The sequence below is a fragment of the Pinus tabuliformis genome, chromosome X (genome assembly GCF_031772625.1).
Source record: "Pinus tabuliformis cultivar Carrire ecotype Pingquan chromosome X, CPIR1, whole genome shotgun sequence".
NCBI lineage: Eukaryota > Viridiplantae > Streptophyta > Pinopsida > Pinales > Pinaceae > Pinus > Pinus tabuliformis.
The window spans coordinates 1,509,530,814-1,509,602,902 of NC_142308.1; positions in this window are offsets into that span (position 1 = coordinate 1,509,530,814).

Sequence of the window (72,089 nt, forward strand, 5' to 3'; positions counted from 1 at the left end):
TGCCTCAGACTGAGTACACTCTTGAAATAAAAAGTCGTCCCTGGGTTGATAATTAATGTGAAGGTAATTAGGAGTTTAAAAGAAACCTTTTTTATCGCTCCACAACCTCCAATGAACATAATTGTGCAATTAGGCTTCGTTTTTCTTTCTTTAGAAACTTTTTCATTCCATTAGAACTTGTTATCTTTCCTGGTTTCCCTGTGATACCCCTTAATTCAACTTCTTTTTCTTTTGAAAAAAAACATGTAAATTTCTTGAAAACTAAAATTTATTGTACCCAAGGATTGCAACCATTGGACTCCTAGTACAACATCAGTACCACCCATTGGAATGGAAATCATTGGGCTATTCAATACATATTCTCCCATGTATAGCTTGATATTATGGCACTTTCCAGAGCAATTCATGGTTTCTTCACTTGCAACCATCACTTGAAACTATGGTGTTAGATATAGGAAGTAATTCAATCCCTTGGCTATGTTACAATGAATAAAATTCTGGGTACTTCTTAAATCAATCAACGCTATTACCCTTTTTTTTCTTGATATGTCTTTCTATCTTGATAGTTTGAGGAGTGGTAATTCTAGCCAATGCATTACAAGATATAGTTAGATTCATTTCTTCTTTCTCTAGGTTTTGTTCCTGGTGTATATCCTCTTCTTTTGACATTTCTTGTTCTTTTTCTTTCTCCTCTTGAAAATCTATATTAAATAATTTCTCCTTAACACACTTATGACCTTTACTATATTTGTTGTCACAGCTTTAAAAAAGCCCTTTTTCTCTTTTTCTTCCAATTATTGTGGTGTTAACATTATAGTTTTTGGAATGGTAGGAACAAGACTTCCATCTTTATAGTTGTGAGTGGTAGGATTCCTTATTTCCATAATTTTTCTTTCCATTTTTCTTGCCAACCTAAATTCTTTCTCCAATGAGTCAGTTTCCCAAAGGCGAACCTCATGTTGGATGTTATCCTTTAAAGCCACTATGAACACATCAATCCTATGCTTATTTGGAATACCTTATACCCTTATATTCAATTTTGGAAGTCCTCAATGTTCTCCATCATTAAACCCTTTTGTTGGAGTTTAATCAATTGACTTAAAAAAGGTGTTTATTTTTGTATCCTCATAATGTGCTATAATTTCTTGCATAAAAATTTCCCAAGTGACAATTTTTTTACAAGAGAAAAGACATTGATACCATACAAACTAATTTGGTTCCAAATAAAAAGTTTCAGTGTGCACCTTTTGTGTGTTTTGCACACATGGATATTGAAATATTGCTCCATTTGTAGTATCCATGTTATGGGATCTTTGCCATCAAACTTCCTCATATCGATCTTTGGAACATGGTGGGTATTCAATCCAACGTTAAAGTCTATGAAATCATAATTAACATTTCTTTTTTTCTCATCATGAGTTTCCTTTACTACCCTTTCACCATTAGTAAACCTTCTTGTAGCAATTGTGTCAAATCTGTCTTTAAATCTTTCATGTTGCACTTAAGTTTTTCTTCTATCCCATCCATCTTAGCTTCCACATCATTCATCTTAGCTTCCACGCCTTTCTTTAAACCATCCATATTAGCTTTCACACCATCCATCTTAGATTCCACGCATTTATTTAAACCATCCATCTTAGCTCCTATTACTTTTTGTGAGAGTGAATTTTGTTACACTTGGTCTCGTAATTTTGATATAACATGTTGCATTTCTTCGTCTTCCTCATAAGTCATGCTAGTGCTTTTAGGTTGCTTACTAGGTGTTTCCATATTATTTATTTGGGGCATCAATGAATGATAATAATTCCTCACTATGCCCTTTGAAATCCTTTAAACTAATTTTTCGACCAAACATATGCAGAAATTTTAAAAAACTATGCACCTTTTTTAACTTTCTAGGAGCTCGATATTGAATCTGTTGTATCTATGTAATTTCACCACTCCAAGGTTTGATATTATTTCCTTCAGTAGCCCCTTGAGTCATCTTTTCAACCCTACAAGTCTGATCAATATCGGATTCTCCAAGAAATAGTTATGTCAAATCGCCCACAATGACCTAATTATAGACTGGTTCAGTAAAGTGAACTTGTACGAAGTGCCACATTTCACTGTTTTGACCATAGGACCTGAAACTGATACACTGAAAGAAATAGGCCATCCTCCTTCTATAAATGTTTACAAAATTTCAATCTGATGTTGAGAGAGAAATTTGTGATGAATTTCCCCAGGTCACATGTTTGAGATATAATTGGAGAGCCTGCAAAAATCCTAATTTCCTTGGATCCTATCTCCGCAATTATAGAAAGAAAAGATGTGAAATTCAGATCCAATGTTCATCATGATTTTTAATCAAATGGGTTTTAATTTCAGCTTCTGAAATTTCATAGAAAAAATTATAGCGAAAAGTCAATGATGACCTATTTGGAGCAGTGAAACCAGAGAATCCAAAGGTTATGATACCAAATTTTATGTAACCAACTCACAAAATAGAAGAAAAGATAGATCAATGACCTCAAAATTAGCCTCTTCGAGGGGGAAACCTCCTTTACATTACACAAATGAGAAATTCTTGGAAGATACAAATTACAAAACCTCCTTTCTATATATAGGAGTCTAAGGGGTCATAATATAATCAAAGTCGACATAACAATAATAATATAAGGGCACAACAATAAAAATAATGGGTTTCTGTGGGGCACAATAATAACAATATGGGGACAATATGCGCACAAAAATAACAATAAGGGTTACAATGACAATAGTAATTGGGGAACCAATAGTTTTATAAGGACTTAACACTACACTAGTACTATAGGGACCTAACATGCCATTCTCCTTCAAAAAAATGTTGTCCTCAATGCTTGAGTATTTCTAGATGCTTATGTATAAAATTATCATCGTCCCATGTGGAATATTAAGTGGGTATTTTCTTGCACTTGATGAGATACTATGAAATTGATTGATTTCATAGTTTTCAGGTCCAATATGATTTTTCCTTGCTCATCAAGTTCTGGAAATGTTGTTTGAACTAGGAGCTTGTCACCTATAACCTTCTTTAACCATGAAGCATGGAAAAATGGGTGCACTAGGGAAGATGCGAGAAGCTCCAATTTCTATGCCATAGTACAGATATTTTGAAATGAGTTGCAAGGACCACAGTACTTTAGTGATAATTTATTATTATTCTTATCTTGCTTAAGGGATATTTCTTTGTATTGTTCTAGCAATAAAAATACCTAGTTGCCTACATCAAAACATGGTTCAGTGTGATGTTGATATGCCTATTATTTCATTTGATTATGCACCAAAGTCAGGTTATTAAGAGTTGGAGAAATTATTTGTGATGCTAGATGTTATTTTCCACTACTTGAACCTTAGAATTTTCTCTTAAATATGATACAATATATGGTGGATGATATCCATAAAGTGCCAAAAATGGGGTCAATTTTGCTACAGTATGGAAGGAAGTGTTATAACACCATTTAGCTAGAGGTAACCAATTGACCCATTGTGTTTTTTATAAGATATAAAGAAACCAAGATATCCTTCCAATAATTTGTTCACTATCTTAGTTTTCCTATCAAATTGAGGATGATAAGATGATCTTCGAGCTAATTGAGTACCTAGACAAGAAAATACTTTTGTCAAAAAAATTCTAGTGAAAATGGGACCTTTGCCACTTACAATAATCTTTTGGTTTCCATGTATATTTCAAATTTTTCCCATAAACGAAATAGAAATTGTACTAGCTTTAAATGGATGAGATAATGCACAAAAGTGTGCATACTTGGTTAGTCTATCAACAACCACCATGACGATACTCTTTCCTTCGTACTTGGGTGAACCTATGATAAAATCCATTGAGAACTCCTCCCAACATTGACCTAGAATGACTAAACTTTGTAACAGACCCTGGACCTTAATTGTCTCAACTTTATTTTGTTGTAAAAACAAAAATTTTGCCACAAACTTTTGAATATCATATTTAATGCCATCTCAAAAAAATTCCTTCTTGACCGTATGGTAAGTTTTCAAAACTCTTGAGTTCCCTCCTAAGGCAGAGGTGTGCAATTCCAAAATAATATTTTTTTTGTGTTGGGAATTCTTACAAAGATATAAGCGATATTTGTACCATAATGAGTCATTTTTCTAGCTAAATGTATCATATGTACTCGGATCTTACTGCAACTTTTGAATGAGTTTCCACAATTCTTCATCATTTTTTTGATTGTTCATCCCTTGCTTTAGTTATCCAATCTGGTTAGATAATATAAATAGCACAAAGAAATCATTATTCATGCTCGTCCTTTGTTAAGAGTGCATCTACAACAACATTTATCTTCCCTATTTTGTAGATGATTTCAAATTCATAGCCAACATCTTTGTGACCCATTTTTGTTGCTCTTCTAAAGATACTCTTTGTTCCAAAAAGTATTTAAGACTATCATGATTTATTTTTTTCCTTAAAGTGTATTCCCATTAGGTAAGGTTTCCATTTCTTTAGTCCATGTAGTATTTCCAACATTTCCTTCTCATCAATAGGTTTGTGTAAAAACTTTCATTTGATTAAACAACTTTCAAAAGAAATGGGTCTTTATTCTCATATGAAAACAACACCAATTCGATTTCTTAAGGGATCTTATTCCACGATAAAGGTTTATGTGAAGTTTGGCATAACTAAAACCGTTATTTCACGCATTGCCTCTTTAAGATGTTCAAATGCCTTAGTTCCTTATAGAGTCTAAGAAAATGCATCTTTCTTCAATAATGTAGTTAGCAGTGTTGCTATTCTTCGATAATCCTTAACAAAATTGAGATAATACCTTGTAAACCTGAGAAATTGTCGAACATGCTTTATGGTTGTTGGTATTTTCCGTTCCTTAGTGGATTTAATTCTTAGGGTCTACCTTAACACCTTCATGAGATAAAATATGGCCTGTATATTCCACCTCCTGTACTCCAAAGAAACATTTCGAGGTTTTCGTCTATAATTGTTTTTCCTCCACTAGTTTGAGCACCATGTCAACACGTTGAACATGATCATTCCAAGACTTAGTGTAGATTAGTATATCATCAAAAAGTTCTAACACAAATTTTCCAAGGAAGGGTTTTAAAATGAAAGTCATCAAACCTTGAAAATGTGGAAGGTGCATTAATAAGTCCAAAACAAATGTGTTTTTAGAATGTCTTCAATATTCATTCTAATTTGATTATATGCAGAATGAAGGTCCACCTTGGTGAAGTAAATTTCTCCATGTAATTCATCCAACAATTCATCAATGATAGGAATGGGAAAATTATCTTTAATAGTGAGATTGTTGAGCTCCCTATAATCTAGAAACATGCACCATAATTCATCCTTCTTGTAAACCAATACTATTGGGACAAAGAAATAACTTTGAATAGGTTAAATTATACTAGCCTCTAGCCTTTTTGTATCTATATGTTCAATTTCACTCTTTTGGGCATAGTGATATCTGTATGGCCCAATTTTTGGAGAAGCACTTCCTAGAATGAAATGAATATCATGATCAAGATCATGAATAAATAGGAGGCCTTTGGGAGTCTCAAATGGCTTGGAATGATTGTCCAGGACTTTTTGGAGATCTAAACAAATAGATGATTTTGATGTTTGAACCTGTAGTGAGCATAATTGTGCAATCACACCCTCTTATTATTTATTTAGGACATTTTTTATGTCATTAGAGTTGATTATCTATGCTAGTTTCCCTACAATACCCCTTAATTCAACTTCATTTCTTTCCCAAAAAAAATTCAAGAAAAGTTCTTGAAAATTAAACTTTATCATACCCAAAGATTGTAACCATTGTACTGCTAGTACAACATCAACAAAACCCATTAGAATGGAAATAATTGGTCTATTCAATACATATTCTCCCATGGTTAGCTTGATATTATTGCACTTTAGAGGGAAATTTATAGTTTCTCTATTTGAAACCATTAGTTGACACTATCGTGCTAGATATGGGAAGCAATTCAATTCCTTGGCGATATTACAATGAATAAAATTATAGGTACTACCCGAATCAATCCGCACTATTACATTTTTCCTCTTAATATGTCTTTCTATCTTGAGAGTTTGAAAAGTGGTAATTCCTACCAATGCATTACAAGGTATGGTCGAATTCATTTATTCATTCCCTGGGGTTGGTTCCTTGTGTATGTCTTCTTCTTCTGACATTTCTTGTTCTTTTTCTTCCTCCTCTTCACAATCTATGTAAAATAATTTCTTCTCAACGCACCTATAACCTTTAGTGTACTTTCCATCAAAACTATAAAAAATCCCTTTTTCTCTTTTTTCTTCCATTTTTTTTGGTGTCAAATTTTTAAGTTGTGGAAGGCGGGGAGCAACAATACTTATTTGCACCCTGAATGCCTTCTCCAATCAATCAGGTTCCCAAAGGTGAAACTCATGTTGAATTTTATCCTTTAAAGTACCTATGAAGACATCTACCCTATGCTCCTTTAGAATATGGTTTACCATTATATTCAATTTTTGGAAGTCCTCAATGTGCTCTCTCATTGAACTCTTTTGTTTCAACTTTATCAATCGACTAAAGAAGGTGTTTCTCTTTATATCCTCATAATGTGGTATCATTTCCTCCATAAAAATTGACCAGGTGACAAGTGGTTTATGAGAAAGAAGCCATCGATACCATATAAACTGATTGGGTTCTTAATATAAAGATGCAATGTGTATGTATTCTATGTGTTGCACATTATGGAGATCTAAATATTTCTCCCTTTGTAGTATCCATGTTACCAGATCCTTGCCATCAAAATTCCTCATATTGATCCTTGGAATATTATGGGTATTCAATCAAACTTTATATTTTTTGAAATAATTATTAACATTTATTTTATTCTCAACATGAGTTTCATCAAATACCATTTCGCCATTTGTAAGCATTTCTTGTAGAAACTTTGTCAAACCTTCCTTCAAATCTTCCATGTGTACTTTTAATCCATCCATAAAACATTCCATGTGTGATTTTAAACCCTCCATCTCCCCTTTCAATTCGTCCATGTCCCCTTTTAGTTCATCTTTGCTTTCTCCTTATGAGAGTGAAATTTGTTGCACTTGGTCTTGTTGTAGCATTTTTTGGTTTTGATTAGATAGAATTTTCAAAAAATGTTAAGTTAGGATATGGGCATAACAATAGTGAATAAAATGTTAGTTAAAAAAAAAAATATTTTTGATAATGATGTCCATATCAAAGAAAATGTTAGGGTAGCTTCTGTAAAAAATAAAGGCAAAAAGAAAATGTTAGGGTAGCTTCTGTAAGAAATAGAGGCAAAAAGAAAATGTTAGGTAGAAAGAAAATAGATAGACTCTGAAAGTGAGCAAGCCTAAATGCCACTACTCTATTTCAGTAAAACAAGAGTTATGTGCAGCTTGTTTAAAATGTCACAAACCCACGACAGTTAAACTATTTAATCTTGACTGTTTCATGCTTTGAATTTAATGTTATAGTTAGAGAATAAAGATCTGCCCAAACTGTTTAATCTTGGCAGATGAGTAGTTAGGTAGAGAATAATAAAGCACTCATCAGTTTAATTTGAGCCCTTGGAAGTTATAAGGGTAGATTTAGATAGCTTGTTTTTGTTAAATAAGAGGAAAGGATAATGGGTTTGCTAGCTTAAATGCACCTATTAAATGAAGAAAAAATGATAGGGTAGGTAAAGGGTAAGTAGAGAAAGGTTGCAGAAGTTTAATGGTTGATTGGACAAAATGCACATTTATCGTGTTTCTAAGTCCATGAGGCAATGTCACAAAGCAGATGGAGGTCTACAAAAATTGATTATTTGACTTCCCCTTCATCTCCATTTATTCATACATTTACTAATTTCCCCTTCATATATCCATAATCATCCATTTTTCATTTAAAAATCCCTTTTCCTATGGTAAAAACCCTTTTTCCTTAGGAAAAGTAAAAAACCATGTAAAATCCTTTTTACATTAAAACCCCACAAAATAGTTTTACCCTAAGTATTGATGAAACATTAATACTTAGTCTATTTTCTCTTTCTGCTCATATTTCATTTTAACACTAACTTTATAGTATTAAATCCTTGAAATAATTCCTTTCCCGTATTATATAGTTCCTTATGAAAATATCCCAAAATCCTTTAGTTTCGTTAGAAACTATGTATTGAATTAATATCGCATCACATATCGGTGGGATTGCAAGCCTTTTAAACAATGAAATATCATAGTTTTATTTCAAAAAAACTATGTATTTTACATATATCACATCGGCAGGATCAATGAACCCTTTTCATATTAATGCACCCCTGTATTGCGATTGTGATGGGCTCGAACCCAAACACTATATACCATAATACATTACTCATATTGCATCCATCACAAAGTCCCGATCAAATGCATACAAGCCTGCACCTCTTGCGATTCCCAATAGCGATAAGGATACAAACCCGACGCTACATATATTATAGCCTATCGCCATATCGCATCCTCCCTTTCATCACATCTCGCTCAAAGCACTAACCCTTTGCCCACTGTGATTGCCGATATGCAATAAGGGGCCCAGACCTGACCATACATATATCACATCCTATACCATATCACATCTGGCTCATCACATTTCCCCATTAAAGCACCAACCCTCCACCTCTTGCGATCGTTGATATGCAATAAGAGGCCCGGACACGATACATATATATTGTGTTTCAATACTATATCATGTCCAGCCCTTATCACAATCCTTTATAATGAGCCTATCGACTGTCAACTCCGATTATGGTAGCTGATATCACATGGACCTGATATCATTATCTGCTCAGTCCATAATTTTTTAAGTCCGCCATCAGCGATTTTGTAACATTTTCTGTGTAAAATTGATTCTCGATTTAAACATGGAAATGACCCAAAAATCTCCATTTCACCACTAATCACTATTTTAAACAAGATTAAGCCATTCCTGCCTTAATTAATCATCCATACTCTTTCCGCCACTATTCATTTTTTCACCCGATAGTTAACGAGCAAGACCATTTCTCAATTAAACACACAAGGCCATTTTTGCCCTGTTATGCGTGTTTTATATAGAGATACCTCTATAAAGCCTATGTGGCCATTGTAACCATCATTTTGCCACCAATAATACCCTGACTCCTTCCGATAGCCTTTGAAAGCTCAATAGAGCCATCACGACCTCCTTTGTGACCTTTGTTTTTCTTAAAAAGTTATGTTTTGCCAGGTTGAAAGATTATTGTTTTAGGCTTACAAACAAAAAATCCCGTGCAATAGTTTGAAGACCAGATATGAATATTTACTATAAAACATATTAAAGATTTGAATGCACAGTAAGAGTTAAAGGAGAGCAGTCAAAATTTACTTAACTAGGTCAAAAAGGATGTACAAAGTTTAAAACAACATCAGATAAAAGTTTAAAACGAAACAAATCTGCCAACGCGAAGGATTCAAACCATATATCATCATGAAGAGGAAAAATATCAACTGAAGCCAGCACAACCTGAATAAAAGGGGACAACAAGAACTAGTTCAAGAGCTGCCCCTATCTTCTTGCCATGACGATCTTTTCCTTTCCTTGAATAAATCTTAGACAGTTTTAATATATTTTTAGTTTTATCACTGTATAAATAACTCTTTTTCTAAGTTGTAAATGGTTTAGAGTTTAATATTCACAGTCTATTGCTTGTAAAGTTGTAACTGTTTGTACTAATTTGAACGTGGAAGCCACCTTTGAAAGAAGCTTTTGTAGATTCTTGATGTAATTGGTCTTTCTGGAACCTTAATACAATGCAAAGGATTCTGAATATTGTCTTGCAGAGTTTGTGTTATCATGTAAGTTTTTCCAGGTTTTCAATCAGTATGTTTTTCTCCATATCCTTATGACTTGCAGAGATATATAGGTAGGAACAATTAGAGTTTCAATTGATTCTTATAAGCTCCTGAAGTGATCATCAATTAAGACATTGGATTAATGCAACTCTTTGTGTAGCTAATCCCCTCTAATCAATAAATCATTAGGTGTAAGAATTAAGTATACTGCCTTGAACCTTTGGAATGTAGTTTACGAGGTTTCCCATGTTGTGATTGTTCTATTTTGTAGTTTGGAAACTGTGATAATCACATTTTTACTATTTTCTACTTGCCACTATTTTGTTCTATATCACTGTGTAATGCTTTATAGTAGCCCTTTGCTGAAGTATTAATATACCCCAAAGGACTTATTATTTCAATTCTACATCTGACTTCACTCATTGGCCTTCCAAAAACATGAACCAAAAACCCCCAAAACAATTATTTTAGATGCTCTAGCATGGTAGCTTAACCTGCTACTATCGCAGAGGTACAACAGGTCCCATAATTTTGATATATCATGTTGCAATTCTTCCTCTTCATGATTCATAGTAGAGATTTCTTAGGTCTTAATGGGTGTATATATATATATTTTTTTGTGTGTGTGTGGGGGGGGGGGGGGGGGGGGGTGGGAATTTCAGAACCCAATACTAACATCTATGCTTCAATATTCCCTTGAAGTCACTTCAAACTTATTTTTCAAACAAGCGTTAAGTAAAATTTTAAAAGATACACACCATTTTTTTGCTTTTTAGCAGCTCAATATTGAAGTTGTCGTATCTCTATAATTTCAAATTTCCAAGGTCTCAAATTTAGTCTTGTGGTATCCCTATGACTATTGCGTCCAACCCCACAAGTTATACCAAGATTTCATTCTTCAAGAAAGAGTTATTCCTGATCTCCCACGATCACTTGATGTTAGGCCCCTATACTACTAGTGTAACTCCTTATTGTTATTAGTACAACCCACTTATTATATTGATGTACCCACGTAGTGCACATATTATTACTCTTGTGCCCCATAGAAGCCCACTATTTTTATTATTGTGCCCTTACATTATTATTGTTATGTCGGCTCTGATTATGTTATGACCCCTTAGACTCCTATATATAGAAAGGAGGTATTTTCATTTGTATCATCAAAGAATTTTTCATTTATGTAATGTAAAGGAGGTTGCCCCCTCGAAGAGACTGAATTATAAGGCATTCATCTATCTTTTCTATCTTTTCTTGAGCTGGTTTTATAACATTTGGTATCAGAGCTTTGGATTATAGGGTTTCGCTGCTCCAAACAGGTCATCGTGGCATTTTCACTATAACTTTTTTTCTGTGACATTTCAGAAGTCGCAAAAAAAACCCATTTGAGAAGAAATCGCCCTGAACCTTGGGTCCAAATTTCAGAGATTTTAGCACGACATTTGTGGAGATATGATCTGAGGAAGTTGGTATTTTTGCAGACTCTTGAATTACATTCAAAACAGGTGACCTCGGGAAAATCTTCATAACTTTCTTTATGAGCATCGGATTGAAATTTCGCAAGAAGGTAGCTTTCTTGTATATATTTTTTAGAGTCAAAGATCAAAATAGTGACACGTGGCACTTCATACAAGTTCACTCTATTGAACTAGTCTACAATCAGTTCACTGTGGGAGATTGTGCATAACTCTTTCTTGGAGAATCCAATTTGGATCAGACTAGTGGCATTGGAAAGAGGATAGAAAGGGCTACTACAAGTAGAAATTTCAGAACTTAAATATCTGAAAGTATAGAGTTACAGTCGTTTCAGGATCGAGGTCCTAGAATCAAGAAAAAGCAAGATGAGGAAGTTTGATGGCAAGGATCCAATAAATTGGATACTTCAGATGGAGCAATATTTTGATCTACATGGTGTGTCACTGTTACAAAAGGTATGTACTACATCTTCATATTTAGAACCAAATCAATTTTTATGGTATAAAGGGCTTTGTTCTCGTAAACAACTTATTACATGGTCAATTCTCACAGAGGAAATGATAGCACATTAAGAGGATACAAAGAGCAACACCACAACAATTGGAAAGAGTAAAAGGGCTTTGTGACATATTGGAAATTAAAATTATGGCAACAAGAAAGTCTACCCCTCACAACTATAAAGTTGGAAGTGTTGTTTCTCCTAGCCTTCCACGGCCTACAAGGGTTACACCACAACAATTGGAAGAAAAAAGAGAAAAAGGGCTTTGTTACAATTGTTATAGAAAATGCACAAAAGGTCATAAGTGTGCTAAGAAGAAATTATTTTACATAGAGTATGAAGAGGAGGAAGAAAAGGATCAAGAAACATCAAAAGAAGAGGATATATGCCAGGACTCAACCCCAGAGAAAGAAGAAATGAATGAGAACATATATTGTAAACTATTAGCAAGAATGAACACTCCTCAAACTCTCAAGATATAAGGACATATGAAGAAGAAAAAGGTGAAAGAAGTGAAAGATCACATCAAGAAAGAAGAAATGAATCCAACCATATCTTGTAATTCATTGGTCAGAATTACCACTCCTCAAACTATCAAGATAGAAGGACATATCAAGAAGAAAAATGTTCAAGAAGTGAAAGCTCACATCGAGCGTCAAGAAATGAATCTGACCATATCTTGTAAAGGATTGAAAGAAATTACCACTCCTCAAACTCTAAAGATAGAAGGACATATGAAGAAGAAAAAGGTTCAAGCAATGAAATATCACATTGAGCATCAACAACAAGTTCTCCAAGTTTTAAAGGATAACGCCACTTTCATGCAAAATCAAATGAAACAACAGGTAGATCAACATCATAGTGAAAAATGTTTTGATGTAGGTGATTGGGTATTTTTACTGCTACATCTAAAGAAAGCTATTTATGACAAGGAAATGTTGGCAATACTACATGCACTTAACAATGGCGACCTTACCGAATGGGAAGACTCTTCAAGGATGAGGATGTGAAAGCGTTGTTTTGTGCTATTTCTATTATCCAACCAGATTGGATAAACGAACCAAGGGATGAATGGAAGAAGGACAAAGAAGTATGGCCACTTATTCAAAAGTTGCAAAAGATTCCAATGCAAACAATATTTCCAGAAATTGAAGAGGAAGGAAAAATCATATTGGAACCTGGAGTAGTCACAGAAACAAGAACCCGACAGCTACGAAATCAATCAATTTCAGAGTATCTCATCAAGTGGAAGAACTTACCTGCTGAATATTCCACATGGGAGCAGAAGAATTTTATACAGAAGCATCAAGAACTACTTAATCGTTGAGGACAACGCTTTTTGAAGGAGAGGGGCATGTTAGGCCCCTATACTACTAGTGTAACCCATTAATGTTATTAGTACAACCCACTATGACCCCTTAGACTCCTATATATAGAAAGGAGGTATTTTCATTTGTATCATCAAAGAATTGTTCATTTATGTAATGTAAAGGAGGTTTCCCCCTCGAAGAGGTTGAATTATAAGGTGTTGATCTATCTTTTCTATCTTTTCTTGAGCTGGTTTTATAACACTTGACTATAAACTAGTTCAGTAGAGTGAACTTGTACAAAGTGCCACGTATCGCTCTTTTGACCTTCAGCCCTGAACATGATACAAGATAAGAAATATTTTTTTGATCTTCTAATACTTCTTACGAAATTAAAATCCCATTCCCAAATTGAAAGTTACAACGATTTTTCCTAGGTCACCTGTTTGATATTGAATTTGGGAGCTCGCAATAACCCTAACTTCCTCAAATCATATCTATGAAAATATAGCAAACCAAGATACAAAATTTTTACACAAAGTTAACCAATATTTTGGCTTAACGTTTTCAAAATTTAATATTTTTAGGTTTCGTATAAAAAACATTACAGAGAAAGTACCATGATGACTGGTTTGAAGCAGCGAAACCCTAAAATCAAAAGCTTTGATACCAAATGTTATGCACCCAACCCATAAAATAGAAGAAAAGATAGATCAAGGACTTGAAAATTAGCCTTTTCAAGGGGGAAACCTTCTTTACATAACATAAATGAATAACTCCTAGATGATACAAATCAGAATACCTCATTTCTATATATAGGAGTATAAGAGGTCACAATATAATCAAGGCATACATAACAATAATAATGTAAGGGAACAATAATAAAAATAGTGGGCATCTATAGGACAAAGTAATAACAATAATTGGGCTACACTAAAAATAACCTTAAGGGTCTACACAAGTATTATAGGGACCTAACATGGGTGGTAGCACAATTGGAAGAAAGCATGTTCGCAAGCCCTTGTGTATCAAAGTGACCAGAAGTTCAATCTCCCTAGACATGTTTCAATAGCATATATATATATATATATATATATATATATATATATATATATATATATATATATAATTACTTATTTGCATGAATTTTATTGAAATGTTGTTCGCTCAACTCAAATCTAAATAAAATTAAATGCATTAATCACATCATAGTCAGTGAAAATTTATTTTATAAAATTTAGTTAAAATAGTAAGATAACATTTCGATGATTTGTTTCAAAGCATGGTTATTAAACATTCATTGTTGGGTGGTGAAGTAGGAAGTGGAATGAAATGAAATGTAAAATGGTTAAAGAATAAGAATGTGGGGATTATCGTTAGTTTAGATTTTAGTTTTTAAAGTCTTCAACTTTATTAGACCACATTTTCAAAAATGATATTTAACTAGTTTATCTAGTTTCTCTTATTTGAAATTTTTAGACCCGTCATCAAGCTGAAGAAGGTACTTATTTTGGTATAGTGAATGCAAAAATATATACAAAAACATCACATATGAACATGACATAGTTCAAGATGTCGACATTTAACTAATTAAACAAAATTGACCTGGTGGCAAAGCCACTGCATGGTTTTGCTTTTCATTATATAGTGTACATGCAAAAAATACATCTATACAAAAAAGAAAAAAAGTGTTGACATTATCACCACCATTTAGCTCTATTTGTCACCACCACTATACCTTGGGTTGTAGAAAATGTTGAACATAATTTTTTGGCAACTGTATGAGGTACAACAACTAGACCACTTGAATGTATGCCATGGCTAGAGAGCACTAAATAGGATACACTGATTTGTTGTTCGGAAGCTCTTCGAATTCCTAACCTCAATTATCCATTTTTGTCCTTGTTCATGACAAAAAGGTATAATGTTAGAATACAAAAGCATGTTATGTGAGGTAGCCCCAGTTAAAAGTAAAAATAGGTATTTCAACATGAATAGTGAATTCCCAGAATATTGGGGTGTACCATAGATAGAGTATAATATCTCTAGAAACAATCATTTTTTAACTAATAAATACACCCCATCCTGTAGTAAGAAAATGTTGGGAAAAACACTGAGAGGGGAGTGGGGAGTGAATAAATATTTTATTTCACTTTAAATGATTCATTGTATATTCTAATTTCTGTACGCTACTATCATTCATGCAACCAAGGTATGTACACGAAATTAGTGAAAGAAAGCAATGCATATCCAATCAACTAACTTTTCATATATTTCACCAATTGTTCATCCTTAACCAGTGCACCATTACTTAATTATTCATTCATTAAGAAGAAACCATGAACAATAAAGAGTAGATAGATCATCAACACATAAGAAACATATCGACACAAAAGAAACATACCAACACACATGAACACCAGGATTTTAGGTGGAAACCTAATGTGGGAGAAGACTGACATTGTTGTTGTATGTATCTTCTTTATTATTTTAAAAGAAAATATTCTTAAAATATTGTGCTTCCGCAAACTCTTACTAGCACACAAGAACCAAATTGCAGAAGGCTATAACCTTCTCTCATTCTCCAGCACCCACTAAAAGGGAACTGCAACCTTTGATCTTATTTATTGTCTCCTACAAGAAGAGAGCACCTATGCCCTAAACAACTTTACCAGCTACCAGTAGAAGAAAGCTATGGCTCCCTTAGTGAAGGTTCCAACCCTTAGCACTTCTATGGACCATGTTCCATAATATCTCATACTAGATCCAGCTCACTCAAAACATCAAACCTATATGACACTTTTCATCATATTTCCAAACTAGACCGAAACCCTTCATTAAGCTCAATAGCAGACTAAATATTGAATATGAAATTCAATCACTAAATAGCAATCAAACATTACAACCAATAGACATAAAATATCATATTATACCAATGCACCACCATTCATCATTATACCAAACCATACATTGTTCATCATCACAAAAACACAATGTTCTTCCTACAAACCCCAATCAAACATATGCCATTAGAATATATACTCTATTTTTTTGAAACAAACCTGTGTATATATGAATTTACTCTATATAGTACCTGTGTACAGATCTCAAATCACTGACTATTGCATCATGAATCACGGCAACACTAGATAACCACTAAAACATAAATATAACACTAAAGTAATAATATGTCAGCATACTATATTATCATTACCAATCAATATTCCATTTCACACTAGTACAAAATAGCTAATTACTTACTAAAAAATGACTAAAATTTGCATATAAATGACCATTTTTCAGTCAATGATCAATAACAACTAGTTTACAATATCTTATAACATGACTAAATTTTAGTCACTCTTAACTTAGTCATTAATTGGTTGCCTCAATTTTATCATCTAGTATTATATTTAGTCATAAATTTCGTAATTAATTTATTCAGTGATCTACTTATTAATTGCCACAATTAACTACCAAACACACAACAAAATATACTGGTATATGATCACCCGAGAAAACAAATTAATGACCAAAGAAATATGAGCAAAATGTTGGTCACATTGTAAGATACTCTAAATTATCTACTAATAGTCATATACATGAAAATTTTAGTCATCTCTTGAAACCAATTAATGACCAAAGAAATATGACTAAATTTTGGTCGTGTTATAAGATACTGTAAACTAGATACTAATAGGCATATATGTGCAAAATTTAGTCATCATTTTTAATCACAAATTTATCATTTACAGTGATCATTTATCTTTTTTGGTATTTTCCTATTCATTATATAAATGTCTAGTTTAGTAGTTTATATTCATTTCATTTACTTTTATTAATAATCATTATAAATTACTAATTTATCCATATATTCATTTTATTTGTGTTAATTTTTAATCAATATAAGCTACTATTTTAGTAGTTTAGATTGAGTTTATGTGTTCCTTATCAATCGACATAATTAATTAGTAAGATTTTGTGATTAAATTAAAAAAAAGTCATACAATGTGCATGTTTATCTAATATGAAAATGAAAACTTACACATAGTAATTACACTACTAAATAATATAAAGTACAACTATAAATAATTTCATCCACATAAACTATATTATATGAAATGTCAAATATTACAACATGAGTTTCCAACTTAAAATTTGTTGGACTACAATTTCTACATAAAATATTGTTTCATCACTTCAAAGAATTATCATTGTGTTCCGAAGGCATTGTAGGTAATGTTGGGCCATTAATATGTCATTATTATTATCACTTTTTAGCACCTGTTTCATCCATTTCTACTCTTCTTTATCATGTCATTTATCATGGTTTATCATATAATTCCATTTTATAATTATTTATGCTTTTATGAATAAATATTATTTCTTCTCCTTTATTTTTAATAAATTGATTATTATGCGTGTTTTTACCAATGGTGGTTTATTAATAAATTGGTTGTAACATCACTCACCATTTTAGCCTCCAAGATATTTTCCAGGCTGAAGATTTGATCTCCAGCTTATCATTAAATGTGCCAACTCAGAAATTTGCTGGAATAAGAAGTGACAGTTTTGCATTGGACGTTTTGGGCAAATGGAGAAGAATATGGAAAATTCGAGACATGATTTTTTTCCAGAACGGACCAAATTAGTTTTGATATGTGTAGTTTTCCCAAATTTGGCCCGTACTAAGAGAAACAGAAGCTTCTCTGAAGATAGTTTTCTCAGATTCGTTGTTGCGGCCGTTTTCCAAATATCCCAGTTGCAATGCCAAATTCGACCTAGTCCTGTTGAATGATTGATGGAAAGATATTTCAGATATGATCTTGTTTATCAATTTGTTGACAACAATCTAATTTTTTTATAGAAATCATATTGTAATCATATCTTTTGTAACTTTTCTCTTCTCTTCGTGTATTTAAATGAGAACAGAGATCAGAGAAGGAGATAAAGATGATTCATCATGGGATATATTATGAGAAATTAAGTTAGGTATTATTAGAGATAGGATAGGATAGGATAGGAGGAAAGGGGACTTTTGCATTACCATTGTAATTCGCGAGGATTTTGTTGTTCTCATGATTTCACAGTTTGATGATTACTAAATAAAAGAGTTATTGTTCCATTATTTAATACTAGAGTAAGTTCGGCGGTGCTTCACTGGCAGCTAAGGGCCCAGCCCTAGTGGATCCACTTGCTACTTGTACCATTATTTTACAGTTCCACTCATGTGATGGTTTGATTTACTTTTCATTACTTTTGAGTTGGATTGCTTTCTAACTTCCTATTCTTGTACATTTTCCTGAAATCATTTCGTACATGAAATCATAGTTGGATCATGTTGCTATTTTCTTCTACCATAACAAAGATTGCTATTCATTACAACTTAAATTGTTATGTTGTTCATTTTGGCTATAAAACTCTGTTGTTCACTTTAGATTCTATCGTGCATTACAAGTTGCTACTTATTTAGTATTGTTGTTCATTTAGATTTGTGGTTCATTTCCATTTAGTGTTGTTGTTCATCTTCAACAATTTAGTATTATTGTTCCTTTCCATTAATATTTCATTTATGTAAGATGAGTGTTGCCGTTCAATTAATTTCTGCTAAAGTTAAGCTTTTTTGTTCAGTTTTTCAATAGACTTAGTCACTGTTCTTTTATGCAAGGATTTGATTTCATCTTTTAACTGATATTGCAGAAAGTGTGTTTTAGTAAGCATTTCCAATTGAATTTCCATGTCTAGTTATTTGCTTTAGTGTGGATTGAAAGATCAACAACTGTAAAGAACATTGACTATAGATGTCTAAGTTATCAGATTGTGGATCATGTTTATGTTTGATTTCATTTATATCAGTTGACAGAGGAAAGAGTTATCAGTACTGCATCCTTGACTGATAAATTATAGTTTTTTGAGTGAATGATTTAAGTTTTAGAGTCTTAAGTTTCTTTTAATTATATGTAGCTTTTATTTCAGGCATCCATTTACTCTTGTATTTAAAGCATTGTACTGCAATTTTAGCAACATTACTCTTGAGTAAATAGCCACCTCAGACTGAGTACACTCTTGAAATAAAAAATGGTCCCTGGGTTGACAATTAATGTGAAGATAATTAGGAGTTAAAAAGACACCCTTTATCACCCAACATTTTGGCGCCATTGCTGGGGAGAGTGTAGCCATTTCTAAAGAGTAATGTGCATCTGATGGGTGCCTGTTAGGAAAGAATTGGGTATTAAAAATGGAAGGTAAGAACCTGCGTACGGGGCATGTAAAAGCCCTGCTCCCCCACCCACTTTCCAGTAGAATTGTGAAAGAACTTAGGGTATAAATAAATGTTTGAATTTCTGTGTGAATGACTAAGAAAAAATAGAAATTTTGAGAAACAAATCTCATGATTTCACTCAAGTGGTGATGTAAGCACCACCCATTTCATTAACTAATTGACAGGAACATTTGGAGAAGGAGCCTAGAAGAAACACATGAATAACGTCTTCTATTATGGTAAGAAATGGCTCACATTTCTAATTTTGAATTCCTTATCAAAGATATAGGAGGAGTGACACAAATGCAGATAATTCCCCCATCTTCTCTACCAAATTTTTATGTCTTGACAAATGAAGATTCGAATACATTCTTATTTGAGTTCGAAATACTTTGTAGAGGATATGTTTATTGTACTAATGATCAAAGGTTAAAAGTGTTTCTTCTTACTCTAAAAGGAGCAGCTCTCTGATGGTTCATGAGCCTAGGTGGGAACTTCATCCAAACATGGGAGGACATGAAGAACATATTCTTGAAGAAGTACCGAGACTATTGAAAATCCAATGAAGATATTTTCGATATGATACAAGGGGAAGATGAAAGCTTGGAGGACTATGTAGAGAAATTTCAATATAACCTTCAAAAATCAAAGTATAAGTATCTGGAAAAAGAGATCTTAAAAACACTCCTACTCAACGGAACCAAAGATGGATTTTTAGAACTCTTTAATCTGATAAGAAAAGCTGATGTTTTTCAGTTATCATATGATGATGTTTGTGAATTGTGCATAAGGTATTGAAGAGGAATCTCCAAGGCTGGTAAGAATTCTAGAGATGTTTGTTCTTTCTTTTCCAAATCTGCTACAAGAACAAGAGACATAAGAGTTGAAATCAATGTTTTATTTGAAAACTTTGAAGTTTATTTTATTAGCTCTCTATGTTCAAAATTGGATGTTTTGCAGGTTCAAAAAAATCAAGAATTTGATGAAGCGTTTTTCCCTCATTACTGAAAGGAGCATCCCATAGATAGTTGTTCTTCCTTATCTAGGATGGAAGTAGCATATCAACGAGACGAAGAAGTTGCAACAAGGTAAAGACCATGGAAATCATGGCCTATAGGTAAGGTTCAAAACACTTCATCTCCGTCTTCTTTCTTGCATAATCCATTATGGAATACTAATGTGTTAGGGCAGCCATCTCAATCTCAATATAACCACCACCAATCTTGTCTACAAATTTGGCATGGTTCATCTTATGATTGCATGATTACTTTCCCTCATCTTGTAGCACAAACACATTCATCATATTCTGCACCAGCTCTTCCACAACATCCTACTTGCATATCAAAATAATCCACTCAACCTAATCATCTACATCATCAAAATGCTCGATTCCGTACACAATTTCCAGCTCAACTCATTCCACACCTTCACCATAGTAAACTAGTACAACATGCTTAAGTTGTTGAACTGCAAAATTTACCCACCCTTCCCACCCATTCTATCTCACATGCACCAACGGAAAAAGCTTATATTGAGATTCAGAATGTTTCAAAGTCAAAAATTATAGAAGCTATGGAAGAAAATGAGGTTTCTTCTACTTTGCATCAACAAGCTATTTTAAAAGCTCAAGAACTTCATGATACGATGGATATGGGAAATCAATAAAGTAAAGGATATATTGGATATTGATTTCACTCCATCACTTGTTTGCAGAATCACTCCATACTTCAACAATATTTGACACCATCTTTTCAAGGGAAGTTGGCTTCTCATACCCTAATATTTATTAATATGCATTTTTCAAATTTGGGTATATACATATTTGAAGCCTTATTTCGAAAATGGAACCAATAGAAGTACTCTTATACATAATAATATTCATTTTTCAAATCAAAATAGGTTAGTGTAGAAAATAAAATAAAAAAGAAAATAAAATAAACACATTTTTTTAATGTAAAAATAGTTGTTGTTGTTGCAACACGTTGTGGAAATCAACATCTGTGGTAAATGTCTTAATTCATTTGTATATGTAGATAAATTATAATGGAAATAATATTTCTACAAACACTCATATTCATTTTTATCACCAATTTGGAAAAAATGCTTGAGTATCATATTCTTTGTCTTGTGGGCTTGATGACATTTCTAAAAACACAGTCGGGATAGTTATGTTTTGAGGGACCAAAAGGGAATATTTTTAAAACCTATTTCTATCCTAAGTATATCTTTATGTCTATTTCTAACCTAATTTGAATTACTCAATTTGGATTTGATACGAAAAGGTTATAACCAAAACATTGACACGGTGTCTAGTAGGCAACTTAGGAACAGAGTTGGGACAGTCAATTTTTGGAGACATAAATGACTATTTTTTTTTAAATTGTTTCTATTATAAGTAGCTCTTGATGTCTAATTTCCAACCCAATTTGAATCACTCAATTTTGATTTGAAAAAAAAAATTTAGAACCAAAACATTGACAAGGTGTCCAGTAAGAAGCACAAAGATAGCGTTGGGACAGTCGATTTTTTAAAGCCTAAATGACTGAATTTTTAAAACCCGTTTCTATGGTAGATTCTCCTATGAATATAGTTCAAAAGGTAATTGGAATCACTCATTTTTGATATCGTATGAGGAAGTTATGATCAAAATACTCACTGTCTATCATAAATCAGCACTCTTAAAACTTTGCCTTTCTGGTTGTTCCTTAGAGTATTTGACCTATAAAATATTCTTGTATTCAAAACCTGTTTCTATTGGAGATAAATAAATGAATATAATTTTATTTCAAATTGGAATCATTCGAATCCAATATCAAAAGAAAAATCTATGCTTAAAATATCCATTGTTGTTCTAAGTGGGGTAATCGAAAATGACTCTACTATGAAGGTTATTCTAAGTAAAATTGACATATCATATCATTGAATTTAAAACGTATTTCCACTGGAGATATACCTTTGAATTAGCTATCATATGGAATTGGAATCACTCAATTTGGACAGAAAACAAAGAAGTTATGATTAAAACACTGCAAGTTAGTATGGTCGACCATTGCTCTCCCGCAGGTGACAAATAACTTTTACTTCGTTATTTTCTCAGAGGATTTATTATACATAGTAAATACTTGTTATTTTTTTGCATAATTATTGGATTGGGGCAGCCCGATCACTTCTCTTTCTCCATGATTTAATGTTTTATTGCAAGTAGACACTCGTTTTTTGCAGGTCCTAGGAGAATAAAAAAGGTCAATTATGGACGAGTGATTCTTGAAAGAAATTTTAATGAAACAACGTAATTTCATCCACTTCATTACCTAACGTATTAATAGTAGAATAAATGAAGAATTTATTTCTAGTTGAAGATTCATGTCATGTCACTGCTACGAAAACATTTTTCAAAGAAATCACTTTTCTTCCTTGCCTTAAGAAATAGCATCATAGCTGTTGGAACTTAGTTTATTTATTTACATATGGTTTTTAAATAAAATGTTATTTATTTTCTGATCTCTCTTATATTTTTGTGTTTCAGGTGTTTCTTCCTTCAAATTGTAACCCATCATCAACATCAATGTAGTGAGCAACTAATTCGTTTTTTGCATGTCTGCATTTTATGATTTTGCATTTTTGTTGTTCCTTTCCAAAGGAACCAAACTTTCACATTTTTGTTGTTCCTTTTCAAAGGAACAACACTTTCGCATTTTTTTTGTTAGTTTATGAAGGAATAGTACTTTCGTATTTTTATTGTTCCTCTCCGAAGGAACAACACTTCCGCATTTTTGATGTTCCTTTCCAAATGAACAACATTTTCGAAGTTTACTTTCACATTTCTACTGTTTCTTTCCAAGGAACAACATTTTTGAATTTTTGTTGTTCCTTTCAAAAGAATAGCACTTTTTGGGTGTATTTTTTGTTGTTCCTTTTAAAGAACAACACTTTTTCACATGCATTTTTCTATTGTTCCTTTTAAGGAACAACACTTTTTTTGGGTGTATTTTTTTGTTGTTCCTTATAGGAAACAACACTTTTTCGTGTGTATTTTTGTTGTTGGCATGCATTTCCTTTATTTTTCCCTACACGGAACAACACATTTTTGAGTGTTTTTGTTGTTCCTTCAAGGGAGAAACACTTTGGGAGTATTTTTTAGAACAACCCTTCCTTCCCCTTGTGTGATTATTCCTAGTTGATCTCGACCACATTTTATGGATTCCCTTTCATGGCATGAAATACAATACTTTTATGAGGACAAGAATTATGGATTCTGTTTGAAGTGAGTTAATATCATTCACATTGTGATCTTTAACATGAAAGCTCCTTGATGATAGATTATTTTCAAAAGGGACACAATTATTTATATACTACTTTACTGCATTGTTTTCTGTTGTACATGACACTGATTGATCATCTTAATACCATGATGGTTCCACCCTTCCCAGTTATAATCTTCTCTGTCTGTAATAAATGAGATTATGCGTATATTTTTTAATTGACATGTTCAACTTCTTCCAGCATCCCTGCTCATAAGGAATACTGAGCCTCCCTATGTTTATCATAAAAATTTGTAACAACAACAAAATTTTGTTCACAGATGGAGGATAGGGGATCTCATTACGAGCTAGCCTACCACGTTCAGGCTATAACAAAGTCATTCCCATTATGGCCACAACACCAGAGTTATGATCCATTGGATAGCCAAATTATCCTTGGAACATGAGGTCTCATTACAATCGAGCCTGATCACTTTTGCTACATCCAAGTGAATGGCAGTGTGGTTATCTAGTTACTACGCCATCACACTAATCTCTTCTCTAGAACAACACTAGAACTCTCCATTTATAAATTGAGGATCCTCGCTCATATGGGTTAAGAATCAACCCCTCCGAGGCTATGGATGCCTGCTCGCAATAGAGACTCTACTTATGGTATGGAATTTATATCTTATCGTCAATTATTACTATAATACCATTTTCTTATTCTCTATTTTTATCGGAGAAGTCATTTCCTTAATTTTCCCTGTTTTGAACCTTTATGCATGAGAAATTGTTTTATGATCAATCGCATCATTTTCATCTAGAATACTGCCACAAAATCATATTTTTAGCATATTGTTGTCCTTTCTCTTTTTCATAACTTATCATCAATCCAAAGTGTCCTATCTCTTATTCACAACTATCTTTACACACTCTACTCTCATTATAACCATAACTCTTGTTGTCCTCTCATCGATATGTGTAGTCTACTTCATTCACTGTAATATTGTTCATTCCCTTGCTTTGTCGTGAGCACAACACCTTTCATATGCTTTATGGTCATGGAATCCCTTTTCCAATTGGACAGGGGAATGTATGCATTACGGGATAGCATGCGATCTGATTACTGCACTCTGCCATAACTTGTCGATTTGACAAAATATTAGTATTGCATGTATACAAAAGTTTTTCTCATTGAAATTTTTGCATGCATCTTATCTGTTGTTATTCAAAACTAACACTGTGGATTCAAGAACATTGTATGCAAAATAGTGATTTTTTTACAGGAGAACAAAAAGTACAGGGGGAAACTCTATTGGCAGCATGACCACACTATTGCAACTAACAGAAGAGACTCGAGCAACTCGCGCACACGAATAATTGTTCAGACATGATGTGCTTGCCTCGATTCCACCTTTCGCATCACTTTCAACACCAACTCTGCCTACATCAGCTTCAACAAATGCCATCTCATACATGTCATTCTACATTTTTTTTCAAAGGTAAAACTTGAGGTAAAATAGCATAATTTTCTGATTTATTATCAGTTTAGGAGAACTTCATGAAAATCCATTGAGCATTATTTATCATCATTCATTCCACATCTTTACCACTTCTCATTTTTTAGAGACATATCATCTTTCAGTTTGGGGAAGTGTTGTTTTCATTCCTTTCTTTCCTATGACCATGTCTTTATCATCCATTGATCTTCTTATTCATTCTTGACACCCCCTTATTCCATGTTGTTTTACGCCATGCATAGCATTCAAAAGATGGTAGCGACCATCTCAATTTTCTTTTTAGTATTTCATGAGTGCATGGTAACTCTTCAATTTGGGGGAGGAATTGCTATGCATGATGGATGTTTTCCACTTTCTTTCTCATTTAAGGCATACAATTTTATTTTTATACAATGCAAAAATTGATTTCCATATATTTTTAAAACTATGAAATCAGTTCTTGTGATTTCTAGATAACACAGACGTATCATTAAAATACACAAACCCAGATAATTTCATGTTAAATTAATTCATACAATTTCAGAAATCATGCACTCTCACCTACAACTGTTTTTCTTATATCTCATGATTCGTGCATCAAAAAAATCTAATTTTTGGACCACAAAAGCATTAATATATTATAAATATACTTGTAAAATTTCAAGAAAAGTTGGTTTGTAGTTTTTGAGAAAATGGTTAATGAACTTTGTTGTTACTTATGTCATATTTTGCTGCAACTTCATATACACATAAGTTGAATGTCAATGAAAAATTGTTACGCCTTCATCAACATTACTAAAATTGAATATTCATTATTTGAGGAAGAAATCATTGCTTGGTTAACACAAAGTCTTTGGGTTGCATGAGGACATGCAATATATTCAGTTTGGGGGTATGTTGGGCTGCTAATATATCATTATTATTATCACTTTTTAACACCTGTTTCATCCATTTCTACTCTTCTTTATCATGTCATTTATCATGGTTTATCATATAATTAAATTTTATAATTATATATGCTCTTATGGATGAATATTATTTATTCTCCTTTAGTTTTAATAAATTTATTATTATGCATGTTTTTACCAATGATGTTTTATTAATAAATTGGTTGTAACATCACTCACCACTTTAGTATCATAGATATTTTCCAGATGGAAGATTTGATGTCCAACTCATCATTGAATGTGCCAACTCAGAAATTCGTTGGAATAAGAAGTGACAGTTTTTCATTGGACATTTTGGGCAAATGGAGAAGAATATGGAAAATCTGAGACATGGGTTTTGTCCAGGATGGACCAAATTAGTTTTTTGTTGTGCAATTTTCACAAATTCGGCTCGTACTAAGAGAAACAAAAGGTTCTCTGAAGACATTTTCCTCAGATTTCCTATTGTGGGCGTTTTTCAAATTATCCCAGTTGCAGTGCCAAATGCGACCTGTTTCTATTGAATGATTGATGGAAAGATATTTCATATATGATCTTGCTAGTCAATTTGTTGAGAACAATCCAATTTTGTAATAGAAATCATATTGTAATCATATTTGTTGTAACTTCTCTCTGCTCTCTGTGTATTTAAATGAGAACAAAGATTACAAAAGGAGATGAAGATGATTCATTATGGGATAGATTATGAGAAATTAAGTTAGGGATTATTAGAGACAGGATAGGATAGGATAGGAGGCAAGGAGGACTGTTGCATTACCATTGTAATTCTCGAGGGTTTTGTTGTTGTAATGATTTCACAGTTTGTTGAATAAAAAATAAAAGAGTTGTTGTTCCATTATTTGATATTGGAGTAAGTTTGGTGGTGCTTCAATGGCAGTTAAGGGCCGAGCCCTAATGGATCCACTTCCTACATGTACCACTATTTTACAGTTCGAGTCGTGTGATGGTTTGATTTACTTTTCATTGCTTTCTAACTTCATGTTCTTGTACATTTTCCTGAAATTGTTTCATGCATGAAATCACAGTTGGATGGTGTTGCTATTTTCTTCCACCATAAGAAAGATTGCTATTCATTACAACTTAAATTGTTATGTTGTTCATTTTGGTTATAAAGCTTCATTGTTCACTTCAGATTCTGTCGTGTATTACAGGTTGCTGCTTATTTAGTATCTCTGTTCATTTAGCTTTGCAGTTCATTTAGCGTTGTTGTTAATCTTCAATAATTTAGTATTACTGTTCCTTTCCATTAATATTTCATTTTTGTAAGATGAGCTTTTCTATTCAATTCATTTCCGCTAAAGTTAAGCTTTGCTATTCATCTTTTCAGTAGACTTAGTCACTATTCTTTTCTGCAAGGATTTGATTTCAACTTTTAATTGATATTGTAGGAAGTGTGTTTTAGTAAGCATTTCAAATTGAATTTCTATTTCCAGTTATTTGCTTTAGTGTGGATTGAAAGATCAAAAACTATAAATAACATTGACTATAGTTGTCTAAGTTCTCAGACTGTGGATAATGTTTATTTTTGATTTCATTTATATCAGTTGACAGAGGAAAGAGTTATCACTACTCCATCCTTGACTGATAAATTGTTGTAGTTTTCTAAGTGAATGATTTAAGTTTCAAAGTGTCAAGTTTCTTTTAATTGTAAGTAGATTTTATTTCAAGCATCTGTTACTCTTGTATTTGAAGCAATGTACTGCAAATTTAGAAACATTACTCTTGAGTAAATAGCCGCCTCAGACTCAGTACACTCTTGAAATAAAAAATCATCCCTGGTTTGACAATTAATGTGAAGATAATTAGGAGTTAAAAAGACACCTTTTATCACCCAACAGGTAAATTCACCAACTCTAAGGACTTGGCCATGAATCTCTATGTGTGTGTCTCCTACTAGATATTGACTTTAAGAGTATCACTAAATCAATTCTCTTCTCTCTCTCTTTCTGGATTTGTCGCTCCAGTGTTATGGTTCTCCTCTTTCTTCAATTCCTGCTTCTCACCATCATCACTGATTTCATCTTTTGAAAACAAAATAATATAAAATGGAGAGTATAATACATGAAAGAAAATGAGTATTGGAATATAAACTAAAGTATACTATAAAGGATTTATGAGACATATACCTTAACATCAACAATATCAATGTCATTTCTCGTCCAAAAAAAAGAAACCAAAACAAGTTTTCTTTAGTTGGGTGATAGTGGTCACTATGTGGCGAAATAACCTATATAAACAAAGAAAATAAAATTTCTTCATCATAGAAAAAAATTTGTATAACTTAGCATTCAACCTTCAAGAAAAGCTATGAACAATAATGCCAACTAAGTTCCTTCCTAGAATTCAAGCTATAGATAACTTGTGAAAACAAATACTTTGAAGTGTCATGTGTAATCCATGTCATTTTATTTTCAACAACATTCATTCTCTAATGCATGAACTTGGTCAAGTATATAGACAACTTTTTCTCAAATTACAACATGAAAATAAAATTTTCTAATAGTCATGAAAATCTTTGAACACAACAACTAAAAGGATTTCAATCAATATCATGTAATACTATTTTCATCTTTAAGCTTTGGATCTTTTTTAAATGGACATGATACCAAGTATTTTCAATTTTATAGTTAAAATACAAAACAAAATCAAAGGAAACATTCAAAATATAATCAAACAATAAAGAGACAATATCATGGAACATTCGTATTATAAAAAATCGATTTACCTGTCCAGCGATGTCTAGCATTCCTAAAACATTTACTTGCCCAAAATAACCATGAGGTGAAAGAAACACAATATTAAAAACCATAGGAATCCCTACTATAAACATTTCCAAATTTGATGGACCAGGTACGTGAAGGAACTCCAACAACAAATGAATCATATCCAAGACATGCTCTGCATTGTCTCCCATCCTTTTTCCAGCCCCATTTTGTAAAACCTACTGACACTAGAGTGAACTAATGATCAAACGAAGGAATTAACATTTCTTTTATATTTTATGTCTATAAAATTTGAATTTGATTTGTTTCAACAACATATTAATTCATATTTAAATCCTTCCTATCATGAGAAGGTATCAATCAAGACATCAAAAAAATGGACCTCAATGAGGTCTTCAAACAATTCCTACAATGACAATATTTTTCTTGCTATGATATCTCAAGTATAAAAAAGAACATATTTACAAAGTAAAAAGTTGTATATTACATGGGTTCAAACTCTATATATGGCATATTCTTAGGCATCTTTTTAAGATGTTCCTCTGCATTTACCAAAGAAAATTGTGGCTTCGTTAAACTCTATATTCTTACACTCAACATCAATTTTTGAAAAATAAATGTCATACATTGTTCTTTCCCATTTCTCAAAAAGATACAAATGATAAATTTAAGGTCACATAAAACCACGATTAAACCCTTTTCTAACAAAAAAAACCAAACAAACAGTGCCTATAATAAAACTTCACAACTTTGAAATTACTATATCACATGCGTAGGCCAAAGGTGATATTATTTGAATCATGTTTAGGCCATACTTAATGGGATATTTGTATGCTTATCATGATGTCAATTTGGTGCTAGAAGAAATATATAAATCCAGGTTGTTATCAATGAAATTCAACTATAATTCAAAAAAATAACATTGCAAGGTAGTGGTGAGAGGTGCAACTTCATAATTAGGCTTCTCTACTTTAGTTTGATTTGAGTTGAGCTTGTATTTGACTATATAGTTTTCTCTAAAGAAGTGAAATTGAGATATGAGAATCGAAATAACCTTGTGAATTTTTAATCAATTCATATTATATATCTCTAAAATAGTTAAACCATCCTTCTCTGCTATTTGAAAAAGATTTATTGTGCACAAAGGAATAATGAATGAAATATCAAACACAATGATGCAATTTATTAGCCAAGGAAAGAAAAATGATTTAGTTGTGCTATTTGTGTTCTCGAAGGAAATCTAGTAATGGCGACATATTTTCTTTATCATGGAATAGTCTTGAAGACAAATGTGAGTTGAAAAATTGAACTACATTACCAATGGAAGATGGTCATGTCGGGTGATGAAAGGATGCATTGAAGGGTTCAAGGTCTAGCTCCTATACATATTTATATTTTCCACTGCAAAGTACAAATTTGTCATCATTTTCTTATCTGGGTAAAAATAAGAGTGAGTTTGTATTTGTGCACTTGTGAGAGTATATGGAAAAGAAAGCACTAGTTTACCCTAGAGCACCATTGTTGGAAATAATACTGAGAGGGGCGCTGAATCAATATTATCAAATCAATAACTTTTCATTTCCATATTCTGATTTATATACACTACTTCAATAAAGGCAACCTGCGTGTACACGCAACTGTGTTTAAGGAAACTACCGTATATCCAAAAAACTCATGATTTAGTTAATTAATCATGTGTTGATATTTAATCGGTGCATTAGTACTTCATAAACCATATAAACAGTAACCAAGTGCAGTAAAAATAGAACAAACCATCATACATAAGCAACACACATGAACACCAATATTGAAGGTGGAAACCCAATGCAGGACAAAAACCACCTGCTGCTATTTTCTTTAATATAAGAAAAACCTGTTTACAATCTTGTACTACCGCAGACTCATACATGTACGTAGGCACCCACCTGTACAAGGCTACAACCTTCTCTCGTTCTCCAGCTTCTATTGGAAGGGAGCTACAACCACTATCTCGTGTACTAGCCAATATGTTTACTAGTACGTAGGCACCTACTAAAGGCTACCACCTTCACTCATTTTCCAGCTGCTACTGGAAGGGAGATCCAACCCCCTATCTCTTATACTAGCTGATATGTTTACCAGTACATAGGCATCGGCCTAAAGAAGGCTATGACCTTGTCTCTTCCTCCAAGGACCATGTTTCATAAATTTTCAGACTGAATACTCCTGGAACACAACACCATAATCTGAAGGCCACGTTTCATCCAATTTTCATATTGGACCCATCAATAACATTAAAGCACAAAACAAATCACCACTACAATACAACCATCAACTGTATCTACATCATCAATCTCTGAATCACCCAGCAACTCAATCACTAAAACCCTATCATCAAAACATAGTGACCACAACACAGAGCAAACACAGAACTCTGCAGTAATAATCAGATCCAACTGCAACTTCAAATATCTTACATCATACTGTATACGAGACTCTGATGAGCCAAACCAGTGTGTATACGCGTTTTTACCAAGGCGAACCCACCTACAGATCTACAAATATTTACTCATAACTTTGAAGCTATACCAAACACGAGTCATATCCAAATCATAACAGTTATACAATAAAATATGCATTAGTAATTCAGATCTAGTCTATCCATGATCAAACCACATAAGGATAACACATCCCAAGCCTTAAGATCCTGATCCATCATCAACCGCATAAGTGCATTTGTAGCTCAGATCAAGCAAATCATCACCAACCCATAACCTACATACTTGATCTCACACTTCATCACATATTCAATACTTGCACACATGGCCTAATGATCTTCTCCTCCTTTTATATTTTTAGGCCTTACTTAATACCATGGACGAAAACCACTTAGGACCAATACCTTATACCAAATACCTAGGGTCAATACCTTAGACTAGATACCATGGACCAAATACTTCAGACCAAAACTTAGTCTACCAAGGTATGCACGCTTTTCCTTTTGTGAAAGTGTGTGTGTATGTATACGTGACTTTGTATACAGTGAACCTGCATGTATACACGACTTTGTCAAGGTGAACCCGCACATACCTCTTTTTCTTCATTCTTTGTAGTCTAATCATTAATTCTTTGCTATTTACCTGTTGCATTGTGATCTGTGTGATCTGTCATCTGAGTGAGTTACCGTCAAGGACAACACCTCAATCATAATGCCAACAACCATATCTCTCTCCTCCATAAATACTAGCTCACCGTGAACATTATTCTACAGACCCTTGAAGGATGGCATTGATTATTATACTTAACACTATTGTACATTTTTCTAACTACAAAACTCCTGAAGGAAGAGCACTGTGGTTGAAACACTATCCAGACTACATGGATAAACTAACACTAAAGACATGAAAAAAACAACACTTTGAAAAGTCATACAAAACTATCTAAGGTAGTTAACAAATTGCATCATAGAATAAAAAAAGTATCCCATGGTTACCCATACATATGGGTGGGTAACATTCCCCAATATGCCATGATCCTTAGGGTCCAAAGGAGATAAACCTCCTACAAATATAATTATTTATTGGTTTCATCTTGCCCTTACCTCTCCTATGTGAGTCGAAAAAATAAAAAATAAAAACCTCTCAAATAGTTGTGCTCCATAGTATCATTTTTGTATGTTATCTCCACATACCCACCAAATATTCCAAATATGCCAAATAAATTTCATTTTGCAATTGTTTCTAAAACTATGTCATTTACACTCCTTTTCAATGTATCTGACTAAATGTACCCACTTAATTTTCTTAGTTCATATTCATTTATTATATGTGGCCTATTTTTACTATATTAGGGTGAATCATCATTCATGCTAATCAAAGTATCATAAAGAATTTTAGAATATTGATATAATCAACAAAACTACTAGAACAACATTGATATAATTTATAGAACTTTTTAGAGAAGTATTTAATGCTAAATTGTTTTTGGAACTTTAAAGAAGCCTTAGACAACATCCACAATTCCCATTATCATCTTTTCACTAATTACAATTATAATAGGTTAAAAGGTTACACATATTTGGAAAATGAAGAAAAAAATCCAATCCATAGCTACAAATGACAAGAATGTCCCTTTCATGTACAATTACAACCAATAGGGGATATCCATGCACTAAAACTAGCATTGCCAGAATAATGTTTATCAATCACACAATATGTCATTATAAGTAAACAAACCTTAGGGGAGCTCTCATTGTGGTCACTTGAATCAGCAAAAGAAACATTCATCTATGTGGAAGAAAAATATGTTCCTATATCCCCGAACAAGGATACACACCGATCTTTAGAACCAACAAATATGTCTTCATAGTTTTCAAATGTGAGATCAACATCAGACATGTTAAAATCATTGTAACGGTCACCATCTTCACAAAGGCCAAGCTCTTGCATGTGTGGATCCCATTGCTATAGATTGAAAGAACAATAGAACTCAGACAACAACATCTCAAAAATAGAAAAGGTTGAATAAACACATATAGAATAAAAAATGTTCTTTTGAATGCATATTCACAAGCATGTTACAATGTTAATCTATCAATAAGAAACGTTAAATATAACAAAGTTTAAAATATTGCATTCAAGTTGTATAATATTTTTAGGATGTTAAACCCTATATCGATATGACTAAGCATAGTTTAAACTCTTTTACCATTCATATGGAGTGCACGTAAGAGGCACAACATAACTTTAAATTGAAAAATATGAAGACAATGTGAGTGTGGGTAGTAGGTTTATTTTGGGTAGGAGGAATGATTGTAATCCTCCCCATTTAGGTTCAATTCCTACAAGTGACATGATGAGCTTTGTTGTAATCGCTTGGAGCCTTGTTGTCGAGTCTGAGTAGTCTTTTGAGGACTGAAACATGTAAATTTTTCACATGGAATATAAATATATCTCTCATGGAAGAAAAAAATGTAACCACAGACATCTTAAATAAACATTCAAAAATGTTTCCCTATTCCCTTAATTTTTCCAATAAGAAAATTTTGCTTCCTTTATACGTTATGTTGAGTTGGTTCCTTGATATTGTTGCGAAAATTTTCCTACAATGAATTATGATGTTAGATGGGAGAAAGGGTATTAATCACAAATCTCAACTATAATTAAATTTGAAGTCACCAGAAAACACAAACAACATGATGGTTTCCACCCTTCTAAACAAAAATTTAAAACATAGGATAAATATTTTCCTTTTGACTATTTTTTCTCTAGCATTTTGGACATGTCCATATATTTAAATATGCATATATCCATGAGAAATAATATTATTTACAAGCATCCATTTAATGGAAACACGCCTGACTAATTTCATTGGCATTATTACAGTGCCAGAAAGAGTCCCCTTGCATGAATCATTCAATATTAGCATCGAATTTGAGTTGGTGTGCCTCCAATTGAAGTGGAGAAATAGATGGCATTTTTCATTCCTGGTGGTTCTACTATAGAGATTGTTTTTGTCCTGGAAGTTGATCCTTTTGTTGCCTCTCTTGTTGTTGATTTTTTGCTTCATATTCTTGCTCCATTTGTTTAACGAGTGGAGGTTCCATGAGTTTAGACTCCATTTGAACCTATGTCCAATTTCGAGGCTACATTTTTGGGTACTTCTAAAGTTGATATGAACTCTGAGGGGGCATATTTTGTAAATCAAGCAGCTGCTGAACCACCACATGATTTTCTTTTCACTATTGTTCAAGGGAACCAGAGGTCTACATAATAAGAATTTAGAATTACAAGTTTTCATTTTCTACGAGGCCTAGGAGAAAACAAATGTAATATAAAAACAGAAATTCCAACCACACCAATTTACAAATATCAATTTTTGGACCCGCTACATGTATAACACAAGCCTTAAAAAATACGAACCTAAAGAAGATAGAAATAAAACATAATCAAAATAGTGAAGAAATAGTAAACATATGCATGTGATTGAACTGGATATTCAAAAGGAACTTAATATGGAAACATATGAAAGTACCTAAATTTATGCTAATATTCCATTGTACTTTATAAGAAATCAAATTACCTTTCAATGTCTGTTGACCACCCAAACATTCTTGCAACAAGCACACATGGGGACAAGCTTAAGCACTTTGATATTTGAAATTTTGCTACTTTATCTCCCAATTATTTCTTCATCCAGTCACAAAGGAAAACATATTCCTTCTCCACTTCTTTGTCCTTCACTTTTTCTAAATCACCTATGGCACAAATTCAAAATATTGCAAAAAGAATTTACTTTCTTTTCTCAAGCAATACAAACCATTCATCAGTAAAGTAAAACTTGCAAGATGCAATTTAATAATAACTAAGATGACTATCTACACTATAGAAAAGCTAATAAAAAAGAAAATTAAGCCAAAATTACATCTTTAAATGACTCAAAAATTACCATTTGTCATGCAACCTAACACAAGCCAACCAACCTTACAATGATTAACATTTTGAATCTCAAGCACATGTGATGCAACAACACGACCATGAAGATATGGGGACATAGATTTGAGCATGTGAAGTATACGAGGAAAATGATATTGCCAGGATGGAATAAGGAACGTTAAGGTTCCAAGAAACTCCCCAAGAATTGAGATCTAACGTAAAGGAACCAGATATCATGGACAAGCATCTGACAAGAGGTTTAATTAGGTTATGAGGCTACATCTATAATCTAGGAGGGCACATATTTCCAGATGATATAAAGGAATTGGGAGATCAACAATAAATTGTCGTTAGAATGCATGAAGTATCAAAGGTAAGAAAGTCTGACTTGCGGGATCAGTGAAAAAATATCGTTAGAATATACGAATTATAAAATGTAAGAAAGTCTATCTTGTGAGATCAATATAGGAAGAAAGGCATTAACAGATAGAAAATAACCAGTCATTTAGTAAAAGGATGGGTTTCAATAAATTAACTGTTAAAATTTGTAGCTAATAGGATAATTTCAATAAATGAAAATTAAAGAATAAGTTGAGACGAGATTTGATTCAATTTATATTGTTGGATAGTGTAGGTCTAAATTTGGTTTAGTTCAAGAAGATAGAGAGTAGACCACATGGATAGATAGAAATAAGAACTTGTGGAAAAGAAGACCAGGAATATGAAAAACCATAACCAAATAGGTGAAAATGTTGGTAATTGAGAATAAAGCAACTATACTGATAAAAAGGAAAACTGCCAAAACTCATTGCAACACTTACGAGGAACAAATATCATTATTATGTACACAGTATCAAAGTAAACAAGCCCTGTTGGCAAGGACAATAATGTTTTCAAGACGTTATTATGTCAAGTCAATTTTTGTTTACGTAAAATGAGGTATTAAATGGATGCCAAGAAAGTGAGTATTGGAAGTCAGATCTTATCAAGTATTTAGATAAATGAAGTAAGAAGGGTAAGCCAAGACATGAGATGTGTTCTATGTCGATCGTCCATGTAAGAGTTGTATAAGTGGAAATGTTCCTTAGGACTAGTATAATACCTCACCAACAGAAAGAAAAAACTACTCAATGAGAAGACGAGGACTGTGAACAAACATACCAGATAGATGAGGAGCTGAGTAACTAAGCACAAAGTAGTTACAGAGGTAAGAAGGAAAACTACCATGAGTCATTTTAGTAGTTATATATAACTATATTCGATGAGAGAGATAGAGATAAAATAAAGTGCACTATGTAGACTATTAGTCATTGAAGTGGGTGAAGTGGGTGCTTTTATAGAAGAAAATTTTTCTCCCATTATTCACATACAACCGGCCAACCATGCAATTCCTGACAACGACGACTAGATGACAACATGCCAATATATCTCTGTCACCTACATTAGTCATATACATTCTCACCCATCCACCAAGAGCACATGAATGAAGATGGGATTCTGATTAAAAGCTACTTTCTGTATTTTCCCATTTGATATGGAGTATGTGTTGACGTGGAAGGAATGTTTTTTATTGTGATGTTATTCCCTTAGCTTAAATCTTTGATCCTAGTCTAGTGGAACCTCCCTAAAGTTTCAATGCGTATATAAGGGGCACTCTTCCGGAAGCCTTGATTGAGTGGAAGCTCCCATAAAGGCTCAATTTGTATAGGAGGGGTGCTCCTTGGGAAGCCTTGATTGAGATAATGTTGTTCCATCTATCCATATTCTATACTTACTGCTTTCCATATTGCATTACAAGTCCATGTTCCACCTCCATTTTTTGGGTTCAACTGAAAATTTAGTTCTCTGGGATTTGGCACCCATACATCTGCATACCTGGGTTGGGAGCGAAACTTTGCCCCAGTGGATTGATATAGCTAAAAGAAAAATAAATAGTATATCATGGCAGCAAAATAAAATAAAAATAATATCAAAATGAAAATATGGTTAGGACATACACATTAGCAGTTGGGAAAAACCCTAAAATTAGCTCTAGGCCACTCACTATGACCATCACCCTGTTCTTGAGCACATGTTGCTGCTATAAATCATAGAAAGGAACCCTTAAATGTCCCAACCCCAATGGAAAATGAGTTACCTCATCATTAAGTATTAATATAACTCTTATACATCATCCAAAGCAAGTTTTATCCCTTTGAGCTACGAGCAATACAACAAATAAGAATCAAGAGAAATTAAAAGGCACGGAAGAGGGATGGAAAATAATATAATTGAATTTTAATGTCACTTCCAAGTCAAATAAAAATTTGGTGAATGAGAACCCCTTGTTTGTGGGTCAAGGGACCCATATCCATGGAGTGATTTGACTACTAAGTCTATAAAGGTGTACATACTCTTGCAAGGAAACACATGCTCTCAACTATTAAGCCTGCTCAAGATGTAAAAATATAATTTTCCCTTATCTTAGAAAACCTAACACACCTATCCTCATAATGAAGTTGAAAAATTTTACTTCATTTGGAGGCATGTTTATTCTACAATTGAAGGTCCAAGAGTTTATGTTATTTATGGATAGTTTTCTACCACATTCATTGACATGCTTCTTTAGAATGAGACTAAGTATATAGAACTTCCCAGATTATCTTTATTCTGTTCCATTATGTTGCAAGTATATCAATACAACATACAAACTAACTACCTAGATCCAGGTCTTCTTTACTAATATCAACAATTTTTTTGTCCTTATACGTATGAAGATTTTGAATGGAAAACTTATCAATTGGGTATACGAGAGAGGACTTGTAAAGAAACACATTAAAATGTAGTTTTCACTTTATATGTACTATCAAGGTACATTAAATCTACAGTTCATTTATGTGGAAAAGTGAAACAATACCTCAATATCCTTCTGCAATTATTTTTCCAAAAATGGTGTACTCACACTTTTAATGCAATTTGAAGCAATATAATAAATATCAGTTTGTTTTTCAGTCATTCTTTCAATATAATCATTTCCTCATTATGCATGGATAAGAAGAACCGTAAAAGAGGAGCAATCCGTTTATTATTATTTGAGTCTTTGATACAACCCAATTTGATATACTTTCCAAAGTTCTCCCATAATTTATTGTAATCCTGCATTAATAATTCAAAATTATGTAAATTTATTTTATATAAGCTTCAAAAAATATTCGCTCAATCAACATCAAAGAATATGATGGAAGACAATGCAATAATACTTCAATTCAATTAAGCTAGCGAGAATCAATCAACATTAATGTCACAAAACATGTTTTCCATTTATAAAAAGAAATTTTAACAATGTAAAGTTGTAAGGAGTCTAGAAACTACTCTAATTATGACACATGTATTAACTAGATTCTATTAAATTATGAGGCATAAGTCCATTCAAATAGATAGTGTTTAATGTGCACCTCACATTGAATTGAAGGTGGTAGCTAGGCAAGCATAACAATATTTATTTGACCATGACACAACTAATGAATTTCCTCTTAATTTATAGGTTGTGCACTTCTCTATTCTCACTTTGCACAGTACCCTGAATTTAAGCAAATGTCTTCCATAGAAGATGCTTCTTGATTATACAAACGTGTCATGCACAACCAAGGATTTAGTCACAATGAAACTCATTCAACCGAAATCCCATTGCATCAAACATTTATTACTGCTAAAGACACAAAGAGGGGTGGAAAATATAATAATCTAATTTTAGGGTCCCTTCCCAGTGAAACAAAAATTTTGTGTATGAGAACCCCTTGTTTGTGGGTCAAGGGACCCACATCAGTGGAGTGATTTGACTACTAAGTATACAAAGGTGTACATGCTCTTAGAAGAAAGCACATGCTCTCAACTATTAGGCCTGCTTAATATGTACAAATATAGTTTTCTCTAATGTCAGAAACCCTAACACACCTATCCTCATAATCAAATTGACAGATTTTGCTTCATTTGGAGTCATGTTTATTCGGAAATTGATGGTCAGAGAGTTGACCTTATTTATGCATAATTTTCTACCACATTCATTTGCGTGCTTCTTTAGAATAATATTGACTATATAGAACTACCCATGTTATCTTTATTGTGTTCCATTATGTTGCAAGTATATCAATACGACATACAAATTACCTACCTAGGTCCAGGTATTCTTTACTAATATGAATATTTTTTTTGTCCTTGTAGGTATGAATATTTTGAATAGCAACGTAAAAGAGGAGAAACCCACTTGCGATTATTTGAGTCTTTGACATAGCTCAATTTGATATACTTTCCAAATTTCTCCCAGAATTTCTTGTAATTCGGCATTAATACTTGAAAATGATGTAAATTCCTTTTACAAAAGCTTCAAAACATATTCACTCAATCAACATCAAATAATATGATAGAACACAGTGCAATGATACTTCAATTCCATTGAGCTAACATGAATCAATCAACACTAAGTCATAAAACATGTTTTCCATTTCTGAGAAGAATGGTTAAGAACGTAAAGGTGTAAGGAGTCTAGAAACTACTCAAATTATGGCACATGTATTAACAAGATTATACCTAATTATGAAACATAACTCCATTCAAATAGATAGTGTTCAATGCGCACCTCACATTGAATTTAAGGTGGAAACTAGGATAGCATTAAATTATTTCTTTGACCATGACAGGGTTAATAACATTCCTCTAAATTTATAGGTTGTGGACTTCTTTATTCTCACTTTTCAAAATACCCTCAATCATAGAAATGTATTCCTTACAAGACGCTTCTTCATTATACAAACCTGACATGCTCATCCAAGGATTTAGTCACAACTAAACTCATTCAATGCAAAGCCCATTCCATCAAACATTTACTACTTGTAAAGACACTAAGAGGGATGGAAAATAATATAATCTAATTTTAAGGTCACTGCCAAGTCAAAAAAAAATTGTTGTATGAGAACCCCTTGTTTGTGGGGGACCCACCTCGGTGGAGTGATTTTTCTACTAATTCTACAAATGTGTACATACTCTTACAAGGAAACACATGCTCTCAACTATTAGGCCTGCTCAAGATGTACAAATCTAGTCTTCTCTAATGTTAGAAACCTAACACCTTGTTACAGGGAAAAGTGTCTATTTAGAACTTCTCTATCCCACTAAGGTGTGAACGCTGCCTTAGAAACAAACAGAGAAAAACTACTTTTGTTTTTCCTTTATGGATTATAGATAGAGAGGAACAGAAAGACCAACCTCTCTCTTGTGCTAATCCTTCAATTTGATCCCTCTCTTCTTTGATAGTCCTCACCTACCTACTCCCTTGCACGCCCAGCTTCACAAAGTAACTGTAAGATCACAGAAGCATATCACTATACAAAGACATGGATCTATAATCATAAACAATCTAGGATCAGATATAAATTGACCATACAAATGTAACCAGCATCAACGATACAAAAGAATGGAGGAAAACTCAAATAGTTTTTATTGATAAACAAGAAAACAGCGAGGAGGAGTTACAACCAGTTGTTCCGACCCAGCATCAACCTCCGAGCAAAGAAGCCCCTCTTCACCTCAAACAAAGCTTAGATCACCCAACAATATGATGTTTGTCTCAGAAAACCAACAGCAATTCCTTACAATATGCAAAATTCCATCCTCTCGATCTCTGGGATGAGGGATCCATATATAGATATCTCTAAGGGGGATGAGTCAGCTTGTGATTTGATTAGTGTCTTCTCTCTGATAGTTCTTTCCTCCACTTGGAGACTGAGGGCCTCTTACTCATCCTTGGTCGAATTCAGTGAGGCAAGTGTCACAGGAGAAGATTCTGGAAGCTTCCATTCCCTCTCTACCTCGCGGAATGACACTGTCATTTGTCATTTCTCGCCCATCACACCCCACAGAAGGGACTTTCGAAATTAAACACACCCTCACAGTGTATTTGGGTGAGATGCAATGTACCTAGCCAGTGGAGCAGCTGCAATGATCCTGTTTTGACCAATTCTGAGCAGTTTCTCATGGAGAACTTCTGGGAGAAGATATAATCTGTTGACCTTGTTCCCTTAGGGGTTAGAAGAACACTTTTAGGGACTTAGGAGCCCTTGGTTTATGGACATTTCATGCTTGGGGTTGTAGGGCCCAAAAATGTCTATAACAGTTGCCCCCTAAAGTATGAGGCCGTTAATCTTTTTGTGTCGAGTGAAATGCTTTATTATGAGGATCCGAAGTTCTTTCAATGCTGGGAGGAGACCTGTAATAAGATACAATACAATACATTATCTTCATACTGTTTTCATGATCTAGCTGAGGCGGGCATTCCCATGCTCAGCTTTATAAATTCATTTTCACGTACATAGGATAGACAATCGTCTGAGTGTAGACTGATGATTCTGGTAGAGCCATCATCCTTTTGATAGGATGATTATCTGTGTTGCAATGATGTTCATTTAATGTCTTTATTTCCCTGAATATATATCGCAGCCCGGATGGATGAAACTATATCTGGGGTCTTCAATCTCGTCCGATCTTCACTCAAAGTACAAGTCGATCCATGTGAGAAATGTTCTAAAGTCGAACATGGAAAGACATCGCTTGATTACCAGTCAATGATGTAAACTGTAAACAAGCGCGAGAGGAATCACCGATAATGATAATGACCCTCAAGGTACTGTAGTACAATTCACGTCGTGTGAATAAAGGACTTGGCATCGAACACCACACAAAATCTTTCGGTCGAAGGCCATTGATGTAAACCCGTCGGCGGAAGTGAGAAACTTTCCATTGAGGAATGCAAGCTTCAAAGTACTGAATGGGGTGTTCCTAGATCAACTTCTTGGATAATGAGCTGATGTCGACAAGAAGTGATCCATCACAGGAGGGCCTTAATGAATCTGACATCAATGACACGGAACGGAGCAAATGATTTTAATGGAGGTGAAAACGATCTGGTGATATAAGATTCAGGGTGGCGGTCATGAAAGAATGGAGTATAATGTATGGTAGTGGGTGAGACACAGGTGAATTCTCTGAATGACTTCTCTTGAACATATCATTGACACTGATGTGATGGATTGGTAGCATTAACCCCAAATGTGGATGGTATGCCGTGACCATGGTGATGTGACTGGTGAATGAAACAACCCAACCCGACTCGGACACGGAGCGGAAGTGTCATGTTCAAGAGCGACTTGCTACCAACCAAGTTTCTTTAAGTTTTCTTCCCAATTTTCCCAGTCATTACTTACCAGTACCTCTTTATTTTTGTCAAGCTTGAGGAGGATAACATATGCTTGTTCTATAATTTTCCCTTCGGGCAAACCCATCACTATGTTTTAACGAGCCTATGGATAGTGAAACTTGTTCTCGTCTATAGAAAAGTTTTCCGCTATTAATCTTTTTAACAAGTTTAACGACAAAGATAACTCGGTCCTTTTAAATTTTAGAGAGTCTGGAAAGGAATGTAAAGGTAACTCCAAAATTCCTTTTTCGTCATCTAATCCCTTAAGTCCGAAAAAGTATAAAACGATACAGAAGGGATGGATTTTCGATACTTTTAACGTGCTGAACAAAACAAGCGCTCGATCTTTTTGTGTAATAATCCCTCAAGTCCAAAAAGATTAAAATCTAGAGAAGGGATAGCACTTCCTATCCCTTTAACGAGTTGGAGAGGCCAATGGCTCGGCAATATTTTCATTTTTTACGAGTCAGTTGAAAAGAGCTTAAAGGAGATTCATCTCTTGAGGAACGAGTGATAAAACGTGTAGCAGTTGATTCCAGGTCAGGTTTGGAATTTTCCAATCACGGCAATGTCACAAGGATGGCTATTGAAATCACTCTTTGTAGTTGTTCCTCAAAATGGGTAAACAATCAAATGGAGGTGAATGATCGGCCAATGAAAAAGTGGAGGTGACAGTGCAAACACGACCAAGGCTTTAACGGCTGAAGTACTACATTCACGATGGTTATTTACCAGCGAATAGTTCATTTTTTAACGAGCTTAAATGAAGGTGGAAACATTTGCTCATGTCTTATGTTTATTTTTAAACGAGCTTGAACTATGTGCTAAAACTGCTTGATTAATCCAGTCGTGTGATAAGAATGTATCATATAAAACGAAAACTTTTAGAGTTTTTCCCCACATCCTTTCTTTATGCAAGTTAGGAAACGACTAATCCTACGAGTTTAAATGGTTAGAGGTCCTAAAAATTTAAAAAAATAAATAGTCGCTCTTCACTTGCATGCCAAAAGGCCTGCATGCCCCCAGGTATAAAACAGAGTTTCAAGGTCACCTTCTATTCGACCTAACAAAACATTTGTTTTATCAGGAAAGGTATAACTCTTTCAGGCTACCCCAAGATTGTGTTATTTAGCATGTAAACAAAACACTTCTCTGGCAATGTCTACCGAAATAAACAAAGCTGAGCGGCGATGCCCGCCAACCCACATAACTTTGACAAGAGGATCTTATTCCAGTCCAACTCCCTCTTCCAATCACAGACGGGAGTACGGAGGTCATATTCTCTCGCGGAAGCCTACCCTATCCCGAAGTTTTCCTGCCGAAGTAGACCAGGGTGCATGCCCCCTGGGTTTTAGTCATGTCCCCTCGAATCACTCTCGCTCATCGGGTGGACGGACTGGAGATTGAGACATTTCTTGCGTGAAAATAAAATTTAGGGATGGTATATGACTATTTGCTATGTGTGATCCAGGAAATGAAAGCTGGTCTACGAGCTTGACCATTCTTCCTTCGTGCGGAAAACACATCACTCTAAAGAGTGATGAGACAATGACTCTCATGCAATAAATATAGTCTCTTCCAAGGAGTAGATTGTAATCCAGGGGTCCTTGAACTACCATCACGTTCATGTGAACGGTTTTCCCTCTCAATGTTATGGGCCCATTGGGAAGGTTCCCTAACGGTCGACTGGTTCCTTTATCAAAGCCTGTTATGTTTCTCATCTCAGGCAAAAGCAATGGCGAACCAAGTGCTTTCCAAGCAATTGAGGAAAGGATACTCACATAAGCCCCTTCATCTATGATGGTACCATCCATAACCATTGTATATATTTTAACAATAATTCGGAATGGTATACTAGCTGGTAAACGAGGTCTGCCTAGTTGATTCCAGTCGAAGGAGACAACTAGGTTACTTGGAGGTGGGACCGAATAGACGGCCGGGTACGACTCTGATGAACTTCCTTCCTGCGGTAAAGGAACGGGTAAATTGACCCCATGTTCATTGGAATCTGTGCTTATGAAAAGAATTTGGACGGTGTCATCCTTGTTCTCTTCAGTGACTGTATCATCTGAAGATGGAATCTCTGAAGGCAAGACCGGGTCAACTGCCACCTCAACCTTTTGAATTTCATCTGGTATGGGTTTAGATGTTTTATCTTCAATGATAGATGCTTTGGCCAACCACCTGAGCGAGCCAGCCGGATTTTCAACTAGTGACGGACTTGGCAAAAGTTTTTTATACCCAGGAGGAAGTCGTAACGGTGAAACTGGACGATCATCCAAAACTCTTTTAGCTTCATCTAAGAAGGGACAACAGTGGACAACGTTATCACCTTCACATAGTTTACAAGGAAATCTATACTTTCCTTTTTGTCTTGGGGCTTCACTTTCACTAGTTGACGGTGTGTTTTCAACATGATCATGAGAGGTTGACGACACCGGGTTGTGCAAACGAGGAGAGCAGTCGCTTAAGATCTGAGGGATATAAGGACAATCTCTGTGATAGTGGTCTCCCTTGCAAATGGCACATGGCGATTTAGGCATGGTTGGTGCAGTGTGTGGATTTTTGCTAGACGACACTCGTTTGCCCCCATTCGCCTTTGGCTCCTTCTTCTTCTTCTCTTTCTTCTTATTTTCTTTCTTCTCCTTAAGTACTTGATTTTTGGCTTTACCAGCCCCATCAAGCAAAGAGGAAGGAGGAGAGGAAGAATTAGAGGAAGTAGAAGGTTGGTGGGTAACTCTAGACTCGTCTAATTGCTGATTCGATTGTTCAGGACTTGTGGTGTTCTGAACGACAGAGGTTGAGAAGAGCCATACAGGCAAACCAATTGTGAGTCCTGGAAGCGAAAATGTGGCCATATGGGGTCCACCAACATCTCCCCAAGAGAAGGGACTAGGATTTCCTCCAAGGAGAATCCCTTGGTTGGTGGATTCCATTTTCTCAACCCAAGATCAATGTAGGGAAAGGGTAGTGAATATTCCGTTTAAAATAAATTTTAGACGCTTTGACACAACTTTTTTTTTCAGTTTTTAAGAGTCTAGAAGAAAGAAAAGATGACTCTAGTCTCCTTCGATTTTTAATGAGCCTGAAGTGACAAGTGCTCAGATGGACCTTTTTCGTTAAGGAGTCTAAAAAGGAATGAAAGGGACTGCTCTGGAAATCTAGGTAGAGGGAGTACCAAACCAATCACAAAACTACAGAATACTTTTTACGGTATGGCAGTCAATCTTCCTGAATGCTGTGTTCAGTGCATTGCGATCGATAGGGTGGCAGACACGGCTTCCTATGGATAAAGGATTAAGCCTATTGGGGTCTGCCAAAATATACTTGACGGTACGTGGGAGCGCAAGTCTGTACTGGCACTTATCGTCTCAAAGTGGAGGAATCACCCAACCATCAGTGAGAACAACAGTTACCAGGCTTTACGACGCCGGAATACGTCTCTAGCATAGACTTCTAAATGTTGTGCGTTAAGTTCCAAAGCGTTGTTAGATTCATTGAATTTATTTTAAGTTGATCTTGTTTATGAAGTTTGCCTTTCGGGTTCACCACGAGATGTAGATGTAATTCCTAAAATGCAATCTAAGATGATAAAAAAAAAAATTATCTCCTTTATGCAATGAAAATCCTAGCTACTAGGGAAAAGAAAGACAAAATCTTTTCACAAAGAGAAAAGAGCACACTCTAAATTCACTTTCCTAAATCAAGCCAATCAGACTGTCTATATGCAAATGCACATGCATGCATTTGTTTTTTGACTTTAGTAGTTTATGAATGCTAAAAATAAAGTTGATGCACAAATCTGAATTTATTTTCAAGCGACAAATATAAACAAGTTTCTTTTCGAAATAAAAAAATGGAGATGATTACGACACCTTACGATTTTGAAATGGATACTTGTTTTTGACACTAGAAAATTACAAATTCAGACCAAAAGCAATAGTAACAGGATAATCGACCATCAATAGCAATCAAACTCTTTCCTAGGACTGAAATCGACACTTGCAACAGTTTCAAATCAAAGGGAGACAGTACGAATATGCTACTTTTGCAAAGGAGAACTGTAAACGACTCAACAAACACACAAAAACATCTACAGTTCTTTTGTACAAAGGAGGCGGAATAACAGTAAGGAAAATGGGTTTCAAACATACATATACTGATCATAGGCAACAAAATTCAGGAATAGAACTGGAAAGAATGAATCACAGAAGCCACAACTGCACAGAGCTAGTCTGATCAGCGGACCTGTAACACAGAGAATCTGAAATGCAGCGCAGGTTATCCACTCAGGAAGTGCGCTGAAATTTAGAACCTCTGAACAGTACCTATGCTGGGCCAGAAACGAGACTCTATTTGTGTTCCAGGTCACAGTTTGCAATTCAGTTCTTGGGTTTTGGCCGAGTGGAAAGCAATGAGTAATGCAACAATCAAGGGTAGATCTAAGGAGGATCTAAGATCTATCACGAGGGCAATGAGATAGTTTGTGAATCAGTTGTTTAAATCATAAATAGATCCAGTAGACGGATTGAAGTAGCAGTTTTCTACTTTGCATTTGTTATGGCAAATGCAGTTCGAATGCTACTTGTAAGTTTATGAAACAAACAACAAAGAATGATAAACAAACAAACAAATTAAATCCCTAGCGGAGTCGCCATTTCGTTATAGGGAAAACTGTCTATTTAGAACTGCTCTATCCCACTAAGGTGTGACAGCTGCCTTAGAAACAAACAGAGAAAAACTACTTTTGTTTTTCCTTTATGGATTATAGATAGAGAGTAACAGAAAGACCAACCTCTGTCTTGCGCTAATCCTTCAATTCGATCCCTCTCTTCTTTGATAGTCCTCAGCTCCTTGCTCCCTTGTACGCCCAGCTTCACAAAGTACCTGTAAGATAACAGAAGCATAGCACTATATAAAGACATGGATCTATAATCATAAACAATCTAGGATCAGATATAAATTGACCATACAAATGTAACCAGCATCAACGATATAAAAGCATGGAGGAAAACTCAAATAGTTTTTATTGATAAACAAGAAAAGAGTCAGGAGGAGTTACAACCAGTTGTTCTGACCCAGCATCAACCTCCCAGCAAAGAAGCCCCTCTTCACCTCAAACAAAGCTTAGATCACCCAACAATCTGATGTTTGTCTCAGAAAACCAATAGCAATTCCTTACAATATGCAAAATTCCAACCTTTGGATCTTTGGGATGAGGGATCCATATATAGATATCTGTAAGGGGGATGAGTCAGCTTGTGATTTGATTAGTGTCTTCTCTTTGATATTTCTTACTTCCACTTGGAGACTAAGGGCCTGTTACTCATCCTTGGTCGAATTCAGTGAGGCAAGTGTCACAGGAGAAGATTCTGAAAGCTTCCATTGCCTCTCCACCTCGCAGAATGACACTGCCATTTGTCATTTCTCGCCCATCGCACCCCACAGAAGGGACTTTTGGAATGCAATGCACCATCACAGTGTTTGGGTGATATGCAACGCACCTAGCCAGTGGAGCAGCTGCAATGATCCTGTTTTGACCAATTCTGAGCAGTTTCTCATGGAGAACTTCTGGGAGAAGCTGTAATCTGTTGACCTTGTTCCTTTAGGGGTTAGAACAACACCTTAGGAGCCCTTCGTTTATGGAAATTTCATGCTTGGTGTTGTAGGGCCCAAAAATTTCTATAACACACCTATCCTCATAATCAAGTTGACAAATTTTGCTTCATTTGGAGTCATGTTTCTTCTGCAACTAATGGTGAGAGAGTTGACCTTATTTATGGATAATTTTCTACACATTCATTGTCATGCCTCTTTATAATGAGACTGGTTGTATAGAACTTCCCAGATTATGTTTATTGTGTTCCATTATGTTGCAAGTATATAAATACAACATACAAATTACCTACCTTGGTCTAGGTCTTCTTTTCTAATATCAATAACTTTTTTGTCATTCTAGGTATGAAAATTTTAAATATAAACCTTATCAATTGGATCTATGAGATAGAGCATCAGTAAAGCAACATAGTACAGTGAAGTTGTCATTTTATATGTACTATCAAGGTACTTTAAATCTACAATTCATTTATGTGGAAACATGAAACAATACCTCAATATCCTTCCGAATTTATTTTTCCAAAAATGGTGCACTATTGACACTTTTAATGTTATTTGAAGCAATATAATAAATGTCATTTTGTTTTTCAATCATGTTTTCAATAAAATCATCCAAGATAATCATTTCCTCACCATGCAAGTATGAGAAGATCCATAAAATAGGAGCAATCAGCTTGTGATTATTTGAGTCTTTTGTTGGGTTAAGGGGGCCTGACCCAAGTTCAGACTTAATTGCACCAACTAGAAAAACACTAAAAATTCACCCTTTCAGCAACAACATGCATAGCGCAGGTTGAAATCTCACCTGAAGTAGTATTGGCGGATGCTACAACCATGTTTCTGCATCCAAAGAACGTGTGATATGTAATCTGAAGCCATTGTAGCTCATATTTTCCTTCACGCACATCAGTATCTTCCTATGGTTCACTGTGGAAATTCTATCGAAATGGCTTCTAGACCTTTGTGAAGGTCTAAGATCAAGATTTCATACCTAAAGTAAGCAAACTTACAACATTCTCTTAGTAAATACTAACCCTAGATCTGCCTTCATGTAGATCTATGAGATTTTAACAGATATCATAATAGATTTAGCTACCACCTTTGCAAAATTAGATCATTACTCATTCCATTCATAGATATTAAAGATTCAATAGTTTCGTGTAGAAGATACACTTTATTTCATAGGAAACAAATCATTAAGAAACAATGCATAAACTTGAACAAAATTAATAACAAGGCATAGATGTAAGATATTCGGTCCAAAAGCAGTGTTTATTAGATTCATCATTCAAATTGGAGACACTTCCACCTTCGGCACCAAACATCAAGAGGTCATGCACTTAGCTATGGAGTTTCCAAGGTCTCCACGCACTCGGTTGTAGGAGCCTTCCCCCTTTGCATAAGTACAATAAATAGAGCTTTCCTTCCTTAGCACTTGCCCTTACACTTGTTTTTTTCTAGAAGATATTATCTTTAGACTCACTAAAATAAAATAATTATAGATTTTCTAATAAAATACCATGGCTTGTGGCCTATGGGTGAGTCTCAAAACCATGCTATCAATTACCCCTACAAGTGACTAAAGCCCCTTTGACTCCTACTTAGCTACGCACTCCACTTCCTCCTATCCCAGATACTTTACATTCCTTACAAAATTCTATTCAAAAATTGAATAAACTAATCCAAAATTACCGTAGGGACCCTATCCCAATAGGTCCCCAAAAAAAATATGGTGACTTTCCCTCAATCACTCATTTGGCTTCTCGACTTTGTGGTGGAGCTCACTGAACTACTGCTTCAATGCATTCATCTCCACGGTACTTTGCATTGCATCCTTCTTCACCTTTTCGAATAGCTTTTCTGTAGTTGATCCCTCTACCGCAAGTTGCACAGTCTTATGAGTCTGTTGTATAGCTTTCCACTTCTCCTTAATGGTCTGAAATTTGGCTAGCCTCTTCTATCCACGGTTGAAGCCTAGCCTTCAACACTGATTCCTTTTTCTGCAGCTCATGTAATTGTGCCTGTATCATCTTCCCTTCATGTAGGCACGTGAAGTGTTGGACTGGTGTCAATGAGCATGCACTCGCCCTAATCTCATCATATTTCTACTCGGCTTCTTTGATCTTTGTTCTCAACCTTTGCAGTTTTGGGTCCTCCTACAAAGTGTCCCATAATTCCATGGCATGTTTAAAAAGAAATTCATATCCCCTAACTATGATTTCTAGAGTATTCATATACTCCTTAATGGTTGCATCGTGTTGCTCCCTAAACTATGGCAGAGTAATTGGTTGTAACTTCATATCTAATTCTATTATCTTCATCTCGAAGTCAAACGTGACTCTGACTATCTAATCTTTTGATTTGCGAATGAAAAGGCTACTTTCCTAATATTTGTTGTAGTGACGACATCTTATGAAATATTTAACTTTGGGACTGAATCGCATGCCTCTATGATTGATGTTTCTAGGCTCTGACTTTGCACTTCTAGCTCTTCCTTTTATTTAAGAGCCTATGCCTTCTTAGTGAACATATGCACATTGTTTACCTTAAATTCATTGATTACTACAAGTGTACAATACTCTCTCATTCTAAGCTCGTCTGAGACAACCTGATGAAGTGCATGAAGAGTCTGAAGTGGCAACATGGCTAAGTTCACCCCGATGTATTCATGTGTTTCCACGCAGGCTAATCCTTCTCGTAAGGAGATGACTCAGAGGTCTAGAGTCTATTCCACCTCTAACACTTTCTTGATCCTTTGTGCTAGGCTCAATTACACCCTTCTCGCTTCCCTATGCTCACTTGAATCGTGCCTATTTGGATCTGCATCTCCTATAGATCTTTTTGGATGCTTCCTAGAGTCTGCATGTATTGTTGTCCAAGTTGCTGCCACAACTCTGTTGTGGTGTCTCTGTCGTTTTCCCAAATTTTGTCGAGTTCCCCTTCTTTGAGGACCATTGGGTCATTGTGCGCTTGTTTATCTAATTTATGCTTCTTCCTTGGCCCGACGGTTGTCTGCCTACTTCAATTCTTTAATGTGAAGGGGGTACTCTGCTCCTCTCCCTGCTTCTTTCCCGCTCTAGCTTCTCATACTCATTAGTATGTTAGGAAGTTGATTCTTGGACTTCCTTTGTGTTAGTGTGCTATATCTCAGCACGCTCTTTCACAACGCACTCTTTTTCAGTAGCTACCTTAGCAACAACTTATTTCTCTCTCTTCTCGGCCAATGCTTGTAGCTGTCATCTACACAATAAATCTTTCTCCACCCTTACTGGTACCAACACCAACATCTGTGGGTTTTCGCTTCTCTGCTGGCCAAATTCCCATAATTTCTTGCAGATATATCTTTGAAACTAAGTATGGAAACTTGTTCCATATGTTCTTAGGCTCCTATTGTGCTCTAACTGATACATTATGGAAGTTGGCCTTAAACTCCGCAAAGGCCCTCAGCTACTAGAACAAGGTTGGAGACAACCTTGGTTGCTGACTGATTACTGTGCGGAGGTCCAATTCAACCAATATCCAAAAAAATATTGGATTCCCTTATCCTCTCTAGATCCCCTTTTACCCATGGTGAAGCGAACTTCACTGCCTTTGGTAAATATTCTTCCTACGGAGGAAATTGACTATCCTCTAACAGGCGCCATGCTACTAGTAAAATTAGCAATACGAGATAGGAATAGTGAAATAGCTTGTTGTCATCATGTGCTTCAAAATAGTTCATGAGGAATTCATTACATAAATATTGCGCCCTATTTTGCTCTACTCCCTTTACGCACTGGGCAGCCAATGACACTATTAGCGTCAGAACTTTGTCCGTGCAACATTTCCTCATAATCTTCCCTACTAGAATTTCAGCAGCAAATTGCATGCGTGTTCTTGAATGGAGAGAATCGAATATTCGTGAGTCTTTTTGGTCAATCCAAACCCAACTTTCATCTTATCCACTAGCACCTTCTCTCCATTTTTTCCTCCAAACTCCTTCAAAGGGTCTGCCCCTTTATAGGGCAGCTTTGTAATCCTATGGATTAGCATATCAGTGATAGGGAAGTGTTCACCGAGCCACAAGCACCCATGATCTACCAGCACAAGAAGATGGTGCACACACATAGTGTTGAGAATTGACTGGTGGAAGTTTGGTATGCAGAGCATGTGCAGCATGCTCGATGCCTCTGGCCCATTTCATGGGTTCTGGCCATGTAAACCCAATTTCTTCATAATAGTCTTCTTCATGTATTTGTTAGTAGCTGAGTGAGGGAAATTCTCCAAGTCGTTAAGATACGAATCCTCCATCTTCAATGCTGGGAAGACTGTGCCTTAAAAAACAACTTGTTCACGTAATAATGGCGTAGAGACCATAAATTTTCCTGAGTTTGCGTCTTTAGTGACTTTCGCTTTCCCTGTTCATAGAGGGATATACTCCGGGAGCTATATGATAGGTTCACTTTGCTCAACATCTAACTCGACTCGATGGTGGAGTTCTTCTTCCTCCAAGTCCACGTTTTTCTCTGGCTACTTATCCTTCTTCTCCTTTTTCCAAACATCCAGGTTCTTCCTTGAAGAATGCGTCACCGTATAGGTTTCTTCTTCTTATCCTTAATAGATGATTGCTTTAGTCTGGGTGACCTTGGTGTCATAGGTATAGAGGGTGCAGCTTCCATGCTATTGATTTCAGGGCCGGCCACATCAAAGACAACAACTTCAGAGCTAACAGCCTCTGTGGGATTTGTTGTGGTCATTCGGTCAAAGAAAATTTCACGGGTTGTTGCAGGAAGGTTTGCGAATGACGGTTGTGACAAGATTTCTTCCCAGTCTTCACGCTTCATAAAATTAAAACAATAAGGCTCACAGACAATGCTCAAAATGCAAAGTGCTTCTCCTCAAGCCATCATGCCATATTTATAGGAGTTTCCAAATTCAAATCTGACCGTTCCCTCCATTTTCTGATCATAAATGCATCTTTGGCAGCATATCTCCAAATATCTTCATCATAAATGGCACCTACATGCTTCTTTTAATGGGATTTTTTCCATCACATTGTGAATAGTGACTCCAAGGGTTACTTTTGGACCTATCTGTGTGGTACCTACCTAAATGGTGTAGTTCATCCAGCGCAGCTTTATCTATCCCACATCTTGTCTCCATCACATAACCTCCTTACTATATTGTTATCCTCTTCTAACAGGGTAGTTTATAGTATCACAATCCCTTGCAAGTGCCTCGATTACTAAGATTTTTCTACTACCATGCAGTCATTGCGTAGGGCAAGGATCCCTTGTATACAACCTCAACCTGCTTCCATTCACTCTTCCAAGGAATGGCTGTTATCGGGAAAACTATTGTCTATGCAGAGCTGCTCGTCCCACTAAGGCTGGTAGCTACCTTAGAAACAAACAAACTAAAACTACTTTTGTTTTCCTTTATGAGAAATAGATAAGAGGCGAATAAGGAGACCAACCTCTATCTTGCGCTTGGTTCCTTGTTCGATTCCTCTCCCTCCTGATAGGTCTTTGCCACTCACTTCCTTGTCTACCCAGCTTTAAAGAGCACCTGTAGAACCAAAGCAGCATAACACTATCCAAGAACATCGATCTATTATCATAAACAATATAGGACCAGATATATATTGACCACACAAATGCATATAACATCAATCATACAGGAATGTGGAGGAAAACTTGAATAGCTTTATTTCTAATTAAGAAAGAGAAAAGAGGATTACAACCAATTATTCTGACCCAGCATCATCCTCTCAGCAAGAAAGCCCTTCTTCACCTCATGAAAAGCTTAGATCGCCCAACACTATGATATTGCACCAAGAAACCAACAACACTTCCTTACAAGATACGAAATTCCATCATCTAGATCTCTGGGATGAGGGATCCATATATAGATGTTTGCAAGGGGGGCGAGTCAGATTTTGAGATTTGATTAGTGTCCTCTCTCTAATAGTTCTTGATTCCACTTGGAGATTGATGATCTCTTACTCATCCCTAGAAGAATGCAGAGAGGAAAGTGCCAGAGGAGAAGTTTCTGGAAGATTCCATGATCCTCCACCTTCCGGATTGACCCTGCCATTTGTCCACTCTCGCCCATCGCACCCCATAGAAGGGCTGTTCAACATGCATCGCACCTACTGTCTATAGGCAGGTGGGATGCAATGCACTTTGACCATGGAGCAGCTGAAATGGTCCAGTTTTGACCAGTTCTGAGTAGTTTTTCATGGAGAACTTTTGGGAGATGTTGTAATCAGTTGACCTTGTTCTTTTAGGAGTTTGAACAACACCTTTAGGGACTTAGGAGCCCTTATTTTATGGACATTTATGATTGGGGTTGCAGTGCCCAAAAATGTCTATAACATTTTCCCCCTAAAGCATGAGGTCTTTAATCTTTTGATGTCAGGTGAAATGCTTTATCATGATGATCCAAAGCTTTTTCGCGCTGGAAGGTGACCTGTAATAAGATATAATACAATACATTATCTTCATAATATTTTCATGATCTAGCTAAGATGGGCATTCCCAGGATCAACTTTATAAATTCATTTTCACGTACATAAGATAGACAATCGTCTGAGTGTGGACTCATGATTCTGGTAGAGCCATCATCCCTTAGATTGAATGATTATCTGTGCAGCAATCAATTACATTTGATGTCTTTATTTTCCTAAATATATATCGCAGCCCAGATGGATGAAACTAGATCTGGGGTCTTCAATCTCGTTCGATCTTCACTCAAAGTACAAGTCGATCCATGTGAGAGATGTTTTGGAGTTGAACATGGGAAGGCATCGCCTGATTACCAGCCAATGATGTAAGCTATTAATAGGAACGAGAGGAATCAACGATAATGATGATGACCCTCAAGGTACTACAGTATAATTCACATGGTGTGAATAAGTGACTTGACGTCGAACATCACGGAAAATCTTTCGGTCGAAGGCCGTTGATGTAAACCTGTTGCCGGAAGTGAGAAACTTGCCATTGAGGCATGCAAGCTTTAAAGTACTGAAAGGGTTGTTCCTAGATCCAATTCTTGGATAATGAGTTGATGTCAACAAGAAACGATCCGTCATAGGAGGGTCTTAGTGAATCCCACATCAATGACATGAAACGGAGCAAATGATTTTAATGGAGGTGAAAATGATCTGGTGATATAAGGTTCAGGGTGGCAGTCATGAAAGAATGAGCGTAAATGTATTGCAGTGGGTGAGACACAGGTGAATTCTTTGAGCGACTTCTCTTGAACATATCAGCGACACTGACATGATGGATCGGTAGCATTAACCCCAAATATGGATGGCGTGATGGAACCATGGTGATGTGACCAGTGAATGGAACAACCCAACCCGACTCGGATGCGGAGTGAAAGTGTCATGTTCAAGAGCGACTTGCTACCAATAAAGTTTTCTTCAAGTTTTCTTCCCAATTTTTCCCCAGTCATTGCTGACCAGTACCTCTTTATTTTTGTCAAGCTTGAGGAGGATAACATATGCTTGTTCTATAATTTTCCCTTCGGGCAAACCCATCACTATGTTTTAACGAGCCTAGAGATAGTGAAACTCGTTCTTGTCTTTTATGGACAAGTTTGTCGTTATTCGGTTTTAACGAGTTTAACGACAAATATAATTCAGTCCTTTTGAATTTTAGAGAGTCTTAAAAGGGACGTAAAGAAAACTTCAAAAATCCTTTTTCGTCACATGAACCCTTGAGTTCGAAAAAGTATAAAACAATACAAAAGGGATGAATTTTCGGTACTTTTAACGAGCCGAACAAAACAAGCGCTCGATATTTTTGTGTAATAATCCCTCAAGTCCAAAAAGATTTAAATATAAAGGAGGGATAGCACTTCCGGTCACTTTAATGAGATGGAGAGGCCAATGGCTCAACAATCTTTTCATATTTTACAAGTCAGTTGAAAAGAGCTTAAAGGAGACTCATTTTTTGAGGAACGAGTGATAAATTCGAGTAGCAGCTGATTCCAGGTAAGGTTTGGAATTTTCCAATCATGGCAATGTCACAAGGATGGCTAACAGGATCACTCTTCGCAGTTGTTCCTCAAAAAGGGTAAACAATCAAATGGGGGTGAATGATCGGCCATACAGAGTGGAGGTGATGATGAGAACACGACCAAGGCTTCAAAGGCTGATGATAATACATTCACGATGGTTATTTACCGGAAATTGGTTCATTTTTTAATGAGCTTAAACTTTGTGTTGGAAATAATACTGAGAGGGGGGGGGTGAATCAGTATTATCAGATCAATCAAACTTTTTCAATGCTCAGAAACATATACGCTACTTCAGTTAAGTGAACCAGCGTGTACACGCTACTGTGACTAAATAAAATAGCGTATAAGAAGAAAACTCATAATTTAGTTAGCTTATTCTTCAGTTAAGTGCATCAGGACATTATTCACCACATTAACAGTAAACAGGTGCAGTATAACAGAACAGATCAAAAGCCACACGCATGAACACCAAGATATAAGGTGGAAACCCAATGTGGGTGAAAACCACCTGCTACAAGTTGTCTCTATCTTTCTTTAATATGAAACTTCAATTTACAATCTTTTGTACTGGTGCAGCCTTATACCAGTACGCAGGCTACAACCTGCAGAAGGCTACAACCTTCTCTCGTTCTCCAAACTTCCTTGGAAGGGAGCTCTAACCCCCTTTGCTCTTGTACTAGCCAAGATACTAGTACGTAGGTGCTGACCTACAATCTTCTTTCCTTCAGGTACCACCTTTCATACATTTTCAGACTGGATATTCCTGAAGCACAACATTACAATCTGAAGGCCACAATTCATTCACCTTTCACAACAGATCATTGAAGCATAAAACAACCAAACTTTGAATCACTGAACCACTGAACCCTGTCAATCACCAGTTACCAGAACACAGAGCAGACTACAGAACTCTGCAATAACAGTCAGACCCAACTGTAAACCCAAAATCAAGCTTCAAAAGATATACGCTACTTTAATGAGCAAAACCCGCGTATACACGCGCTTTTACCGAAGCCAACCTGCGTACAGATCTAAAAATAAACTCTCTCAATTTGCAGCTGTACCAGACATCAGTTAGACCCAGAACATAACATTGCGACAGTATGCAGATCTAGAAATACGCATAATCAACCATATCATGATAGTGCATTTCAAACCATTAGATCCCGATCTATCCTTAGATCTAGTCTTCCATCAACCGATGTGATCTCTCCTTGGCTTAGATCAAGCAACCCAGAACCTGCATATCAGATCTCTTTCTTTTTCAGATATTCAAGCGTTTTCGAAAGACGATTTTGCCTAATGATCTTCTTCTCCTTATATAGCCTTAGGCCTTGCTCAATACCAAGAGCCAAAACCATAGTAACACAATACCATCAACTTCAAAACTAGGGATCGACACGCCCGTCGAGACACAATGGTCCGAAACCATAGGCACAACTTCCAAGGACTAACCGCCATGGACCAAAGGTACTTTTCCACATACACGCGCTTTTGCTGAAACCAACCAGCGTGTACACGCGACTTGGGCTTAACGAACCTGCGTATATGAACTTCCTTGGCATGCTGTACTAGGATCTGTCTTCTGATTAAGTTGGCATCACCTGTACCAACCTCTGAGCACCTGTACCAACCTCTGAGTGAGTTGCCATCAAGGACAACACTTGAATCATAATGCCAACAATCTCCCCCTTTGGACTTGATGGCAACCACCACACCAAGTCACTCTCCCCCTTTGACATCAAGGGCAAAGGGCTGTGCTCCCCCTGAGGACATGCTGATACCTCTGCTTGGCTGTGCTGACTCATGCTCCCCGTGACAGTAGGCCAGATCTGCAAAAGATGTTCTTCAACAAGAACCAAGACTTATACACCATAAGGGACCTTCCTATCACCAAAAGACTCAATACATACATCCATACTCCCTACCAAGAGGGGACATATCAGAAACAACCAATTATATTACAGCATTCATCCCAGGCATAGTGGGGAAACCAACATAGGCCGTTACATGACCTTGACACCATAAAAGAGATATCACAAGAGAGATACATGACATAGAGACAACAGATCTAGACCAAGACTTATGAAAGTCACCAGCAGCATATGATAAACATCTTTTTAGATCAGCAACCAGGATTTCTTTCTGAGCTCCTTTTCCTGAAATCAACAACCAAAACATCTGAATGCCAACAATGCTTTATGAGACTTTTAAGCTGCTCCCCCTGAACCTGTGCCTGCTGCACCCCCTGAAACCGTGCCTGAAGAATTCTGACATACCCATTGCTGTTCAGAACTCCAGAGTTTTCCCTTGCTGTTCAAAACTTCATATACGCGATTTCTCCTGCATGAAATAGCGTATGGACGCGGATATACTCTCTGCAACAAGCGTATACCATACACGCGACTTTCCCGGTATAAATCCCCGTGTATACGCGTATATACCTTTCGTAACTTGCGTATACCAACTTTTCTGTAGAACAGACAAGCTTCAATAGTAGGATGAAGCATCAACTACTCCCAGCTTTTGTCTGAGATATTCAAAAGTTTCCCTGGGCAGTGGTTTTGTGAGAATATCAGCAACTTGTTCCTTAGAAGTAACATACTCCAACTTGACCTTCTGCTCAAGCACTTGTTCCCGGAGAAAATGGTACTTGATTGGTATGTGCTTGGTCTTTGAGTGCATGACTGGATTCTTTGAAATGCTGATTGCACTAGTATTATCACATAAGATAGAAACTGGTGGAGTGCAAGTGATTTGAAAGTCCTGCAAGGTCTGCATCATCCAAAGAAGTTGTGTGCAACAAGATGCCGCAGCCACATATTCTGCTTCAGCTGTAGATAAGGCAATCGAACTTTGTTTCTTGCTGAACCAAGATACTAATCTGGAACCCATGAAGAAAGCACCACCACTTGTGCTTTTCCTATCATCCACACTTCCAGCCCAATCTGCATCTGTGTAAGCATGAAGAGTGAGATCTGTATCTCTAGGATACCATAAGCCATAGTTTTGGGTCCCTTGAAGACACTTGAAGATTCTTTTGACTGCCTGAAGATGAGTTTCCTTTGGGTTGGCTTGAAATCTTCCAACAATTCCTACTGCATGTGTAATATCTGGTCGGGTACCTGTCAAATAGAGCAAACTCCCAATCATGGATCTATAAGTGGGTTGGTGAACTGCTGCTGATTCATCATTTGCATTGAGGCTGCATCCTGTAACCATGGGTGTACATACTGGCTTTGACTCTTCCATGCCATACTTCTTCAAGATCTGCTTGAGGTATTTGGTTTGAGACAAGAAGATACCTCCTTCATTTTGTTGAATTTGCAATCCAAGAAAATATGTCAATTCTCCAAGTAGTGACATTTCGAATTCTTTCTGCATAACCGAGGCAAAGTTTTGACTCATAGTCTCCTCATTGCTGCCAAAGATAATATCATCTACATAAACAACAAGAATTAGTAATTTGTTATTTTCAACTTTTATATAGAGATTGCTATCTGCTGATCCTTTTGAAAAGCCTTGTTGGTGAAGATATTTGTCCAACCGATAGTACCAAGCCCTTGGAGCTTGTTTGAGTCCATAGAGTGCCTTTTTCAATCTGCATACAAGGTTTGGATCATTCCCAAGAATGAAGCCATCTGGCTGCTCAATATATACTTCTTCTTCTAAGTCTCCATTCAGGAAGGCTGATTTCACGTCCATTTGAAATACCTTGAAGTTTTGAAAGCTTGAGAGAGAAAGGAACATTCGGATGGCCTCAAGTCTTGCCACAGGAGCAAAGGTCTCTTCAAAATCTATTCCTTCTTGCTGTGCATACCCTTTACAAACAAGTCTGGCCTTGTTTCTAATTACTTCTCCATTTTCATTTAATTTATTCTTGAAGACCCATTTTGTTCCTATTACATTCTTATCTTTTGGTCTAGGAACTAATTCCCAAGTGTTGTTCTTTTCGATTTGCTCAAGTTCTTCATCCATTGCTTTGACCCAACATTCATCTTTGCATGCCTCTTTCACATTTTGTGGTTCAGTCGAGGAGAGTAATGCCAAGTAGCTTGAAGCTTCTGCAAGTGTCCTTCTTGTTTGTACTCCTGCTTCTTTCTGCCCCACAATCTGAGTTTCTGGATGATTCTTTTGAACATATCTGGATGGAGTCTTCTCTTCTATTCTTGTCTGCTCCTCTGGTTCTTCTTGAGATTCTTCTTCTTCTTGAGGTTCTTCTTCTTCATCATTTCGCCTTTGAGAGTAACCTTCATCTTCTTCAATGTCTTCATGATGAACTTGCCTAGGAATATATCCCTTCTCATCAACCACTATATCAATACTGTCAACAATTCTGCCAAGTCTTTTATTGTAGCACTTGTATGCTTTGCTATGTGGAGAATAACCAAGAAGAATGCCCTCATCTGCTCTTGGTTCAAGTTTGCCAAGTTGCTCATCAGTATTCTTAATATAACATTTGCTCCCAAAGATTTTGAAGTGCTTCACGGAAGGAGTTTTACCACTCCAAAGCTCATGAGGTGTTTGAGTGTTGTTTACTCGGACATTTGTTTTGTTAAGAATAATAACAACAGCATGTGCAGCTTCACCCCAGAAGGTTGCAGGAGTACCTGATTCATCGAGCATAGCACGAGCCATTTGTTGGATAGTTCTGTTCATTCTTTCCACAACCCCATTTTGCTGAGGAGTTCTAGCTGTAGAGAATTCTCTTCTTATCCCATGTTCGTCACAGAAATCGAAAAATTCATTTGAGGTGAACTCCCCACCTCTGTCAGATCTGAGGCACTTAATTTTGTGTCCTGATTCATTTTCAACCAATGCTTTGAAGGATTTGAATTTTTCGAATGCTTCATCTTTGTGCTTCATAAGCCCTAACCAAACAAACCTTGAGAAATCATCAATGAATAATATCAGATATTCTTCTCCTCGAGGTGTCCTTTTCCTAAATGGACCACATACATCTGTATGGACTAGCTCAAGAGGCAAGCTAGCTGATCCTTCCTTCTCTGGAAAGTTAGTTCTGGTTTGCTTTCCAAACTGACAAGATTTGCATATGGTGTTGTCTGGAATTTTGATATCTGGAAGATCGCGAACTGCCTGATATTTGCATGCTTTCCTTATTTGTGAGAAGCTTAGATGTCCCAACCTTCGATGCCATAACCAGTGCTCTTCATCCTTGCTAAGATAGCATTGTTGTTGTCCTTCTTCAAATATGTACAGATTATTTGGAGTTCTTTTGCCTTTGAGAACTGTTTTACCTGTATCAAGATCACAAACAAGACATCCATTCGATCTAAAAATAACCTCGGTTTTTTGATCACACATCTGGCTGACACTTAGTAGATTATGCTTCAATCCATCAACATATAAAACATTTCCAGCCTTGACCTTTTCTTTCAAAGGAGCAATACCTTTTCCTTTTATAGTTGCAGGAGTATCATTTCCAAAAGAAACTTTCTTTCCCTTTTCTAAAGTAGAATAAGATTCAAGTTTTTCTTTATCACCTGTCATATGTTTCGAACATCCACTGTCAATGTACCATAGATTTTCCTGTCCTTCTGCATAAAATGCTATCCCACATCTTTTTGTTTGAGGTTCCTTTATTCTCCATGTTTTGGTGCTTGTGGCTTGTTCCTTTTTCTCCTGAAACCTGCTCCTGCATTCAGAGTCTTTATGACCAAAATTATTGCAAATAGAACATTCAACTTCATTTTCAAGAACCGAAAAGTTGTTATAGGTCCTTTTTGTAATCCCTGTCATACTTCTTTGTTTTTGAGCTTCCCTAGTCATGATTGTTTTATATGCAACACATTGAGCTGCTTTGTGACCAAAGTTATGGCAAGAAAAGCATTGTCCATTGAAGAAGCTTCTGCGGTTATTGAATCTACCAGCCAACTGATTGTAATTTCTATTTTCATCTATTCTTGAGCCAAACTGAGAAGATTTTACCTGTGGTTGGTTGTAGCTTTTGTTCACCCTTAAGAAGGATTGTCCCTGATAGTTTCTGTTTGTAATTCGTCCCTGCTTTACCTGATTATCTTCATTGTTCTTCTGCTCATTTCTTCTTGCTGCATCAAGATAACTTTTTGAGGTGGATGCTTGAGAGGTTTCTCCATTATAGCCCAAACCTGTCTTGTTTAGAGGAGACCACTGCACATTGATAATCTCATCCAAAGTCTCAGATCCTTTGACAAACTTAAGATTAATAGCTTTTGTTTTCTCAATTTCTTTTCTGAGACCAACAATTTCACCTTCTAGTTTTTCAAGATGTTTTTCCTTTTCATCAATTTGAAATTGCAAAGTATCAATGATCACATTCTTTTCTTCTATGCATCTCTTGAGTCTAGTAATTTCATTATAGAGATTATCCACATCTACAGCATCCTCATAATCATCATCTTCAAATGCCATTAACAGCTTATATTTATTACCTTGTTCATCTTCATCACTGTTTGATAAGCCATCACTATCTTCATGGGTGTAGTAGCTTTTCTTATTTTCACTTTGTTTCTTGTTCCATCTAGCAGGTTCTTTTCCTTTATCCTTATAAGGACATTTTGCAGCATAATGACCTACTCTTCCACAAGCAAAGCATTTGAAAGGTAGCTTACCTCTGAACCTTCCAGAACCCCTTTGAAGATTTCTGACAAAATTTGATTCTTCTTCCTCTTCTTCTGGAACATGGCTTGCTTCATAGTAATCTTCTTTTCCTGATGCCTTAAAAGCAGCTTCCCTTCTGTCTGATGGACCTCCCTTTCTCATTTCATAAGCAGTTAGAATTCCATGTAGCTGAGACATAGTGAGAACACAGAGATTTTCTTTTTCTTCTATTGCAGATACTTTAGATTCAAACTTGGGGGATAATGATCTTAGAATCTTTTGAACTACTATAGTCTCTTTTATTTCTTCACCCAAATTTTTCATACAATTAACAATCTCATCTACCCGAAGAAAATAATTAGCCACACTTTCATCATTATACATCTTGAGAGTCTCATATTGAATCCTGAGAGTTTGAAGTTTAGCTTGTTTTACCTGTTCATCTCCTTCATAGCTAGTGATCATTTTGTCCCATATCTCTTTTGCTGATTTGAAGTGCATGACCTTCATGAATTCTGTTTGGGATATACTTCCTAATAGAGTACTGACTGCTTTTGCATTTGTTTCATACTGCTTTTTCTCAGCTGGATCTGTAGGAGTAGCTAAAGGAAAAGCATAGCCTGTTTCTACAATGTTCCAAACTTCTGTACCAAGAGATTGAAGATATGCAGTAACTCTTACCTTCCAATAATTGAAATTTGTCCCATCAAAAATCGGTGGCCTGATTGATGCTTCTTTCTCGTAGTTTCTCATGATGAATGATCTACCTTCAAGCGATCAAGCTTCTCTGAAGGACCTGCTCTGATACCAATTGTTGGAAATAATACTGAGAGGGGGGGGGTGAATCAGTATTATCATATCAATCAAACTTTTTCAATGCTCGGAAACATATACGCTACTTCAGGTAAGTGAACCAGCGTGTACACGCTACTGTGACTAAATAAAATAGCGTATAAGAAGAAAACTCATAATTTAGTTAGCTTATTCTTCAGTTAAGTGCATCAGGACATTATTCACCACATTAACAGTAAACAGGTGCAGTATAACAGAACAGATCAAAAGCCACACACATGAACACCAAGATATAAGGTGGAAACCCAATGTGGGTGAAAACCACCTGCTGCAAGTTGTCTCTATCTTTCTTTAATATGAAACTTCAATTTACAATCTTTTGTACTGGTGCAGCCTTATACCAGTACGCAGGCTACAACCTGCAGAAGGCTACAACCTTCTCTCGTTCTCCAAACTTCCTTGGAAGGGAGCTCCAACCCCCTTTGCTCTTGTACTAGCCAAGATACTAGTACGTAGGTGCTGACCTACAATCTTCTTTCCTTCAGGTACCACCTTTCATACATTTTCAGACTGGATATTCCTGAAGCACAACATTACAATCTGAAGGCCACAATTCATTCACCTTTCACAACAAATCATTGAAGCATAAAACAACCAAACTTTGAATCACTGAACCACTGAACCCTGTCAATCACCAGTTACCAGAACACAGAGCAGACTACAGAACTCTGCAATAACAGTCAGACCCAACTGTAAACCCAAAATCAAGCTTCAAAAGATATACGCTACTTTAATGAGCAAAACCCGCGTATACACGCACTTTTACCGAAGCCAACCTGCGTACAGATCTAAAAATAAACTCTCTCAATTTGCAGCTGTACCAGACATCAGTTAGACCCAGAACATAACATTGCGACAGTATGCAGATCTAGAAATACGCATAATCAACCATATCATGATAGTGCATTTCAAACCATTAGATCCCGATCTATCCTTAGATCTAGTCTTCCATCAACCGATGTGATCTCTCCTTGGCTTAGATCAAGCAACCCAGAACCTGCATATCAGATCTCTTTCTTTTTCAGATATTCAAGCCTTTTCGAAAGATGATTTTGCCTAATGATCTTCTTCTCCTTATATAGCCTTAGGCCTTGCTCAATACCAAGAGCCAAAACCATAGTAACACAATACCATCAACTTCAAAACTAGGGATCGACACGCCCGTCGAGACACAATGGTCCGAAACCATAGGCACAACTTCCAAGGACTAACCGCCATGGACCAAAGGTACTTTTCCACATACACGCGCTTTTGCTGAAACCAACCAGCGTGTACACGCGACTTGGGCTTAACGAACCTGCGTATATGAACTTCCTTGGCATTCTGTACTAGGATCTGTCTTCTGATTAAGTTGCCATCACCTGTACCAACCTCTGAGTGAGTTGCCATCAAGGACAACACTTGAATCATAATGCCAACACTTTGGAGGAACATTTGCTCATTTCTTATGTTTACTTTTTAACGAGCTAGAATTCTGCGTTAAAACTGCTCAATAATCTAGTCGTATAATAAGGATGTCTCATATATAAACGACATCTTTTCAAAGATTTGCCTCGCATCCTTTCTTTATGCAAGTTAGGAAACGACCAATCCTATGAGTTTAAAAGGGTTAGAGGACCTATAAATTTAAAAAATAAATGGTCGCTCTTCTCTTGCATGGCAAAAGGTTTGCATGCCCCCAGGTATAGCGAAGTAGATTTTCCAGGTTACCGCTCAATTTGCAGACAAAACATTTGTTTTATCGGGAAAGGCCTACCTTTTCTAGGTTACCCCTCAATTTGCAGATAAGACATTTGTTCTATCGGGAAAGGCCTACCTTAACAGAGGTATCTTATTCTGGTCTAATCCCATTTTCCAAAATGGATGGCTGTGTCAGCCAGTCATATATCCTCTGCAGAAACCTAGCCTATACCCATGGTTTTCCTGTCGAAACAGGCTAGGGTGCATGCCCCCCGGGTTTCATTCATATCCTCCGAATCACTCGCCCTCATCAAGAGGATAGACTGGGGATTGATGAGACATTCCTTGCATTAAAAGACCATTCAGGGTTGGTATATGACTATTTTCTATGTGTGAACCGGGGAATGAAAGCTGGTCTACTAGCTTGACCACTCTTCCTTCATGTGGAAAACACATTACTCTAAAGAGTGAGGAGACAATGGCTCCTATGCAATAAATATAATCTCGTCCAAGGAGTAGATTATAATCCAAGGGTCCTTGGACTACCATTATGTTCATGTGAACGGTTTTCCCTCTCAATGTTATCGACACATTGGGAACAATCCCTAACGATCGACTGGTTCCTTTGTCAAAGCCTATTAGATTTCTCACCTCAGGTAAAAGTGATGGTGAACCAAGCATTTTCCAAGCAGCTGAGGAAAGGATACTCACAAAATCACCTTCATCTATGATGGTACCGGCCATGACCATTCTATATATTTGAGCAATGATTCAAAATGGTACACTAGCCAGTAAACGGGGTCTGCCTAGTAGATTCCAATCAAAGGAAACAACCAGGTTGCTTGGAGGTGGGATTGAATAAATGGTCGGATATGACTCTGACAAACTTCCTTCCTACAGTAAAGGAATGGGTAGAATGCCCCCATGTTCATGAGAGTCTGTACTTACGAAGAGAATTTGAACGATGTCATTCTTGTTCTCTTCGTTGACTGTATCATTTGAAGATGGATCCTCTTAAGACAAGACCGAGTCAACTGCTGCCTCGACCTTTCGACTTTCGTCTGGTGTGGACTCAGATGGTTTATCTTTAATGGTAGACGCTTCGGCTAACCACAAGGGCGTGTCAGCCGGATTTTCAACTAGTGACGGACTCGGCAAGAGTTTCTTATATCCAGGAGGAAGTCGTAACGGTGAAACCAGACTGTCATCCAAAGCTCTTTTAGCTTCGTCTAAGAAGGGACAATGGTGGACGGCGTGACCGCCTTCACCCAATTTACAAGGAAATTTATATTTTCCTTTTTTTCCAGGGGATTCACTTTCACTAGTTGACGGTGTATGCTTAACATGATCGTTAGAGGTTGATGACACCGGATTGTACAAACGAGGAGACCAGTCCCTTAAGATCCGAGGGATGCAAGGACAATCTCTATGATAATGGTCTCATTTTCAAATGACACATGGCGATTTAGGCCTGGATGGTGCAGTGTGTGGATTTTCGCTAGACAATGCCTGGTCGCCCCTTTTCGCCTTTGGCTCCTTCTTCTTCTCAGTTACTTGATTTTTGGCTTTAACAGCTTCATCAAGCGAAGAGGAAGGAGGAGAGGAAGAATTTGACGAAGTAGAGGGTTGGGGGGTAACTCTGGTATTGTTTAGTTGCTGACTTGATTGTTCAGGAATCACAGTGTTCTAAATGAAAGAAGTTGAGAAGAGCCATACAGGCAAGCCAATTGTCAATCCTGGAAGAGAAAACGTGGCCATATGGGGTGCACCAACATCTCCCCAAGAGGCGAAGGGACTAGGATTTCCTCCAAGGGGAACCCCTTGGTTGGTGGACTCCATTTTTGTCAACCTAAGACCAACGTAGGAAATGTGATGATTATTCCAATTAAAATAAATTTTAGACGCTTTGACACAACTTGTTTTTTCACTTTTTAAGAGTCCAGAAAAAACAAAAGATGACTCTAGTCGCCTTCAATTTTTAATGAGCTTGAAGTGACAAGTGCTCAGATGGATCTTTTCCTTTAAGGAGTCTGAAAAGGAACGAAAGAGGCTGCTCTAGAAATCTAGACAGAGGGATTACCAAACCAATCGCAAGACTGTAGAATACTTTTTATGGTACGACAGCCAATCTTCCCGAATGCTGTGTTCAGTGCATTACGATCGATAGGGCAGCAGACACGGCTTCCTATGGATAAAGAATATAGCCTATTGTGGTCTCCCAAAATATACTCGACGGTACGTGGGAGCACAAATTCGTACTAGCACTTGTCATCTCAAAGTGGAGGAATCACCCAACAAACAGTGACAACAACAGTTACCAGGCTTTACGACACCGGAATATGTCTCTAGCCTAGACTTCTAGATGTTGTGCGTTAGGTTCCAAAGCATTTTTAGATTCATTAAATTTATTTTATAGTTGATCTTGCTTAATAATTTTCCTTTTAGGTTCACCACGTGATGTAGATGTACGATTCCTAAAATGCAATCTAAGATGATAAATAGTGATTTAATCTTCTTTTTGCAATGAAAATCCTAGCTACTAAGGAAAGAGAGATGGCGTTCTTTCAACATAAAGCAAAGAGCACACACTATATGCACTATCCTAAATCAAACCAATAAATAGTCTAAATGCAAATGCATATGCATGTATTTTTTTTTCAGCCTTCTTAATGTGTGAATGATAAAAAGAAAGCTACGCGCAAATCGGAATTATTTTTCAAAGTGACGTTACTAACAAGTTTCTTTTCAAGACAAAATGAGGACAGTGACGACACATTTTTATTTGGAATTGAAAACTTGCTTTCGACACTTGAAAAAGTACTAATTCAAATCAAATACAAGAGTAACAGTGTAATCGACTATCAAGAACAATCAAATTCTCTTCTATGACTGAAAATGACACTTGCGACACTTTCAAATCAAGAAACGACAGTTCAATTATGCTACTTCTTTGTAAAAGAGAACTGAAAATGGCTCAAAATACGTAAAAACATTTACAGTTCTTTGCACAATGGAGGCAGAATAATGGCAAGGAAGGAGTTTCAACAGAGGTATATTGACTACAGGCAGCAAAACTCTTGAATAGAGCTGAAAAGAGTGAACACAGAAAGAAAAATCTAAGAGCAGAAGAGGTCTGATCAGCACACCTATAGCACACGGAAACTGAAATGCAATGCACCTACCACACTCGGGAAGTGCGATGCATTCAGGTTTCAAAGAAGAGACATTGCGATGGACCAGGGATGAGACTTTAACTGGGTTCCGGGTCACAGTTTGCAGCTCAGTTCAGGGATTTAGGCCGAGCAAGTGGTAATCACTAAATGAATCACAGGGGTAGATCTAAGGAGGTTACTAGAGCCACCACAAGGGCAATTAGAGTTATTGTAAATCAATTGTTTAATTTATAAACAAAACCTGGAGTTAGACTGAAGCAGCATTGATCTACTTTTCACTTGCATAGCAAATGCAATTCGAAGGCTAGCTGGCTTGACTTTAGGCTCCATCTGTAAGTTTATAAAGTAAACAAATGTAGATAAACAAACAACCTATTTGCTCCCCAGTGGACTCACCATTTTGTTATCGGGAAAACTAGTGTCTATGCAGAGCTACTATTCCCACTAAGGCTGGTAGCTACCTTAGAAACAAACAAACTAAAACTACTTTCATTTTCCTTTATGAGAAATAGATAAGAGGGGAATAAGGAGACCAACCTCTGTCTTGCGCTTGGTTCCTTGCTCGATTCCTCTCCCTTCTGATAGGTCTTTGCCACTTGCTTCCTCGTCTACCCAGCTTCAAAGAGCACCTGTAGAATCAAAGAAGCATAACACTATCCAAGAACATAGATCTATTATCATAAACAATATAGGACCAGATATATATTGGCCACACAAATGCATATACATCAATCATACAAGAATGTGGAGGAAAACTTGAATAGCTTTATTGATAATTAAGAAAGAGCAAAGAGGATTACAACCAATTGTTCTGACCCAGCATCATCCTCTCAGCAAGAAAGCCCTTCTTCACCTCATGAAAAGCTTAGATCACCCAACACTATGATATTGCACTAAGAAACCAATAGCACTTCCTTACAAGATACAAAATTCCAGCCTCTGGATATCTGGGATGAGGGATCCATATATAGATGTTTGCAAGGGAGGTGAGTCAGCTTTTGAGATTTAATTAGTGTCCTCTCTCTGATAGTTCTTGATTCCACTTGGAGATTTATGATCTCTTACTCATCCCTGGGCGAATGCAGAGAGGAAAGTGTCACAGGAGAAGTTTCTGGAAGATTCCATGATCCTCCACCTTGTGGATTGACCCTGCCATTTTTCCACTCTCGCCCATCACACCCCATAGAAGGGATTTTCAACATGCATCACACCTACTGTCTGTAGGCAGTTGGGATGCAAAGCACTTTGACCATGGAGCAGTTGAAATGGTCTAGTTTTGACCAGTTCTGAGTAGTTTTTCATGGAGAACTTCTGGGAGATGCTGTAATCAGTTGACCTCAGTTGTTATTTTAGGGGTTGGAACAACACCTTTAGGGATGTAGGATCCCTTGGTTTATGGAAATTTATGATTGGGGTTGAAGTGCCCAAAAATGTCTATAATGATGGCTCTCCATTCAGCTTCATGAGGTGAACCGCTCCACCATCTGTGATCTTTGTAATAACATATGGCCCCAACCAGTGCATTTGAAATCTCCATGAAAATTTTGTAAGCTTACTGTCATATAGTAGCACTAAATCATCCACCTTGAAAGTGTACAACTTAATATGCATATAATGCCATGGTTTTTCTCGTTCCTTTCACACTTGCTCATGAAATCCTACAGGAAAGTGTTCCTCTTCAAACTCCATCAACTACAGGAGTCTTTCCTCCAAGGTCTTGTGACCCACCATTTATGTCAAACCTGCAATACATAAACTTGGCATGGTATATTCCATAGGCATCACTGCTTCAATCCCATAGACCAACCAAACTAGTGTTTGGATTATCTGTTTCTTGTAGGTCGTCTTATATGCCCATAAAAATGCTGGTATGCGCATATCCCAGTCATTCCTCTATGTGTTGCAGACCTTTGTCAACACATTCTCCTATATTTTATTAAATGCTTCCAACGTTCCATTCCCCTATGGGTGATAGGGCGTGCTCTTTTGGTGGTATACATGGAATTATTCAAGCATCACGCTGATCGTTTCATTCAAGAAATGTGTACCCCTATCACTCGTCAATATCCTAAGCTGTCCAAACTATGTTAAGACATATTAAAACAAAAAGTGGTGAAGTTGTACAATCCTTCACTAGCTTCGCTTCCACCCATCTAGTGAAATATTCAGTTGCAGTAATCATATACTGTGCACCTATTCTTTTCCCTAGTGGTTTTATTGCACCTATGAAATCAAAAGACCACTTATCAAATACCTATAATGAATCTTGAGGATTGAAAGGCACTTCATCTCTTTGCGAAGGCTTTCCCATCCTTTGGCAAGCATCAAACACCTTTCATTACGCCTTGGAATCCTTACGTAATGTCGTCCAACATAATCCTACACGCAAAATATTCTATAGAGTCACTTTCCCTACGTAATGTCCTCCTGTCGCTCCTCCATGCACTTCACTGATGTGGCATGATAAAATTCTCGAAAATATCTTTGCAATATTTCATCTATTTCCATCATGTATAAGTGACCAAAACTCACTGAAAAATCTCCAAAGAGGACTACTAATTCCTTCTTCTGTTGAGTGGAATATCCTTTTAGAGCTATAATCATATTTAAAAACTAAATGATATCATCAAAATGGTCATTTGTGACGTGCACCGCAAAGAGCTACACATCTGGAAATCCTTCCTCTAAATTATTTGGTTCTTCACCTCTTTCAATCCTTGACAAATGGTCTTATCCTCCATTTAGTGTTTGAGTCTTCGCAATCACTTCAAAGTCATATTCCTGAAACAACACTAACCATCGATAGATTTTTTCCCCCAACATAGGCTTATTGACTAGATACTTCAGTACGGAGTGATTTGTATACATTTTAAAGTGTCTGCGCAACAAATAATACCTAAATTTTTGTAGCTCATATATCAGTAGTCCTTCATGCTCTATAGTGGAATAATTCTTCTCATCTATTGATAGCTTTCTTCTTAGAAAGGCTATCGGATGATCAATTTCTCCTTCTCCTACCTCTGTTAATACCTCACCTAGCACAATGCAAGAGGCATATACATGCACATGGAATTCTTTTTTCCAGTCTAGAAACATCAAAATGTGTGCAGTCACCATATTTTCCTTCAAGACATCCAAATTGCACTGACAGTATTCATCCCAACAAAACATTACATCTTCCTTTAATAAATTTTCCATCAGCTTGGTTATTTGAGCATATGCCTTGATAAACTTTCTATAGTACCAATGTGCCCCAATGTCACATGCAGCTATTTGCAATTCCTAGGAGATTCCAAATTCACAATCACAGTGATCTTCGTAGGGTCCACCATCAATCCATGCTTACATACAACATGGTCGAGCAAGATTCCAAAGGGCACATAGAATATGCACTTCTTCAAATTCAACGTGATTTGATACCTCCGACAAGTATCTAGCATAAGGCACAGAATTGAAACATGGCACTTCACCAAACCAAAAAAATTCCAATCATAAAAATAAACCTATATAAATTTATGAATAAATTCCTTAAACACCATGATTACTACCCGAGAGAATATTGCAGGCACATTCTTCAATCAAAATGGCATTACAATATACTGAAAGCAACCCTGCTTCGTCATGAAGGTTTATTTGCTTCAATCTTCCGGCATGATGTTTATTTGATGATATACCGAAAATCCATCAGTAAATGAATAAGCCTCATGTATGCCAAAATT